We start from the raw sequence: 72089 nt of genomic DNA, 5'->3' as shown, positions 1-72089 counted from the left end.
GCATTGGGAAACCCTCCATGACGTCGTAGTCAGAGGAAGAGTCACTAGCCGCTATATTCGGGTCTTGGTTTGTACTACCTTGGGTCCCCGCGAGGGCCCAAAACCTAAGGTAGGTGGATATTGAGAGCTCGTGTGAGTCGAAATTCTCTCTAGTTGCTCCATCTCTAGCACACGACCAGAGCCCAGATGCATGTGCCTTTGGCACCCTACAACCGTCGGCGAATAACCTCGAAGGTTAACCGCTTACTTTTTTAGGCGTCCGTTTTTACTCGTTTTCTTTTTTTATATGCTTTTTCATAATCGGTTTTTTTTATTAAAGTGTGTGATAGCTCGAAATGCGCGTATCACTCAGAGGGTTGCGGTGTGCTTTACAACACAACGTTCGGTCACCTGAAGCTCGTTGGTCGTCAAAAAAGTCAATTTTTAGTGACGTGTGAAGCTAAAATACGTAATTTTAAAGGGTGACTGAGGCATGAGCCTGAGCGTAAGCTTGGGCTTGGGTCTGGGAGATATTCCCGATCCCGGTCCTACCTTTAAATTTTTTTATTTATTTTTTTAACTCTTTTTTTTTTGGGATAAGGTCGCCGCGGCCTGCGTGCGAGTGCACACACACACTACCTACCTACTTACAACTAATACACCTACTGTTACACACTAACACACTTTATTAGCTCTAACAGATCTACTTCCTACTTACTATACTTTACATTACACAGAACTAACAACCTTAATACTAACACTTTATCATAGAGAATGCATAGTACCTTTCAAAACTTCATTAACAAAGAAATACACACTAGCAAAAACAAAATCCTTCTTCTCAACACACACACCTTTCTTCCCTACCTTTCTTACAATTGAAATTTCACCACAAAAGAGGCATAGAGTGCCATTCAAGCTTAGTGTATGGCATTCCCCGGCAGCGACGCCAAAAATGTGCGCGTTTGTCATACGTGTCAATGCAAGGAACTTGCCGATACACTGTGTACAAGCCACAAATGGCTCCAAGTATGCAACTATACTAAACTAGTAAGCTCAAAGATGGCGATGGTGTGTCACTCACCGCTCTACGCTTGCTGTCATGAAGGATTCCTCGCCGCGAAAAAGAAGGAGCCACCGCTGCGCCGCGCTCAACCGCTTCGCCACCGTCGTGCCATCATCGCAATGCTCGATCACTCTCTCTCTCTCTCTCTCTCTCTCTCTCTCTCTCTCTCTCTCTCATACATACACACACACACACAAGGAGATGAAGAAGAAGAAGACGAAGATGGAGCAAGAGCACTTTTTAATTGCACAAATGAGAGAATGAGTGACTTTTAGGTTTAGTTGACTTTTATATGAGCTTGCCCCATTCACACTTGGGCGCCTATGCTTAGCCAACTAATCCCTTGAATGTTTCAATTAGAGTGCGCCTCTCATCGGCGATCACTCTTACCCTTTTCCTATTGGACCGACAAGCCCGGTACCTGACTCTACCAAATAAATAATACAACGCCCGTTGTAGGTGATAGGAATGTGCCTGAGGGTTAACAGGGAGGATATATTCGTACATATTGTCATATGTGTGCTATGGTACATACATACAGTGTCTAAACATGCACCCAATGCTCAACCACAAGAACTAGAAGAGAGTCATAAGCCCCAAAAAAAATATATAAGCACAAGCAGCATAAGGGAGAGTCATAAACCCCAACAAAAGAATTATAACAACCACCAAACTTGAGGTTGAATGCCGATTCCATCTCTTTACAGTAGCGGCATCTCATGGCCATCCCCAAACTATCATGCTACATGTTCACATGATACTGACAACCTGTGATCATAGATATAAGAACATGTAGCTCCGAGCCATCATGATCCAACATGACCAAAGACAAGTAGAAATCAAAGAGATATATTGCTCAGGAGAATTCAAATGCCGATTATTGTTTGCGGATAGAGAAACAACACATTCCACAAAGGTTTTTGTAAATCTGCAAATAGCAGGAGTCTCACGCTACCAGGGTTTCTTTAGTGGATGGCCATGAGGAAGAATCAGTAGCGTGAAATTTTGGGTACATAAGGGCATGTATATAGACACAAAACCTTGGTTGGTTGTTGTGCACCATCATGGGCATCATCCTAAAAGCTAGTGTAGGTTGTTTGCAAGGGACCATACATCAACAAAAGAGAAGCAAGAGGGATAATACGATGTTCCAAAACCCATCACATATGTGATGAATGACCATCGTATATGCGAGGTACCGTAGCAACATGGATATCGATGCCATTTCTGGCACTTATGCAACAAAATTTGGCATTCCTATGGGCCCTCCCTCTAGAGTACATTCTAGCTGTATGGCAACGAGAAAAATACCAAAGGGGCTCTACCTTCATCATCATAGTTAACCCCTATTAATGTAAAGTATTTGTGAATTGTGTCAAACTCGTTAAGATGTTTAGTTACCGTTCCTCCATCGTACGTTTCAAAACTAAATAGTTTCTTCACAAAGGTTATCTTGAACTGCTAAGGTTTCTCATCAAACTTGTTAAGAGTAGACATTAGACATTTGTTGGTTTTGAATGATGTTGATATAACAAAACACAATCAAATCATCTAAAGAGCTTAATTTATTGTTCAAAATGTTGCATTGGATATCTTTCATAGAATTTGGCTTCATTTTGTTTTCCATCTAGTGGACAAGTAGAAATCCTTTTGGTAGAGATAAGCCTCAATCTGCATCTTTCACAAGAGTTGATAGCTCTATTTGCATTGATGAACACACACACATACACACACATACATAGAGAGGGAGGGAATGGGGGAGAAATCAACATAGAATTTACATAGTTCACCCAATAGGGGCTACGCCCACAAAAAAACTCATTGGAATAAAACACTTCTTCTTTACCCCACGTGAACTTATTCAACCCTATGCGAAAAGTCCATCCACCACATGCCACCACATGATGAACATTGCCATTATTTTGGCTAAAATTAGCGCCTCCTAAACAAAGAGATTAATTCTAAAAAACAATGTGGTTAGAAAGAAATCAAGCTCTGCTGTGAGTAGTCACTCAACACATGTCCCACCAAGCACTATTTATAGGTGTATGCTATATAACACATACCTTGGTGCACAATTTATAAGTGTGTGTGCTTTATAAAATACATAACCACCAAGAATATGTCACAAGTTTGCTATATAGGACATAACTTACTGCATAATTCACAATTGTGTGTTATGAAGAAAGATATTTGACATGTGGTATGCTATGAAATAAGATATGCGCTTAAAATTTTTGCTATGTAGTGAGGTATGTGATCGAATAACGTAAGTGCTATATGGCACATAGCTTACTACATAGTCCATAGTGTGTGCTGCTCATAGAAGATAGTTACCCCATTGTTCACATATATATGCTATATTGTGTGCCCCATATATCACATAACTTATTGCATAGCATGGAGGTTGTAATGTAAGGCACAAAACTTAGTTTATAGCAGATAGTGCATAGTAGACACGTCTATGATACAGAAGTATATAGCATACACCTTGAGAAATAATTCACACTTAGACCATGTAGCCTAGAGGTATCTTAAACATATGATTAACTATTACACAAGCAACAAACATAATTTGATTGTGTGCTATACAACTCATATCTTACTTCTGCATTGCAAAAATACATAAATAACGCCCATATACATCTTGTAGACTACCACAACAATGATACTAACATTATGAGCACATATCTTACATCAATAGCATAAAGCACATAACATACTTGTGCGTTGATCTATACATTGCACTTTTGCCTTGCATCAACAAATGAAACTAAATGACATAGTTCAATGCCATGTAAAAACTAACAAGATAGTCTCATGGCGAGAGCTAGAGCAAATGAAGCAGCATTTTCTTTTGTGGAAGCATTCTTTGCCAAGGTTTGTAGATCTTACTCTACACAACCTACAATTTTGCAATGAGCGCAATTATGCATTGCATTGATTTTTCTTGGAAGGAAACTCGCCATAATATTGTCGCTTTGTCTGCCCTCTGCATAGAGGAGTTCATGCATAACAACCTCAAGAGCCACCTTTGCAACATTATATCATATTTTTTCTTGCAACATATCTCATTGACCAAAATGTTCGTATTTTAATGATTTAATGCAAATGCAACTTGGTTAAATTGCTTTAACTCTAATGATAACTTTCTAAGGAGTCTCTAAGCAGGATGGTTATGATGATGCACCTAACACCTCACCATCTAATAAACTATTCATCATCTCTCTAGCACTTCTTGTGCTTGTTCTTTGAGTCATGTCTTCCCTCAATCATTATGCAAACGGTGTCCATGCAATCATATAACCTTGATTATCTTCTCCTTCCTATGTAGACCGATAGTTCTTAGAGATGCAAATTGATGGCCAAATCCATACATCCAAGACTTCCTTGGTATAGCTCCCATGTAGACAATGTTTCTGATCAATTTCCTACCTACTTATGTCTCCTTTTTCACACCTACTTATGTCTCCTTTTTCACACCCACCTTCTCTTGCCTTTTAATATCCTCAATTGAAGAAAATGACACCATCATATGAGCCAATATACTCGGTGAAAGAAGAAAGTGGGAAGAAACAGTACGCTCAAAATATGCAAAGGTCCAATAGCTATTTCTTCACACACATGAAGAAGACTACACAGGCCCCACTTTCTTGGCATGCCATCGACGCGTCCCTTGGAATGAATACAAGCTTAGGCTATCAGCTAATCCACGTCTCCTCAACTTCCTGGACATTCTTGAAACAATGATACCTATGAGCTTAATGAAGACTGGACGTCGAATCATTGCCGCCAACTCATCAATGAATTCACAGAGATTTCAGATTTTCACGTGACCATGGTGGTCAAATTTCTCAAGGTGATAGTTTGTTTCAAGGAGCTCTAAGCCATCCACCCCACCTTTGCCCAAATACGACAATGGAGCCAATGGCAGAGCCTTTGACTCAGCCATCATTATCTTCCCAAAGATCCTCACACCAGCCCTCTTTATCCGTGCACAGTTAATGCCTAGCCAATATATAGAGGCTCTAGAAGAGATGGTAATCACAACGTTGGTGAGTACACCCATGCCTTCGTGAATGTGCCAAGTCCCGTCCCATGCTTGTTCATGCAAGCATAGTTCGCTCCAACTCTTGGCAGGCGAAACCCCACTTACAAGATGATGTAGCTCGCTGCCGGCCTCCCTAAACCAAAACAACCACCACCGACAGTCGTGCCTGCAAATATTGTTAGAAACTTGCTACATCATTTGGATCGCATGGAGAAAACTGAGAAGTTCAAAGGCCGATATAGCAGAGAGCAAGCTCGAGAGGCAGAGGTCGAGGTAGAGACCAAGTGGGCCACCAACAACCATCACTTGCTCCACCTATTGGCCCACAACCCCGTCCACCACCACCCACCCAAGCGCAGTGCATGGCTCAAACATATGTGGCAGAACAAGTGGCCCGTCGTCGCATTCCCATGCTGACCAGACATGAAGAAGTTTGTGAGTGCCACCACCAAAATCCACCAGGACGGAATACCAACTCAGGCCCCTGTCACACACGGCCGCCCGGACGTGAGTGCAAATGAGTTGGAAAAGGAAGATTGGTGGGCTGCACTATTTGTCAGAGTGCAAAGACATCCAGGATGAATCCCTCGCCCATCGTGAAAAAGTAGTGGACATGCACAAAAAATGCGCGAGAGGCTTTGCAATATTTGAGTTGTGCACATGGCAGTTGACTGCGTTCAATCTTCGCCAATACACTACGTCTGATCGGCGACTGATAAAGTGGAAAATTTATATATATGTAGACATCCACCTGTGTGTGACACTACAGGAGCTCACACATGCTCTTTTTAAGCTTGTCCGATGCCCGTGTGTGACACGAGCCTCAGTAAGGGGGAGTTGTGGAACTGCCACAATGCGCTGACACCTAGAGAGCATACTAAAGATGCAGTGGGAAGAAGTAAAGCTTGGAAAGGCCCTTAAAGATAAGAAGGCCCAAGTGGAGCAGATTTTTTTTCAAACATCCCATTTCTTCTAGCTATCCTAGCAGAGGTCGAAATAGATGCCATTTTGATAATGACGACATTCATTTTGTAATTAATGATCATGGAGAAGATGGCACAATGATGTAAACAGCCATAAAAGCACCGAAATTTCCAAGCCTAGTGTGAAGTATCTAATTTGTCCACTCAAATGTGAACCATTAGTCTTAGGTCACATTGCTATAAAAGCTCTCTTCTAACATTTTAGAGCTTCGTCCTGGTTCTTTGGACTATTGAGAACTTGAGCATCCTTGCTTTGGAGCTTTCATAGTGACTTCAGACAAGTAAGCCCAAGAAGGTGAAAGCCGTGACTCCTAGTCTCCTCATTCGTTGTTTGTAATCAACTCCACCTAGCTCCCCAATGCTATGGTGTTGAGTTCCCGGTGCTCTATCTACTCAATCAATTGTTTCTCTCTTTCATTCTTGTTTTAGCAACAATGGAAGGCTTGGTAGCTTGTCATATAGTACTCTTGATCGTGTGTGAAGTTCTTGAGCATGTTTAATTGGATTAAATCATGTAAACACATAAAAATGACACAGATTAGGCATGTTTAATTAGATTAAAGCACATAAACACATAAAAACAACATCTAGATTAGGCACACGTGATTGAAGGCTCATACATTTTCACTTGGAAGCCTCTCCTTGGTGACAGAAGGGCGCTACATCACCAATTCCTCATCATGAGATTGAGGGTAAACTCCATGGCTAGTGGCTAAGGTGGTAGGAGAGTCAAATGACGTTTTGAGAGGGTATCGAGTGCAACAAAGCGACTGAGAGAGTTACGTATAGTATGTGGCCTTGTAGTGTGTGATGGTCAAGATTCCCGACGCTTAGGGTGTAGACTAAATGTAGGTTTGAACAACTCACTAGCAAGGCGAGTCGGCTAGTTATCACAAATTGACAACTTGGATGTTGCTTATCTTGGTGGTTGTATTGCATAGCGTATCACTAGACTACAATATGTCCATGTAAAAATATCCAAGTACTTGATAAAAAAACACACACCTTACTTGCTTCGTCCCAAACATTGGGCTATAGGTGCTACCAATACATATTATTTATATGCTAAGAATTCCAGGTTCTTGATGAAGGTACTATGTATGTCAAAATATCTAGGTATCTAATAAAAAACAAGCTTAGTACTTGTTTCATCTCGAAGGAAGACTGTGGGTGCTAGTAGAAGTAGTCCAATGGTAGTTCATCAGTGTGCAGAGGTGCTTGGTATATCAAAAAGTGTTATAGGTGCCCTAAAAAGAATCTTAAAGGTATTTTAAAGGTAGTTAGATAGGTTGATGGATGTCTAGAAGCACCTATGGCTTTGATGAAGGTGCTTCTACATGTACTAGATAATGGGTGGAAAACTACCCAAACTCAAAGTGACCCGCCTTGAAAGGTGGTTTAGAGGTACTCTGAATGTGGTTTGCTTTCATGTTGAGAAGCACCTATAATTGCTCATATGGAGGTTTTGAAGGTACTAGGTAGTGGTAGTAGAATACCCCAAACTCCCATGGAACACATTCAAAGGTACTCTTATGGTGGCTGAAACAATTCCAAATGCACCTAATATTGATATGAAGGTAATTCTAAAGGTACTTGTCTGAAGGCACTTGGTGGTTGTTGTAAAAAAGCCTAAATTTTGAAGGTAGATTGATTGCCCGATGCATCTCTAGAAGCATTGCTTATATAACTGAGGTAGTTCTACAGTTTTATGATAGTGTCTATATGAATGTTGTTTCATGGAGGGACAAGACCGAACTTTGTTGGATTATTTTGAGTGCATGGTGCACCATGACATCCATTCGACTGCAATGACCTATGCATGTATAATATTGTGAAGACGGGCACTGACCTTGTGTACATCCATGCTAGGTGTGGTGCTCTTTCCAAATCCCAAGATGTGCTTCAACAATTGTCTTTTCAGGATGTCGTGACTTGGAGTATACTAATCACAAAATATGCTCTAGGATCAAGATGAGCAACCATTGAAATGCCTTAAATGCATGAAGTGAGAGAGCATTCTTCAAATGCTACATCTGCATCTTGAAAGCTTGTGCCATAATTGATGTGCGGAAAGACATTCATCACACTATTTCCAATCAAGGGATACAGAAAATAACATTGCATTGTATTCTGCTCTTGATGATATGTATGTTGAATGTGGTGCTCTTATAATTCCATGTGATAAGTTCGAGAAGATCCCTTCTTGGACTATTTTGAATGCATGGTGCATCATGACATCTATTCGACTGCAATGACCTATGCATGTATAATATTGTGAAGACGAGCACTGACCTTGTGTACATCCATGCCAGATGTGGTGCTCTTTCCAAATCCCAAGATGTGCTTCAACAATTATCTTTTCAAGATGTTGTGACTTGGAGTATACTAATAAGAAAATATGCTCAACGTGATCAAGGTGAGCAACCATTGAAATTCTTCGAATGCATGAAGTGAGAGAGCATTCTTGAAATCTCGTGCCATAATTGATGTGCGGAAAGGCATTTATCACACTATTTCTAATCAAGGGCTACTAGAAAATAAAATACATTGTGTTATGCTCTTGATGATATGTATGCCGAATGTGGTGCTCTTATAATTTCATGTGATATGTTGGAGAAGATCCTTTCTTGGAATGTTGTCACCTGGGTCATGCACAAGAAGAACAAGGTGAGCAAGCAATGCTTTGGTTCGAACACATGCAATGAGAGGGTGTCCTTCCAAGTGCAGTGACTTGCATTTGTGCCTTGAAAGCTTGTGTCTCTATCAAAGAGCTTGTGAAGGGTACACAAATTCATGATGAGGTTGTACAACATGCATTGTTATAGTGTAATGTTGTGCTTGTTGTTGCTCTTGTAGATAAGTACGCCAAGTGCCATGCTCTTTTGAAGGCACAAAATGCGCTTCATAAGATCTCTTCATAGAACGTTGTGTGGTGAAGCACACTATCCTTAGGGTACAGAAGCATGTGAAGTTATCAAAGCAATGAGTTGATTTAAATGAGGGAATCCTTCCAAATGCAATGGTATACATCATTCTCTTGAAATGTTGAGCCGCTATTAAGGCCATAGAAACGAGGGAAAATTGTGAAGCAAAGAGTGCTATAGGATAACATTGTGTTGGGGAATGCCATTGTGGATAAGTATGCAAAGTGTGGTGTTCTTTCAAATACATAGGATATGCTTGTTGATCTTCCTTCCCATAATGTCGTGTGTTGGGTGTAAGACATTACCATGAGCCACGGAGGGATGCAAGTTGATTAACATGGATGAAGCATGTTGGATGGGCATCATGCTATACATTGAAGCTTATTGAAGGTAATGTATTCCTCTGCATTTACTATACAAATCCAAAAGAAAAGAAGTGACCAAAATTGGAGGAGAAGCATATGTGTCTCTTCAACATTGGAGGAGGAAAAAAGCATACGGAGGAAGTGCACATTCCCTACGGCTTATAAAATTTGGGTGAGGATAGCGCCACCTCCCCACCATACGTATGTATGGTTTTGTTGCAAAAAAGAGGCTCGAGGGTCAAAATTCACATCCACACTTTGACAAAGACACTATTTTAATGAAGACAAACCAGTCAAGACATACTAGTTCTTTTGACACTTCAAATTATAGTCTTACTTGGTGGGTCTTGCTTCAGAAGTTTGTCGGTTAGGACATTAGTAAATCACAAATGACTGATTGGACATGAAATTGAGGACATTGAAACAACGAATGATCAAACCATGACATAGCATATGGGTGATGAGCTAGTTTCAATTTGGTTGCAGCTCAGTCCTCAACTTTTGACACTCTCGGACTGTAGTCTCATCCACCCACCTTGAGACACTCATACTAAGATCTAGTATGAGACAAACCATGACATATGTAAAATGACATGAATTTTCCAGGAATATACAAAATACGAACAAAGTGCATTGACTATTGCAATATATAACTAGCATTATTGAATTGTAAGGAAAGAAGTATGTGTTAATTGATATATATAGACAATGATCAAGATCGAGTGTATACTAGTGGGAGAAACATGTAACTAACTAAACTAAAGGAAGCATTGAAAAATTATATAAGTAAATACATGAAGCAACAATGGGCTGCAATAAAAGTTGAAGTGCATTACTGACCTGACAATCATGTACATGCGTTTTTTGATTGTGTATCATAGAGGGCCATGATGCTTCTATCAAGCTATAGAAAAGCAATGTGAATAGTTAAAACATTTTGTCTTACCAGTGAGGCAAATAGTGAAAATGCTAAAAATATAGTGCAGTCATGTAGAAGTGCCATATAAAAGTATGGTGGAGAGTCGGCATTGCAATCTCTTCAGAAATTGTAAGAAACAAAAGCCATGCCTTGCCTCGTAACCCATATGTGTCAACCAAGCAAACATATAGGCATGGGGAATTGGAGACAAATAAGAAACACTACAACACGCGGCGCAAAAATGGACGCGAATACAAACGACTCAAAGCTTGTTTTAAAAGTAAAATGCGATGGAATAAACATCGGAATAGACGTCGGTATTGTGTCGTCAGTATATGCATCGGTTTATAGGCCGTCGGAATAATCTATGAAAAAAACACCGAAATAACCGCTTAAATATGGGCCGGTACGATATTTTACTATACTGATGTCTATTCCGAGGCATATAGCAGCGTGTATACCAAAATCTGTATCGATGGCCAAACCTGCAAATTTTTTTTTGGACAGAGAGGGCTGGGAATTGATGCTGCATGTACTGCAGCAACAAAAAATAGCCCTCTTTGCCCAAAGGAAGAGTGCACAAGCAACCGCACTCCACCTACAACTTGATGCTAAAGAGCGAGTGTATATAGATTAGCAAAATTGTAAGAAGAACAAAACCACAAAATCAAAAGCTTAATCATGACAAGTTCTCAAAAGCATAACCATAACATCGACTCCCAAACCATAGGCATAACGGCATGAAGACTTTATATCCATAATTAAAACATGATTTGAAAACTGCAAAACAATAAACATAACCCACTTGCCATACCATAACCATAAACATAACTTGTTGGTCATATCATAACCATAACATCCATACCATCATTGCAAAACCATAACCATAACATCCATACCATCATTGCAAAACCATAACCATAACCATAATCTGATTGCCAAACCATAACCATAACATGATTGCCATACCATCATTGCAAAACCATAACCATAACTTGATTGCCAAACCCTAACCATACCATGATTGCCATACCATCATTACAAAACCATAACCGTAATTTGATTGTCAAACCATGACCATAACCTCTGTGCCATACGATAACCATAACCTAATTATCATACCACATTCATAATCGCAAACGGAATGCAAAACCATAAACATAAGCGTGAAAATTGTACATGTATACAATGACTGAGTAAGACTGTATCAAGAAGACCACAGCTACAAAAAAACATATATGGAGGATGTCACCCTCGTGGTAATGCCTCCCAGTTGACAACCTCTTACTCCTCCTGTAGCTGGGTCAAAAGGGCCACAAGTCCATGCTTGTGCCCATACTTCTCCTCTCGGCGTGTTGGAGGGCGCTTCACGGCAACTTCCTGCAAAATTATGGTTTTATCATGAGATAAATCTTCAAATAACATATACATTTTTGATAATTTAAAGCATACATATGATACTTACAAACTCATGTCAAAGTGTGTCGTAGCCTCCACTCCCAAGATGTGACGCTCTAGTAGACTCCAAACGTGCTCTGGATGCATCTCTCTGCTACTGAAATCTATCAGGATTGTCTTGTGTCTCTCGTGCAATCCCCGCGCCCACTCCTTTGCGTCCAACCATGCTGGCTTGGACTACCATCCTTGCACCTGTCTCTCATCTCTGACGGAGGGTGTGACATTGTGGCACAAGCCACACCCAAAATCTAGTCATTCGAGATTGGATCATACCCCTTTGTCGACATGTACTCTCTGTGAATGGCGTCGACTATGTAACTCTTTCTTTCATCATCTTGATTATCCAAAATCTCCATCACAGAGTGGCCAAACTAAACTATACAGAGCTACCAAATCCTCAGTCGCATGGCCTTTCTGACCCTATCCGCCACAACATGCCCATCCCTGCTCTTGTACACCCCTTGCTAGGATCATACTCGTGTGATCCCCAAGGTGTATGTGGTATGCCAATCAGTAAACTATCTACTAAAGAGAGTGGTGGACGCTCTCTCGGTGGTGTGGATGCATCGGTAGAACCGCTACCACAACAACCACCACCTTCAGAACGATGCCCACCTTGTCTCGAAGATGAATCACCCGTCGGTGTAGAGGACACACTAGTCCTAGGCATAGGGGCGGCCATAGGAGGCCTAGAGGAACCAGTTGCCCAAAGGTTCTGTGCGTAACTAATCTGCTCTGGTGTGAACTGTGTAAAAAAGGATCCCATCTGCTCGAGTGACATGCCAGCTGGAGTGACAGGAAAACTAAAACTAGGAGAGTATGTATCATCGTCATCGGCCATGACTACAGATACACAAATAACACAGATAAAATACGTTAGTTTACCAAAGAAACACTTAAGCAATACAAATAACAAAAAAATGAAGCTGCAACACAACTCAATGAATCTATCCAGTATTATAGACTAATAAAAAGAGTTTTACAAAAGAGTTCCTAGCAAAAATTAATAGTTAATCTCTCATCTTCTATGAGATCTGATGCACCAAAGATGTCTATCTCATACTTTTGCATCTTCGTCATCAAACTCCACTTCTTCGTTGCTCTCCGCATCAACTTCGGTATTTGAAAGCTCCAACATCAGCTTCAACATAGAGCCAGCGCGGTTTAGACAAATCTTTTTCATCATTTTCTATCCATAGTGGATCTAGTGTGAACACAACTTGTTCACAATGTTGCTGAAGTACGAACGTATCCCGCGCATCTGTCCACACCCGCCTAGAGTTCACTTGAATCAATCCACTCTTCTCTTTGTGCACAATTGCATTAGGGCCGTTGGTAATAACTTTGAACCACTTGACATCAAAGATAAAAATATAAAATTTTCTAAAGCTAATCTTCAAGATGTCTTGGATGTAGCCGAAGTATTCAAGCTCGCTAGTCTCTGTGTTCTCATTCCTGCCACTACTCCTACTTTCTTGGACGAAGCTAGCCCTAACACCACTATCAAAGGTGACCCTTTATTCGTCTATCCGTTGCACTTTAAAGTGTTTCCCATGCGACCACAAAGCTCCATATTTGTAATATTGCAGCCACAAAATCGAAACAAACTTAAAGTTATTAAAGTAATGTGATCATGTGAAGCTCAAAAAGGAAGTTGTGAAAATTTACATGGCAATCACAACCCCTTGAAATTTCCTCTTCCTCTTCAGTAATCAACACTCCATTCCTCTTTGCCTTTGAGATTGTCGCATCTAACCACCGCTCAATTGGAAAGTCAGGCAATTTTTGAAAATGATCTAGAAAAGGAAGGGTTTTAATGGCACGGTTGCGCTTAAATTCCAGGCGATTTGTCAAGCGTTGTTGCTTTTCCCCTTCGTACCTCTTTGGCCACTTTTGCATGATGTCTGAGTTGAGAAGGCAAAATCTCATAACCTTTTCTTGCATTGTGATGTCCATCTTCCTAACGATGCCTTGTCCCTGTGGCTCATCCCCTGTCACCTTGATGTTGACCTCAGTAGTCCACATTCGGGACATCTCTGGATCAATTGAGCCCAAAAATTCATTGATAAGGACAAGAGACTCTTGTACAAGCCATCCTTCGGCCATGCTACCCTTGGGGCGAGCCCTTTGACGAACGAACCCCTTTAAAGTCTTCATAAATCTCTCTAAGAAGAACACCCACCTGCTATGGACTATCCCAACAACTGCTTCTTCATCGACCACATGCACAAGTACATGCATTTGGATGATAAGAATGTTTGTTGGAAATTACTTCTCCACCATACACACAGCTTCAATAGCATTTAAGCGTCCTGTATTGATGTTGTCTTCTCTTATCTCTTTTGAACTAATCCAGCATACCAACTCACTGATTTTGTAGATTGTTCTTCTAATGTCATCTGTCAAACAATCCTTTATGGCAATTGGTAAGATAAACTGTAAATTTTTTTGCCAATTTTGGGACTAAAGACCACTAAGATTGTCATCTTTCGTAAAAGCCATTTTCAAACATCGCATGCACCCAGTGGGAGTCTTGAATGAAGATATAGTCTTCTTCACTTGTTGCTCTTCTTCACGACTCAAAACCCATGGCCTTTTGGTATAGCAAACTATCCATTGGGTTTAAGTCGAGGCCACATCTCTGGCATTCAACTTACAACTTGTAGGTCATCTCTTTTGGACTTGCTCTCCCTTTTTCTAGTGATGGTTTTCCATATGATCTCCCCCACATTACTGAAGATGTGCATTGGGTTGAGCAGATGATTAATGAGCAGGTCACTCCAGTACGGGAGTTCATGGAAAATAGAAAGTCTTTTCATTGCAGGTGGCATGAAATCTCCCCTCTCCAGCCACATGTTTTTCCCATCACTCGCTTTCAGTGGATGCATGTCATGTTTGCATACGTTTGGTCCACATAGCTCATGTCCTTCAGGTAAAAATCTACCATGCTCCTTAAACTGTCTTACTTAAACGATTAGAGTGGCGGAAGCCAAGTCGAGGACCACATTTCGGACATGCATGATTGCCTGAGTAACTCAAGCCTGAAAAATCACAAAGTTAAAATCTAAAAGCATTGGCATATCCAGGAATAGCATGAATGTGAGGATTTCAAAGGCACTTACTTGAACACTCACCGAAGCCTGGCCAATCGTGCATGGTCTAGATGAGAATGCCTTGCACATGTACATTTCATCGTTCGATTGGTCGGGACATATCAACCACATTGATCCCTGTCCACAAGATTTGGAGCTCTTCAATAAGTGGTGCAAGGTAGACGTTCATGTTCTTTGCTTTGTACTTTCCTTGGGACGATCAGTGACAACAACAAATGAGTTATCTTGGCATGAACAATACTTTTGCAAGAGAGAGAGTTTAGAGAACATGACAACAGTTGAGGACCGGATTCATACAGAGCCGGTCCCTCCTCCAATAGTCATTTGTATTATAGTTTCTCCCATCAAGAGAGACTTGGTACAATACAATCTTTGTGTTCCTTGTGGTCTAGGTGATGGAATGAAGATGGAAAGCTTCATGCATCACAAGCATAACATAAACTTTATAGAAAGCATTAACTATCCCAAGCCTCAGTCCCAAGGCCTCAAACACCTTCGAAGGTGAAGAGACCTAGCGAGGAATGAGGGTAGGGAGAGGAAGAAGAAACATTTTATAGAAGAAAGAAATAGTTCCTCACTTATCATCACTCTTCTTGCTAGCATACATAATAGCATAATAATGAAGATGGAGAAGATGGCCAGCTTAAGCATTGAAGCATAGCTCTTGGTTGGATTTGCATTCCATAGCCAAGAGTGTTGGTGTAGGCTCTCACTTCTCACAAGCTTGGAGAAGGAGGTGGAGTTCCTCTACTTTCACCAAGTGAGAATGAATCCACAAAATGTGTGTGTGTGTGTGGTCTATACCCCCCCAACACACCCCTTGCTTGCTCGGGGTGAGTTCTACCTTTTTCTCATGCCTCAAGCTCATTGAACCCCTCTCCCCCTAGCCAATCACATGCAACATGCATTTCAAGTACATGGGTAGTCTTTGGACAAGTGTCCTCCTTACCCCTTAGAGAGAGAGAGCTCAAAAACATCTAGATATTTTTTGGATGGAACTAGAAGCTCATTGGACCCCTCTTGAGCCCAACCAATAGCATTCAAGCACACCATGTGGCTAAGCGTAAGGAAAGTCTAACATGTGTCCCATGTGCCCCTTGAGAAAAGGGGTGCCCTTTGAGTGAGTGGGAGGTTAAGTCAAAGATTACCCTAACTTTGGGGCTTTCCCCCTCCTTTGTAGGATCTCTTTTTGACTCAAGCACCTTACCCCCCATGCATGGGAAGCTTCTCAAGCACCTTCTGCATTAAGTATGACAAGCACCTCAAGTACCGTAGTCATCAAGCATGACAAGCACCTCAAGTAGCTTAGTCTTCAAGCATGACAAGCACCTTAAGCTTAGGTCTGGTTCCCACCTCAAGCTCAATGCTAGCTTGCCTAAGGTCAAAAGACTTTTAGCACTAACCATTGGAGGTCTTTAATGAAGCTAACCCTAAGGTCTTTTAAGCTCCATTAGTTAGCCTTGCTCTTTGACATACCATCTCTCGTTTGGACCCCTTTACCATTGCTCTCGTGTTGAGATAGATCCGTAAGCACATGTCTATATTCTAACCCTTGTTCCCGTTTATTATCCCACATTAAATGATCAGTTTAATATGAGAAAATCATTTGGGTTGGTTAGATATTAGATTTTATGACAAACTCCGTAATCCAAATGGGTTTACTCCGTCCATTGCCAGAACAAAGCGGATACATCGAGACTCATTCTTAAATGTAGTCCAACTTTCCTCTATGTGCTTCCATGCATGACAGTCAGTAGGTACCTGTAATACATCATCTGTCAATCTAATATTTAAGTGCCATGTCATCAAAGCGGCTATAGACCTGCACCTGAACATGCTCTTTATTCTTGGAATGATACGAAGGACCTTTGCAGGGATAAATTTTTCCTGTGTGTCCTCTCTATACCTATTTGATCCACAGTTGGGACACTGTTCCAAATTTGCATACTCATTGCAAAAAAGTATCCAATCATTAGAACATGAATGTATTTTGTCATTGTCCAAGCCGAAATTAGTAAGCATCTTTTTAGCAGCTAGATGGGTAGGGGACATGCGATTCCCAAGATTTTCTCGTTGAGCAACCTGTCGTTACATGAAAAAGTCAACCCCTTGATCACATTATGGAACTGTAATTTGTGCTTTGGCATGCTTAGGATACAATGTATTTACCTGAAAAGATCTCAGTGTGACAAAGGCGTCATACCACTCGTAGGCAGACTGTAAATTAAGCATTGTCAAAGCAGTACGGAGAACTGAGATTTTTTCACCATTTTAAAGCGGCATACGTGCAAGAGTTTGCATCATCTCGCCCTCTTTATCGCCCTCTTTATCGTTACTATCATGCCGTCGATATGGATGGGATGACTGAGGTTGGTTCGTAGTATTGCCTTGAATATTGTCCTCTTCTATGTTTTCAATGATGGGATCCATGTCAAAGAACGCGTCTAACATCTGCTCCATCTCTAGTTCTTGAAATGCCACATCAGATATTAGTTGGGTGGACTCAGTCGATGGTTGTTCGTTTGAAAATTGTCTTCTCTCGGATGAAGTTGGAGCAATATCTACTTGCGGAGGTTGATCTACTATCTCCAGACCATGAGATTGACAACACAGGTCTTGTAGTTGCTTTATGGGAAAGAGACCGTTATTGCGTATGTGCTGGTCGCAAATTTTTCGTTTTCGAGAGATCTGATGCTTGCAATGCGCACAAGGACACGACATCCTATCGTCCACACTTTATCTACCAATGATGCAACAAATAATTAAATCACTCTTGTTATAACTACACACTACTAACTATATGACAATACATGACAGCCTCACCTTCTCTAGCCATGCACAATCCCTCACACCTTGGTCTAGAGGTGCACGAAGGTTAGGACCACAGGGTAATAATCTTGTCTTTATTGGTCAATGACTATATATTAGGGTTTTTGAAGTTTGTGTGCGCTTTTGAAGTCCGATTGCGTTATTTTACTTCGTTTATCAAAGTCCATTTGGGTTTTTGAAGTAAACAAGTCATTTTCAAAGTCTGTTTGCGTTTTTGAAGTAAACAAGTCATTTTCGAAGTCCGTTTGCATTTTTTCTACTATTTGCCGCTAGCTCTACCATGCCCGATCCCTGCACACCTCGGTTTAGAGGTGCACGGAGATTAGGACCACAAGGTAATAAATTAGTCTTTATTAGTCAATGACTATATACTAGGGTTTTTGAAGTCTGTGTGCGCTTTTGAAGTCCGATTACGTTATTTTACTTCCTTTATCAAAGTCCGTTTGCGTTTTTTCTACTATTTTCCACTAGCTCTAACAACCTCACATTCTCTAGCCATGCCCGATCCCCGCACACCTCGGTCTAGAGGTGCACGGAGATTAGGACCACAGGGTAATAATCTCGTCTTTATTGGTCAATGAATATATATTAGGGTTTTTGAAGTTAGTGTGCACTTTTGAAGTCTGATTGCGTTAATTTATTTCGTCTATCGAAGTTCGTTTGCGTTTTTTCTACTATTTTCTGCTAGCTCTAACAACCTCACATTCTCTAGCCCTGCCTCATCCCCGCACACCTCAGTCTAGAGGAGCACGAAGATTAGGACCACAAGGTAATAATCTCGTCTCTATATTCATGGATGCGACACACACACGCACGCACGCACGCACGCACGCAAGCGTCTACATGACAATGCATGTAGAGGGTTTCAAGAGCCACCTAACCCTAAGCTGCTAACCCTAAGAATGCATATGGATTGCACACAGGGACTTCAGAAACGACTTGTGCACCTATAATTTTTGCTTTCTGTTCAGTACACGGCTTGCCATATTTGCTTGCTACTTTGCATATGGATTTTCCATTTATCCTATTGATGGTTTGGACAAGCCATATGCGTTCTTGTCAGCACAAACGACAAGAGAGCAATCCGTTCCTAAAGTCCGCTTGCATTTTTCCTTGAAAACGCATATAGACTTCAAGAACGTCTTTCTATCTTTTCGTTTTTGCTAACAAGAACGCATATGGCTTGCCAAAACGAAAAGCAAGCAAATGGGCAAACCATATGCAAAGTAGCAAGCAAATAGGGCAAGTGTGCAAGGCATTTCTGAAGTCCGTTTGCGTTTTTTTGTCTAAAAAACGTAGTCGAACTTCAGAAATGGTTTGCACACTTGCCATTCCTTCTAGCCACTATGCCTACTGCTTACCCCAAGTGCACAAGCGATTTTTGAAGTTTGTTTGTGTTTTTTTGAAGTTTGAAATAACCCAACAATTAACCCTAAGTGGGTTGAAATAGCCCAACTACTTACCCTAAGCGAGTTGAAATAGCTCAATCGCTTATCCTATAAGCAGATTATTGAAATGGCTAAACTAATATGACACCGGCTAAGGTGATTTGGAGCGGCCAAATCTAAAGTTGCTAACCCTAATTAGCGGCCCGAAACAACCAAATTGCAAACAACTAAAACCCAAGTTTCTAATCGTAACTGGACTGAAACAACAAACGTCGCTTTCCATAAGTAGCTAACCCTAAAGCGGATTACTGAAACTAATATAACAATAAGCGGATTTAACGTGGTCAAATCCAAAACCGCTAACCTATAACCTAAACCTAAACCTGAATCACTAAACCGCTAAACTTAAAATGGTCAAACATATGAAAATAATTTAATGTAATCAAAACTAATCAAGACTAAAACCAGCTTTATAACTTGAACATTCTTACATTAACATTCATAACACCAACACAATTTAAAGTACAACATAATTTTAAAATAAATTTGCATAAAAATTGGCAAAAATGCGTACACACACAGACATGCTATGTTACACACACATACACTAAATTGCACAAACTTACAAGGAAACTTGAAAAGAATCTCACCTTAATGACGGGGAGTAGTCCACGAGTGGGAATCTCACCTCCGGCAAGTCGTGAGGCAGCAGATCTGCAGTAAGTGAGGAGAAGGAGGGCAAGAGAAGAAGCAAAGAAAGGAGGAAAATGCGAAGGAAAGATTCGCGGTTCAGTTTTTTGCAGGGTCCATCGGTACAAGTGCCGGTATACGCGTCGATATGAGCACTGGTATGCACGCCGATATAGACATCGATATAGGAGCTGGTATAGCTGGCGATATGAGCGTCGAAAATTCAAAAATTCAAAATTTTAAAAACTTCATCTCCGTCGAGATTTACCTACACATGTCATAATAATCAATATCTAATTCTCCTAAATGATTTTCTCAAACTGATATTTAATGTGGGGAAGTGCCAAGGGAGAAAAAGCTAGAATATTGGTTAAGCTAGCAGATCGGCCACAGTAGGGATCCAAAGGGGGGGCCATCTGCAAAAGAGCCATGTGCAACAATGGGATAAAAAGACCCTAAGGTTAAGCCCATTAAGACTTCCAAAATGCTAAGGTTCCAAAATTCAAAGGTTGTGTCCAAAAGTCAACCCTTGGGGAAATTGGATGCTTTGTGTGTGACCAAAAAGTCTTTGTATATCCCTACATGGGAGGGGGCGAGCCCTTCTTCTAGGGGATGAGAGAGAAATTCACACACACACACACACACACACAGGCTCCCTTTACACAAAGGGAATTAGGGACACATGTCAGCTCCCTAGCCAAGATCTAGATGCCCACAAGGTGTGCCCAATTCCTATTGGATGGCCTTGGAGGTGGACCAATGAGAATTAGGTTAGAGTAAATCTAGTTTAATTAATTTAAAAACACTTAATAAAAGAACCAATGAGAATTAAGTCTCCTAGAAGACTATTGGACAGTCTCCCAACGGGTCCAATGAGCATTCAGGAGCCCAATGGCTTGCCTGATTCCTATTGGCCAGGAGGCAAAGGGGTCCAATGAGAGTTTAGTTTAATTATTAAATTACCTAAAGCTCTCACAAAAGGGGAAAGGGGGACACATGTCAGAAGGCTATCACTTATGCTGCTTAATAGCCATTGGCTTGACTTGGGGAGGTCCAATGGGGAGCCTGCAAGAGCAAATAGCAAGAGGGCTCGCCCAAGAGAAAGAGGGGGCTGATTTTTGCAAGGCATTATCACACACACACTCACACAATCTCATGTGTGAAGAAAGAGAAGACTATCTCTTCCCAAGCTTTAATGGAGAGCTCATCACCTACTCCAAGCTTGTGAGATAGAAGCCTACATCAACATACTCTTGGCATGTGGATGCAAATCCAACCAAGAGCCAAGCTTCAATGCATGCTCATCTCCTCTACCAAGCTAATTACTAAGCTAAGCTATGCTAATATGAGTGATTATGTGAGGAGATGTACATCTTTCTCGTAAGATACTCCTTCTTCCTCTCAATCTACTCTCATACCCTACTAGCTCTCACCATCTTCGAAGGTGTGTGAGGTCTTGGGTCTGAGAACGGGGATAATTAAAGTTTTGTTTGCTAAGTGTTTTGCTTGGTGCATGAAGCTTTCATCTTCATTGCACTAGCTAGTCTTGAAGGAACACAAAGAATTGTATTGTACAATGTCTCTCTTGATGGGAGAAACCATAATACAAAGCCTTTTGGAGGGGGGACCGGCTCCATGCAAATCCGGTCCTCAACTGTTGTCAATAGCTTAATTTCTCTCTCTTTTGAAAGTATTGTGGATGCTATCTAACTAGGTGTTGTGCTTTTTGTTGCTCTCTCCACCCAAGCACTCTTGTAATTCTCATTAGGAATCTATTCTAATGAAATGCCCACTATGTTCATGCTAATTTCCGCTACACACAAGTTATTAGGCCATTAAATGTTACATTGGTATCAGAGCACAAGGTTTCTCTTTTCTTGCTCAAGAAGGGAGGTCCTCAAGCTAGCTATAAATGGTTGGTATTATTAATTGCCTGTGAGTAAGTAGAATAGGGATTTTTCAGCCTTGTAGTGCGCCTGCCTTCGTGCAGTTAACGGGGCATCACCGTCGAGAGCTATGGTCTTAATAGTGGAGTCCTACGGGGCTTGCCTACGGCTTAACCACTATTGAGCTATTAGAAGCTTGACAGGAGCCGGTGCTGTTTTGGTGTCGAAAGACCCTCTGTTCTATTCCTTGCAATTAATGGTATTCGAGCCACGGGTACAGTAGCTTGAGTGCTTTTTCTAAAGGGGTAAAGAGGAGTAGCAACTAGGGCTTGAAGTGCCAAAGTACACCTAAAAAGTTTACACCTAAAAGTTGTTAGAATGGCTAACAATAGTAAAGAGAGTGAAATTAATGTTGATAACTTTGATTTTTCTCATGAGCAAGCTACTAATGATGCTCCAATGCTTGTTAACTATCTTGTTTCTAGGCTTCAACAAGCCATGGGAAATCCATCTCTCCAAAGCGAAGTGCAACGACAGTTCCGTGCTCACGGGATTCTCCAAGATCATCACCATGACGAGAGAACACCTAGGAAGCCTTCTTGTGAGACTACCAAAAGAGGTCTCTCTCCGATTCGGGAAGAAGAAGAGAATCCGTACGAAGGGCTCAAGAATTTACTTCTTGATGATGCATCTCCTTCCCAAAGGAGAACTCAAGAGCCTCCATCAAAGGAACAAAAAAGAAGTGAGTCTCCCGCCACCTCGGCGGAGATGGCTCCACGAAGACAGCGAGCTAAACGCTCTCCATCACCACCAAAGCGGAGAAGACCATCGCACTCTTCTCCACATTATAATTCAAAGAGGGATGATAAAAAGCAAGAGAAGAAAAAGGCGAGAAAGAGGACAACCTCTTCTCCATCTTCTTCATCCTCTTCCTCTTATGAAAGTGATGGTGAAGACGACGAAGATCAAGACAAGAAAAAGGCGAGAAAGAGGTCACCCTCTTCTCCACCTTCTTCAAATTCTTCACCTTATGAAGAAAGTGATGGTGCAACCTTTGAACCATCAAAAAGAAGAGGCCATAGGAAATCCTATGCCGCATGGAAGAGGTCATCCAAGTTGAAGAAATTCAAAGATGGAGGGAAGAGCATCTCTTTCCTTACCTATGATGGTACCTTTGGTGCTACGGACAAAGTCTTGGCCTTTATCCAACAATTTGATGCGGCGTTTGGAGATGAGGGCTTCACGGATTCCTCTGAGCTACGCCATGTAGCTATGCACTTTCAAAAGTCCACCAGGCAATGGTGGTCTAGCCTATGAGCCAACGGTGAAGCTCCACGAACATGGAAAGCTTTAAGAGCTTCCATTATGAAGCAGTTTTTGGCCACCGATGCCAAAGACAAAGTACTCACTGAATGGCGAAGCTTAAATCTTTCTCCCAATGAATCCATCCACAAATATGTAGACAAGTTTTGGGACCTACAACTCAAAGCCACTGTCTTTAAAAAGTTTTATTTTGGAGAGCAAAAGCAACAATTTTGTGCGGGCTTAACCGAAGAAATGGCGGAGTATGTCAACTCCCAAAGTCCACGTAGCATATCGACAGTAATACACCATACTATGGTGGCCTCTCGAATCAATTTCCAAACGGGGGCTAAAAGAAATAATAAGCCCCCGGAAAACAAGGGTTCCAATGAGCCTAAGGGGAAGGACAATGTCCAAAAGTCTCCTAAGGGCAACTCCAACAAAGCTAAAGAGAAGGGAGTTTACAAAGGTAAGAACAAACTCTCTCCTGAAGAGCTTGAGTGTTATCGCAAGGATAACCGGTGTTTCAAGTGCGGCGAACAAGGGCATGCGTACCGCGCGTTTTCCCAAAAGAACAACCGTCAAGATCCTCCTAGAGCTTCCTTGGTTGAAATCCAAGAGGAGGAGACTCACCAAACTCATCACAAAGGATCTCCTCTATGCCATGCTTGGGGAAAGGTAAGAGAACATGATGCTTTTATTCTCTTTGACCCTGGTTCTACTCACAATTTTATATCTATAGAGTTGGCCACCAAGCTAGGCATACAATCCTACGAGATGGGAGATGTCCTACCCGCAGACAGTGCCTTCAAGGGGCAAGAAGCTTCAGTCACAGCCTTAATTGGGAAATTGAGGCTTCATGTCCAAGGCTATGTGGACAAAGAGGACTTCTTTATCTCTCCTCTCAAGCATGAGGATGTAATCCTAGGAGCACCATGGTTTGACCGCCTGGCTGCCGATGTTAAATTTCCTGAAAGGAGAATCTCCTTTAAGTTCATGGAAAAAGACATGTATATAGATGCTAAGGAAATGGGTAACACTATCCCCATTGTACATACACCAGCTTTCAACAAGTCAATAAAGAGCTCTATTTCCGTGTACATGATTTTTGTAAAGATTCTCAAAATGAACCTAATGCTTTAGCAAAAGAAAATAAAAGCAACCAAAAGGAATTAGAGTTATCCAATTTTCTCAAGGGGTTTCAAGATGTTTTTATTGATGACATCCCTTGTGAGCTACCTCCTAAACGAGGTAATGATGACCATGCAATTGAACTTCTTCCAGGAAGTTCACTGCCTAACAAACCTCCTTATAGAGTTTCTCAAGCTCAACAAGAGGAGATTATGCGGCAAGTGCATGAGTTATTTGAGAAGGGCATGGTTAGGCCTAGCTCATCTCCATTTTGCTCACCGGTGCTATTAGTGCAAAAGAAAGACGACACATATCGTATGTGTGTCGACTATAGAGCACTACATAGGATCACTATCAAGAATAGGTTTCCCGTTCCACGGGTAGAAGACCTATTTGATAAGCTACAAGGATAGACCTACTTCAGTAGGATTGACCTAAAAAGTGGCTATCATCAAATAAGGATAGTTGATCAAGACATTGTAAAGACCGCATTTCGCACCACATTTGGTCTTTACGAATATATTGTCATGCCTTTTGGCTTGACCAATGCACCAGCCACATTCAACTGCTTGATGGAGAAGCTGTTCAGGCCTCATCGAACCTTCACTGGAGTGTTCTTTGATGATATTATCATCTACTCTAATTCATTGGAGGAACACAAGCAACACCTCCATGTAATATTTCAAGTTTTGAGAGAGAATAAACTTTATGTTAATCGAAAGAAAAGTGAATTTTTCTTGCAAGAGATTCAGTATTTAGGTCACATTATCTCTCAAGATGGCATCCAAATGGATCCATCAAAGTTAGAGGTAATAAAAGGATGGCCTAAACCAAGGAATCTTCATGAACTAAGAATCTTTATAGGTATGTGTGCATACTATAGACGCTTCATAGAAAAGTTCTCACAAATTGTGGGACCATTACATGACCTAACAAAGAAAAGCGTTAGGTATACATGGTATGCTAAGGAGAACAATGCTTTCAAAAAGCTTAAAGAAACGCTTATCTCTCAACCTGTGCTTACACTACCGGATCTCTCAAAACCATTTGAGGTCAATGTGATGCTTGTGGTGATTGCCTTGGAGCTGTTTTGCTCCAAGAAGGGCACGCCATAGGCTATGAGAGTCGAAGGCTCGACCCTGTTGAGCAAGCTCTAGGCATATATGAAAAGGAACTCCTTGCAGTTCTACATGCCTTAGACTCATGGAAGCACTATTTATTGGGGACTCCTTTCATTCTGCGAACGGATCACCAAAGTCTTAAGTACTTCATGACACAGACCAAGCTCTCCGAAAAACAAATGAGGTGGGCAAATTTCCTTTCGCAATTTCATTTTCATATTGCTCACATTGCTGGCAAGCATAATCAAGTAGCTGATGCACTCTCAAGATGGCCGAGAGTGAATGTGGTTTCCATAGCAACTCACAATGATCTATCTGCAATGATAGATGAGTACACTATTGATCCCGATTTTAGAGATGTGATTTCAGCCCTTGCATTAGGGAAGAAAGAAGAACCATTTACCTAACAAGATGGTTATTTTCTCTATGGCAATAGACTATGTGTTACTAACTCACTACGTGAGAAAGTAATGTATGAATCTCATGCTCCACCTTATGCGGGGCATAGGGGAATTCAGTCTACCTTAAAGGGAATTGAAACATATTTCTTTTGGCCTACCATGAAAGTGAATATACAAGAGTATGTTTCTAAATGTGTGGTATGCCAAAAGACAAAATTTGATAGAAGGAAGCAACTTGGATTGCTTCAACCCTTGCCAATCCCTAATTCACCATGGGAGAGCATATCCATGGATTTTATCTTTGGATTGCCTAAGTCTATCCATGGGAATACGGAAATATGGACGATAGTAGACAGGTTCAATAAACAAGCTCATTTTATACCTGTCAAAAAGACTATCAAAGCCCATCAAATGGCAACCCTCTTTATTTCACAAATTTTTAAGTACCATGGCTTACCAATGTCCATAGTGTCGGATAGAGATCCTAGAATGACCAGTAATTTCTGGAAGGGTCTCTTTGAGAATTTAGGGACAAAGCTAAACTTCTCTTTGGCCTATCATCCACAAACGGATGGCCAAAGTGAAATAGCTAACCTAACCATTCTCGATCTACTAAAAGCTTATGTAACGGAAGTAGATCAAAGATCCCAATGGGAGAAGTACTTACCCTTAGTGGAGTATGCTTACAATAACACTGTACATACTTCCACAGGAAAAGCACCTTTCGAGGTAATTGAGGGAAGATCAAAAAGTCCCTTGCTACTTAAGGTACATGGGAAGATCTTCGCTGTAGATGAGTATAGCCGAGACCTACAAGGAATCTTTTCAAAAGATTAAGGATTCTATCTCTATCTCACAGCAAAGGCAAAAGGCTGCTGCTGACAAGCACAGAAGAGCCCAAGCCTTTAAAGAAAACGATTGGGTCTTGTTAAAGTTTCCCAAGGCTCGATTAAGGCACATAACGGGCAAGAATCCTACGGGCCACCAAAAGTACTATGCTAAACTAGCAAAAAGGTACTATGGTCCTTTCCAGATTCTTAGGCCAATCAATGAGATGGCCTATCAACTCAAATTGCCCAATCATTGTCTCATACACAATGCTTTCCATGTGAGCCTATTAAAGCATTACAAAGGAGAGCCACCTCAAGAACCAACTATTGAAGACCCACCGGAGATCGAGGACCAAGAAGAGGTGCTGCAGCCCGAGTCCATTCTCCGACATGAAGACAAGGTATTAAGAGGCGGTAAGACTATCCGACAATATCTTATTAAGTTTAAGAATTATCCTTTTGAAGATGCTAGATGGATGCAAGGCATACAATTAAAGGATAATCTAATTCTTGTCAATGCTTACAATGCTTCCCAAGAGTAAGCAAATGTACAAAATGTTAAAAATGAACAAAGTTTTTGTCTTATAAGACTCTCTTTTTCTTTATTGTGTACAAAAATGAAGTAGTATGCATGCTTAGATCAAGTTTGTGGAGACGACGTCTCCCAAACACCAAGTAGAGCTTGTCACTCTACTATGGAAGAACTGATAGGACTAATGTGCAGACATGAAGACAAGGTATTAAGAGGCGGTAAGACTATCCGACGATATCTTATTAAGTTTAAGAATTATCCTTTAGAAGATGCTAGATGGATGCAAGGCATACAATTAAAGGATAACCTAAACCTTGTCAATGCTTACAATGGTTCCCAAGAGTAAGAAAATGTACAAAATGTTAAAAATGAACAAAGTTTTTGTCTTATAAGACTCTCTTTTTCTTTATTGTGCACAAAAATGAAGTAGTATGCATGCTTAGATCAAGTTTGTGGAGACGACGTCTCCCAAACGCCAAGTAGAGCTTGTCACTCTACTATGGAAGACTGATAGGACTAATGTGCAGACATGAAGACAAGGTATTAAGAGGCGGTAAGACTATCCGACGATATCTTATTAAGTTTAAGAATTATCCTTTAGAAGATGCTAGATGGATGCAAGGCATACAATTAAAGGATAACCTAAACCTTGTCAATGCTTACAATGGTTCCCAAGAGTAAGAAAATGTACAAAATGTTAAAAATGAACAAAGTTTTTGTCTTATAAGACTCTCTTTTTCTTTATTGTGCACAAAAATGAAGTAGTATGCATGCTTAGATCAAGTTTGTGGAGACGACGTCTCCCAAACACCAAGTAGAGCTTGTCACTCTACTATGGAAGACTGATAGGACTAATGTGCATACATGCTTGCTGCAGCCTCAAGCTCTCAAGCGCCAAATGGACTAGTCATCCATTGTGGAATGATGTCGTAGGGTAAAAAGGGATCCTCTACCCGCTAAGAAAAGGACTCATGAATCTGCTTTATCTTCTCTACACCATAGTCGAGGACGACTATGATTTCAAGAGAGAGGTAATGTCATAATAATCAATATCTAATTCTCCTAAATGATTTTCTCATATTAAACTGATCATGTGGGGAAGTGCTAGGGGAGAAAAAGCTAGAATATTGGTTAAGGTAGCAGACCGGCCACAATAGGGATCCAAAGGGGGGGCCATCTGCAAAAGAGCCATGTGCAACAATGGGCTAAAAAGACCCTAAGGTTCAGCCCATTAAGACTTCCAAAATGCTAAGGTTCCAAAATTCAAAGGTTGTGTCCAAAGGTCAACCCTTGGGGAAATTGGATGCTTTGTGTGTGACCAAAAAGTCTTTGCATATCCCTACATGGGAGGGGGCGAGCCCTTCTTCTAGGGGAGGAGACTTCCAAAATGCTAAGGTTCCAAAATTCAAAGGTTGTGTCCAAAGGTTAACCCATGGGGAAATTGGATGCTTTGTGTGTGACCAAAAAGTCTTTGCATATCCCTACATGGGAGGGGGTGAGCCCTTCTTCTAGGGGATGAGAGAGAAAGTCACACACACACACACAGGCTCCCTTTACACAAAGGGAATTAGGGACACATGTCAGCTCCCTAGCCAAGATCTAGATGCCCACAAGGTGTGCCCAATTCCTATTGGATGGCCTTGGAGGTGGACCAATGAGAATTAGGCTAGAGTAAATCTAGTTTAATTAATTTAAAAACACTTAATAAAAGAACCAATGAGAATTAAGTCTCCTAGAAGACTATTGGACAGTCTCCCAACGGGTCCAATGAGCATTCAGGAGCCCAATGGCTTGCCTGATTCCTATTGGCCAGGAGACAAAGGGGTCCAATGAGAGTTTAGTTTAATTATTAAATTACCTAAAGCTCTCACAAAAGGGGAAAGGGGGACACATGTCAGAAGGCTATCACTTATGCTGCTTAATAGCCATTGGCTTGACTTGGGGAGGTCCAATGGGGAGCCTGCAAGAGAAAATAGCAAGAGGGCTCGCCCAAGAGAAAGAGGGGGCTGATTTTTGCAAGGCATTATCACTCACACACTCACACAATCTCATGTGTGAAGAAAGAGAAGACTATCTCTTCCCAAGCTTTAATGGAGAGCTCATCACCTACTCCAAGCTTGTGAGATAGAAGCCTACATCAACATACTCTTGGCATGTGGATGCAAATCCAACCAAGAGCCAAGCTTCAATGCATGCTCATCTCCTCTACCAAGCTAATTACTAAGCTAAGCTATGCTAATATGAGTGATTATGTGAGGAGATGTACATCTTTCTCGTAAGATACTCCTTCTTCCTCTCAATCTACTCTCATACCCTACTAGCTCTCACCATCTTCGAAGGTGTGTGAGGTCTTGGGTATGAGAACGAAGATAATTAAAGTTGTGTTTGCTAAGTGTTTTGCTTGGTGCATGAAGCTTTCATCTTCATTGCACTAGCTAGTCTTGAAGGAACACAAAGAATTGTATTGTACAATGTCTCTCTTGATGGGAGAAACCATAATACAAAGCCTTTTGGAGGGGGGACCGGCTCCATGCAAATCCAGTCCTCAACTGTTGTCAATAGCTTAATTTCTCTCTCTTTTGAAAGTATTGTTGATGCTATTTAACTAGGTGTTATGCTTTTTGTTGCTCTCTCCACCCAAGCACTCTTGTAATTCTCATTAGGAATCTATTCTAATGAAATGCCCACTATGTTTGTGCTAATTTCCGCTACACATAAGTTATTAGGCCATTAAATGTTACAACACATATACCGACGCCTGCCATTGACGCCGACAATTTGACGTCGAAATTTAAGCGAGCTCTTGTAGTGAAACCTTGCAGTTTTGTTGAGATGGAGTCATGCTTGTATACTCGAAACGTCCACTGTTGTGAATATATAGGGAAAACTTTGCGATGACGCACATGTATGGTGGGCTCATCGCGATTCCCACCCAACGCGCTAGACACAACTATCAAGCTGCCTTGGGCTGTCCTTTTTCTGGCGCTTGCCAACCAAGTAGCTATTGCGCATGTTGTTAGCAAGGGCTGCCCTGTTTGCCACTTTCCATCTACCTACTGGTCCCATGCCAAGCTTGTTTGAAGCTGCCGTTTCACACATGCACTCGATTTTACTTTAATGCAATTCTCCAGGTTGACTTTTGATCATTGCAACGGGAGAGCACAGGTAGTGCATGACAAAAAACGTAGCGGCCAAGTGGAGTAGCTGTGGTTTTGTGGCGCAGTGGCCCAAGGGCAATCATAGGGTTAATTATGGGCACTTCGATGACAAAACAACCCTAGCGGGCTAATGTGGATGGGGAATGGCGAGATTGCACCATTGGATGTCAAGTAGCTCAAAGCCATTGCCTTAAATGTTTCCAGCAGTCGGCTTGCAGCTCTGTGCAAACCTTCGAAAGAAAGAAGCCATTGCCTTTTTAACCTTTCCAGCCGATGTCAGATGTTCAAAAGAAACGATCGACAAGTCCTCTAAAGCGTTCATTCATCGTCGCTCTTCTGGCCCCTACGTCCCAAAAAGCATGCGGACAGGGGGAGCATCTTTTTGGCGATAATATTAGGTCGTTATTAAAAGCAGCTCGTGCGATTTCTTTTGGGTCGTAATATTAAATAAAAGAATGCCTCGCACAGCGAAATGGCTGAGATCATTCCAAGCGGCAGCGAAAAACGATATTAGGCTTACCAAGTGAACGGGCAAATGGTGGATCACAGATACAGACCGCAGGTCAGACAGGTGAAGAAACGCAGGAGTTTAAAGAGAGAAGAGCACGATGGATATGGATCCACATCAAGAAGCAGCACAGAATGTGAATCATGTCGCAATGACAACAGAGGAGAGCATTCTGGCCATCTTGATCATATTGCAGGGGATGCAGTGCCGCTGCTGCCTCCCCACGTCCAAGATCTCATTTTGCACCGCCTGCCTGCTCGGCAGCGCTGTCGGATGCGGTGTGTTTGCAAAGCATGGACCGCACCGCCCGCGGCACAGAAGTCACCCCAGGAGGAGCTCTGGTTCGTGATGGCTCGCCCCCCCAAGTATAACTGCCCGAGGTCGTGCTGAAGACATCCGCCCAAGTATGGCGATGTTAACTGGCGCTTTAGGGCCTACAGCAGCTGCAACCTACACATGAATGAGCGGGAAGAGCGGAAAAAGCCCTTTTTCCGGCCTCCCCTTCCCAACCCGTACCATTCCAAGCTCTCCTCTTTATTGGGTACTGGCCGCAACTTCTCTCGCGTGCCCAACAGGATTGAAGGCAAGCACCACGATCCCCCCCTCATTCACACCCTCTTTCTACGTTCTGCAGGAGGCCTCATGTCGGCCGTTGTGCTCAGGCCAGGTGTGGAGGACTGCTACGACTTTATCGTTTTCAATTGCCTCACCGGGTGTGTTAAAGTGCTCCCGCCTCCCTTAAATCCAGGGAAGCTTTCCATGGCAGGCTCAGTGTTGGATGGCTCCCTTGACATGACCCTGGATGCGCAGGACCCAAGTTGCTACTAAATTTTCCTAACTAACTTCAGAGCTCCGGAATACTTTGAGTTCTTTGATTCCAGGCGAGCCTGTTGGAAGGTGGTTTGCATTAACCCCTATGTTCTTTTCGAATCAGTGCAGTTGATGCGCGATTTTGTAGTCACCCATTCATCCCTTGAGCTAAGTGTGGTAGATGCTGATTTCTGGTGGTTGGAATGGGTAGATCGGGGTTATTATGACAGGAAGGAGGAGGACTTTGAACGTTGCTTGCTTGGGTATCATGCAAGGCATGATAAATGGACCAGTGAGCTGCTCCCGTCAGTCCCCCATGAATACGAGGGTCGTGGATGCAGGTTACTTGTGAAGTACAAAAGCAGACTTCTTCTAGGTGAGATTTTGGTGGGTGCAGACAATGCCATACTTGGATTCGGAGTGTGGGAGTTGAAACTCACCTCCGTGGCGACTGGCCACCTGGGTGGAGGTGGCAAGAACTCCTGAGCATCTATGCCCCAGTGTGAATTCAAGAGACTGGCACACTAAACTTTCTGCTGATGGAGGCCTCTTTTGGATGTCGATTTGCAAGGAGGACGATCATCGCTCTTTCAGGCTGCCTCTGGTGTTTGACATGGCTCGAAATGCTTGGTACTCCTTGCCGTGGACTAGGAGCTCAAGGAAGTTCGGTTGCATCTTTGTGCACCGGCCAAGCTTCAGTGCATCTGTGTAGGGCTAGCATTATAAGAAGTAGTACACTGTTTCTCTGTGTTCCCTTGAGCTCTCCTCAAGGGCACATATTGTAGTTTGAAAGGTTTTTTTGAAGTTGTAGCAATATTTTGCATGCTTCATGCTATTTGATTCAATGAAAGCCCATACAGTGTGGCTCTGAGGTTCGGTTTCTAAGTTTTCTCATTGAAGTTTAGAGTTCTATGCTTGGATTAAAGTAAACAATGTGAAATACTAAGGGTTTTCCTTGGACGCTTAGAGCACAAGGGATTACTTTTCGAATGGAATTGTCCATCAGTTACACATGGCATGATGGGTTATGTCCTTGCACTGTATCAACTTTCAATTTGTTTTTAATTTTGTCGTTTATAGCTGCTGTTAGAACTTAGACCTGTATAATGTAGGATCTTTTGAAGATTTTGGCTTGTATTAACAAGCTGGTTTTTGAATCAAGTCGTCCTTATTGATTTCTCCTTTTTGGACAAAGTGTCTTTTAAATGAGATGCCATATTTTGGATCGGCTGTAAATCTTCTATAAAGGTAGCTTTTGTATTATGTTTAGTTACTTTACATTGACATCTTTGTACCAGAGAAGCACCTGATTAGTTTTGCCTTGTTTTCGTCGTCTGTTCTTTAGAAGCTTGTGTGGTTTGATTATGTGTCTTTTGCAAGTGTTTCCACCCAGTCTTTAAGTTTGGAAGTTCAGACTTCTGTGGACTTATGGAGATATACGTATGGTGTTGATGACATTGAATACATTTTTACCAGGATGCCAGCCAATGTCCAGCATTAGCATGGAAAAGATATGGCTGTCCTTGAAACTCAATTGGAAGACCGAGTCTTACTAACATAGCCATGGACAGGGTGAGTTCTGAAATGCCAAGGTCTTTTGTGGATGATCTCATACCTTCCAGAAAATGCTTATGGGATATGTGGTCGCCAATTGGAAGATTGAGCTGGCATCTACTGTAAGTCCTTCAAAGACTGAGCCAGAGGTCAGGAGGACTCATTCATACCTGAGTATATGTCACTGGCATTAAGACCTGCTGATGTGGCAAGTGAATGCAGATGATGGCGTGCTAGAAAAGCCAAGCAAGGGAAAACAGTAGAAAAAGCACCTGTGCTGAGACTTGAAGTTTAATGTAACCGGAAAAGCAGTCACAGAAAAAGTCATCCCTAAGCCAGGAGCGCAAGTCACAGAGAAAAGCTGATGTCAAGTTTCTGCCTAAAACAATCTGCGCAAAAACTGAAAGAGAGTGAGAGAGAGAGAGAGAGACAGAAAAAGAGGAAAGATTTTTAACGTCTACTACGAGAGTGGCCTTTGAGACAACCGCCGTCTACCAGGAAAAAGGACAAAGGTACAAAAGTAGAATAAGTAGATCCTACCTCTGAGAGAACTGCTGAGCGTGGAGGTGAAGTGCATGAAGGGAAGGGAAGGGAAGGGAAGGGGGAAATGGAGATCTATTGCTAGGGGTAAGAGAGGCACGACTATGCTGGGGGTAGTATAATCTTAACTAGCTCCCTCCTGAATCAAACTTGAGAGAGAGAGAGAGAGAGAGAGAGAGAGAGAGAGAAGAAAATCAAGGCATTGGCTTTCAAGAAAAAAACAAGTTTTCATGCCCTAGTTTGCCCTAGCTTTATTAATAGCTAATTGGACAATTGCCAGGGTGCTAGTTGTAACTTAGAACAAAGACTCTCAAGCCTAGAGTGAATTTGACTATGCTTTAAGGAGCTCTTGTGTTTGACGCGCTTAGCGTGAGTTATCAAGAATAAAGGAATACCACAAGGGCCACCCGTTTCAAGGCCAATCTTGTCATGCCACTTGGTGGTCTTGCCACGCGGTTTGTCCAAGTGAAAAGGTCTCCATTTGGTGTGAGGTGTTGTGCTGGTTTCCGTCGGTCTGTGATGGATCTTAGACGTCATTCTGTTCTGTTGTTGCTGTTTTCGGTGTTGTCGTGCTGCATTGTCGTCTTCTCCGTCGGTCTGTGGTGGATCGGGGCATTCTAATGTGCAGGTTAGCTGTGGTGTGTTGCGTTGCTCTGCTGTGTCGTCCCGCCTGCCGCTCTATGGCGGTTTGGTGTCGCATGTGTCGTCACCGGCATTTTGTGTTAATTTACGGTATGTTGTAAAGAGATTTTTTTTTTGTTTGATTTGTTGCTTTCTACTATGGCTGTTTGTTTTAACAGTTTGTTGTTTTGCAGGGTGGTGCGGAACCATTGACGAGATTCGATGGTTTGGGTGGCTAAATGTATGTCGAGGTCAAGCACACTTTGTTACGGGCTAAATAATTTCAACACTATAATAGATGTAACTTTTGCGGTGTCAATTAAGTTTTATGTTGTGTAATGTTTTGAAGTTAATTATATCTCGAAGTTTGTCCAATTGTTGTTGATGGACTTTATGCTTTGCTTTGCTATAATTTTTTTTTGGTGTGGCGAGATGCTTTTAATTGAGAACGATTAGCTCCACATTCTATGATGCAATTTTGGTCCATGATTTAATCCTATTGATGGATTATTTGGACTAGCTGAGTATGTGGTTAGGTTTTGGAGATTTAGCATTGAAAATTTATGGCTATGGGGTTATTTTTTTAATGTAAAAAAATGATTCAACTTTCAATATTAAATTTGAGTGTCTCAAGGTTCATCGTTAATATTATAAAGTAAGAATGAAAATAAATCCGTTTTGATGTGATGATTTAGAATCATATTTGTTTCCATTTTTTAGATTTCTTAATTTACTTAGTTGTAGTTCTCATTTCATTTGTAGCCTTGCACTTCTCTTCTCCTCTCTCCATAAAGTAAGAATGAAAATAAATCCGTTTTGATGTGATGATTTAGAATCATATTTGTTTCTATTTTTTTAGATTTCTTAATTTACTTAGTTGTAGTTCTTATTTCATTTGCAGCCTTGCACTTCTCTCCTCCTCTCTCCTCTCTCTAATAATAGTTGAGTTTATTTAGGATGCACCTGTCTTCCCTTCTCTCCTCTCTCTAGTAATAGTTGAGTTATTTGTAGCTTTTACTGTTATTGCAAAAATCGAGGTAGAGCTAATTAAAAGAGCAGCCTTTTCTCTCTCTCTCTCTCTCTCTCTCTCTCTCTCTTAATGGAGTGTATAGGTCGTGACCCAATATTATATAATGATAGATGGTAACAAATGTAAAAATCTGCATTTATTGCCAATCTTTGAGTGGAACTTTCAAACTATCTTTCTTGAAGTACTCAAGATTATCCATCTCGTTTCACTCTTTGAGTTGTTAGTATATACAAGCCAAAGGTATTTTGAAGAACCATCACGTTTTACAATCCTCCTATTCTGAGATCACTCTTGTTGAGAGTTTTACTTCCTCTATGGTACAGTCTTTTAAACCTTATAGCCACATCTATTATCAAAGCATAGCATCACTCTCTATACCAAGGCGCTATGGATTCGAATATGGATGGTAATATACCTCTGCATTTCGTTTCCTCTTTTGGTGCTTAAGAGTCTTGTTGTCTTGCTTATCTTGGAAACTGTTTTGAACTTGCTCTTGATTATAGATGCTTTCACTACAAACTCAAGCAATGACTACTTTGAGACTTTAAGCGTAGCCCCTAGAACTGAAAACTTGCATGAAGTTGTGTCTGAAAGTGGGGGCCTTGGATCGTCAAGTAGCTTAGTGGGTTCTCCAAACTCAATATTTAAAAAGCTTAGTCCCAAAGCCAAGTTAACGAAATCTCCAAAATCTGTTCAAAAAGCTCTTAGTATTGCAAGAGGAATGGCCACTGTGAGAGGCTAGCTTTGTTTCCAATTTCTGTGGCTTACCAATGTGTAATCGATAATAATAGTATTGTGTGCCATGTGATGTAGGGCTAACATCACTTAGCTCTTCTGGGATTGTCACTCCCTCTGTCGATGTGAGTCGTTCGTTGGGCTTAGCATCTATTAAAGAAGAACCAAAGCCTATTGTTGATTCTTTTGAATCTCAATTGGCATTGAGCCAATCTATGGAATTGGAGCTGATCTCTTGAGATAGCTAATTCCAGTGTTGAAGGATTTCAGCTACTTAGAGTAGGAAGAGTTCAGACAGCAGACTAGACAGAAATCAATGACTAGACTGAAATATGAATACTGAAATGAGAATCAAACTTAAAGACTGGAATAAAGTTCAGATTCAGATTCAGAAGACTGTTGAGAAGTCAGTATCACTGGAATATATATATATCATGATTGAGATTACAGTGAATATGATTACAGAGAGAGAAAGTGTAGCCGATAATACTGCCACTGATGCTCAAGTGCAATTATAGCTCCAAGAGCTAATACAAGTGATAACAATTGCCCCCCCGATATCAAAATAATGGGCCCTATTTATGTGCTTCGAATTTAAACGTAGTAATTACTCTAGTAATTACTAAATGATTCATTGCCCATCTTCTAAGAACACGTTCCCACATGGTGACGCGCCAGTCGTCTACATCCTTCCCTTCTTTCTTGAATTTTGGCAAGATTCCAAAATTTTTGAAAAATCCATTGTTTGGTTCTGATGTGGAACTGAAAAATCCATTGTCGGGTTCTGATGTTGACAACCCATCTTCTGGTGGATTGTCAGAGTCTGACATTGAGAAGATGGTGAAGGATGCAGAGCTCTAGAAAAGAGCACTATCTTTTCGAGAGGCAGCTGAAAAGGCCAAGGTGGAGCTGTCATCTCTCCCTGCCTGCTGAGAAGAAAAGTCGCCCTTGAATTCTGAGATAGAACTACCCACTATCCTTCCATTGGACCGTCTTCCTTTTGCCCTTGCTCTTTGACCGTGTTGGTGCCTGAAAAGTCCCAGCATCAGCATTCTCCTTCTGAATCAGTCGGTAAATCGCCTCCTGCTCAAGCTGATCCCGCCGGTCTGTGGTCATCTCTACCTCATAAGGTGTGAGAGAATGATAGGTTTTGGTGTCAGGATCATAGAATGTACGCCTGCCCTTGCTCAATCTGGTTCTGGCCAGTTTATGACAATGCGAAGCAGTATGGATCTATCCTTCGGGAAGAGGCTGATTGGTTTTGACGCGAGCTTCGAAAAGAATCTTAGCCATCTCCCTGTACTGCGGTGCCAAACCCGGCTTTGCTGCAATGTCTTTCTCAGGCAGTTTGGAAGATTCGACCATGAGCTGTAGTAGCTGATTAGTAATCTTAGTCAATCCTATGACCTGAATCTTCCACTGGCCCATACACAGCTGAATCCTGTGTAGCTCTTCCTTCATTGCCTGGATGTCATTGATTTGAAGAGCATCATTGAGCAATGTCTGCCAAGTCTTCCATTCCACAGTTGATCGCTCATACCAATCCCTAAGCTCATCAGTTATTTTGAAATATGTGAGTCGATCAACTGGTTCTTGATGTTGAGGATACAGCGCTGGAAAAAATCTTGGCAACTCAGTTTCTCTTGCTGGAACAGCATACAAGAGAACTGGAGAATCAGGCACAAATTCCAGGAAATTCAGAACTGCCTGGTTCTCTTATTGCATCATCTTCCTAGTAATTCTTACTAGCTGGAATAGGGTTCAGAGAGTAGTTGCCTGTACTTCTACTGACATTCGCGTTTGGGGTCCTCTGCTAGTGGTTGTCTGGTCCTCCAAGATAGCTTTCACTCTCTGGTCCAAAACACCTATGGCAGTTTGCAGTTGTACTAGAATATCCTTAAGTTGGACCTTAACATCCTTCATGCAGCGGTAAGTTGGTTTGTTACCCAACAGAAGTTCCAGTTCTAGAGCTAAAGAGTGACAATCTACAGTAGACTGTCTTTGCCAGTGCGGGTTTACCACTTTCTCATTAGCATTGAGTATCCATTCTGTAACTCGTTCTAACAGCTGAACTGTACTGGGATGCGCAGGTAGTCTGCAGGCTTCTTTATCATGGAAAGCATCAGATTTTCAATGTTCCACCATTTCCTGGCTCCCACATATAATCTTTGGAACCTTTCTAAATTAGTCCATAGAGCATCATCCTCCAGATACTGTCTGGTGATGGAGGCTTGTTGATGTCTCAGCTGCTTATTCAAGGTAATGAGTTGTAGTGAATGCTGATGATCATTCACTGGTCCTTCCTCCTTAGCCTTCATTTTCCCTTTAGCCTGTCTGCTGTGATGGGACTGATTAGTTGGCTCATCTCCAGTGTTACTGGGCTGCTGTTCTTCAATCTGCTGATGACCCGACTGTTGTTCTGTTTCTTGTCTTTCCTGTTGTTCCTCAGTCTGGTTTGGTTGGTCTGTTGTGATTGGCCTCCTTCATTTGGCCGTGTCCCACCAATACCAGGTCTTGGGGGTGGAGATGGTGGTGGGGCATCATCATCATCCTGTGTATGCCCGGCTTCTTGATCATCCTCCTCCTTATCAGCTTCATCTTCTTCTTCTTCTTCATCCTCCTCTGGGGATATCTGCTGCTCAATATAATCCATGATGGCTTGGTTCATCAGAGCATTGTTGAACTCACTCACCTTGTCCTGCAAATCACTTTGCAGACTTTCCATCAAGGACTTTAAATTTTCTAAATAAAAAATAGCATTGCCTGCGGGGTTCAAAATTTCAGACAAGCTATTGTAGATGTATCTATCCGTCAACGAATGCTTCAGAGCTGTATGGTGGAATAGCAGCTTTCTAAATTCTATCCACTTCGTTCTGAGCCCCATTTCAGCTCGCTCGGCAGCTCTCGATGCTTCATTCCTTTGACTCTTTATGATCATAATTTCAGATTCAACTTTAGCTAACTTTTTGTTCAACAACTCCTGAGCTCTTTCTGATTGAGCTTCCAATACCCTGTGTTGTATGTTTTACACTTCCTGGGATTTCTGGAGTGTGGCAATCTGATGCTGTGCTTCTGCCAAGTTAGCTTTAAGCTTTTTAACTTCATCTTCTGATCCAGCAGCCTCCACCAATTGTCCCACACAGTTGACAATGGTATTCCAAGAGGACTGTATCAGTACTGAACATCTGTCTTTGACCGTTGTTGGATCAGAATCAATTGGTTCATATATTGCCAAAGGAGCCACATAAGGTAGAAATGCATAATTAGTTTTGGTGAGTAAGAGATGCCCTCTCAATTTCTGAGTTTGCAGTTGCTGCAGCTTATCCTTTTTAACCAGTTGCAGAGGGTTTTGAGAATTGACAGGAAGTATTTCAGACATAGTTGAGGACGCTGGAACTTTCCCCTTATCCAGTTGATTCTTGCCTTTGTCCCCTGACTAGTCTGGTACCTTTGCCTCAGTGACTGGATTTACCTGATCTTTCCCAGTAGTAATAGCAGCAACTGTATGTTTGACAACTGTCTGATCAGGTACATTTGTCTCAGTGCTCGCTGCCTTTACCTGGCTTTCGATTTGCTTCAAGAATTCACTGCTTTTGGTCAGTGTAATTCTCGGTTTCTTTGAACTACTAGCTTCCTCTGCAGTAGCTTTCCTTTTCAGGTCCTTGGAAGTTGTTTGACTGTCCGTTTCCTCGTCGTCTGAGGACAGTTCAATTTTCTTAGGTTCAGAAATAGGCTGCTCACTCCAAGCCAGCTTTACCTGCTCATTAACATCTGGAGCAGTAGCCCAATACAGAAATTGCCAGACATACCATGCCTTGAAAACAGTTTGAGATTTCAACTTGGCAGTCTCTTGAAGTACATTATGCGAGAGTATTTGACACAGGTTGATATGGACTTGTGGATCCAGTATCTTGGCCAACAGCATAGCAAATAATTTTTCTGACACATAAGTAGGGTTATTCTTAAGACTGACTGCTTCGGCTATGAACCTGTAAGCAGCGGAGGCTTCTAGTCCTGCTACTGGAACTCCTTGAGAACTTGCCTTGCGCTTCTTTCGAGCTACTTCATCCTCCTTTAGAGCAATACTTATTTGCTGCGCAGTTGCCACCGATGGTTTAGGCTCATTGGGCATCTGAAATGCAAATGCAATGGCTTCTGGTGTCATTGACACCCTCCTATTATTTATCATAGCACTGCTTTTTTCTGTATCAAAGGAATCAAGAACTTGCTTGATGATCCCTGCATCAAAAGAAATCCTTGTCGCTTGCAATACAACTCGCAGATCCCAGAGTTGTAGCAGAGTCATTGCATGATCAGTAAAGACATATCGTTGGATTTTACTGTATGGAAGAACAGGAAGGCTTGCCTTTACCTCTGCAATGATAGCCTAGGTTTCTTCAAGAGTTTCTTGCATCTTCTCTGAACATTTCCTTCTACCCATACACTGTGAGGTCGACGATGATGAAACAGGCGAAGGCGAAGAGGACTTACTAGTGTTAAAGCCGTTGCCTGGTGTCGCTGGTAAGGTTGTCTGACAGTCAGCTGTCTCGTCAGAGGTTGAAGTTTGCGGCTGTAGTGAAGAAACTTCGGAGCTTGGCGATGGCGAATGGTTGACAGGAGGAAAACGTCGCGCAGGAGATTTATGAGGAAAAATTCTAACTCTCCTGACTGTTATACGTGTTCGCGCCATAAAAGCTCCACCACTCGCCGCACCTAGACTTGTGTGCGCCATTGCTGACGTGGCAAACATGCATTGGACAAGACTGCAACCCATCCTTGTAATAATTATCACTGGCATACCATTTGACCGTTGGCCATTTAAAATTTGAAAAATGTGTTCATACTGGTTCTGAACTGACTCCCACTCTGGCTGGACCATACTGGTACTGGTTCTTAAATCAGCCTGATCTGATTCTGAAGCTGGAACTGGTTGCACATGGAAAAGACCAAAAATATCTCATTCTGGTATCTCTTGATCAACAACCTCCAGTTCCTTAGTGACTTCTTCTAACCCAGTTTCTCTGGTCTCTGAGTAATAAAGTTTGATCTTTGCTCCATTATATACTCCCGGCAACATCAGTCCCGATAAGTCTTTTAATCTGCCTGTGCCATTGGAGAAGACCCAATCAACCTCAAAAGGTCCTGCCCAGGCAATCTTCAAATTCAGCTTCTTTGGACCCAGTCTTGACTGATATAGAAGCACTAAGTCTCCTTTCTGGAATTCTCGGACTTTAATTCGGCGATCATGCCAGTGCTTCCTTCTTTGTTGAACAATTTCCTGTTCCAATATAGCTCTTTGCCTGAGTTCATCTAACTGCATCAGTTCATCCAGTCGTTTCTTAAGATTATGGTTGAAGTCTAGTCCATACTTTACAGTCATTCTCAGACTGGGGATTATAAACTCCATAGGAACCACATCTTCAGCTCCATACACCATTCTGAATGGTGTCATTCTAGTAGTTACTTTATAAGCTGTCTTATAAGCCCAGAGAGCAGTCTGAAGCTTCAAATCCCACTGGTCTGGTTTCTTTTGTACCACCTTAGTGAGAATAGTCTTAATTGTCTTATTGCTACTTTTAGCCTGTCCATTGCATCTGGGATAGTAAGGAGTAGATTTTCGATGCTTGACTGAAAGCATATCCAATAGGATTTCCATAGTATCATTGATGAAATGTGTCCCTTGATCGGTCACAATTTCCACTGGACATCCATATCGGCAGACAATATTCTCAAACAAAAATCTTGCAGTTGACTTGGCTGTGTTGTCAGGAAGAGCCTTAGCTTCAACCCACTTGGTAACATAACAAGTAGCCATCACGATGTACTTGTTCTTCCTGGGAGTCACCTTCTTAAAAGGTCCCATAAAATCCAATCCCCATTTCATGAATACTCCCAATGGTTGTATTGGCATTAAGGGAGTCATGTCTGCAGCTGTTGGTCTGCCCATTCTCTGGCATATATCACAAGTTTTACAAAAGCTTCTGACATCAGCAATCATTGTTTGCCACCATAGACCTGCTTGCAGAATCTTCTTGTAGGTTACTTCGTTGGAAAAGTGCCCACCAGACTCTCCATTATGTGCCTCTGAGATAACTTGCATTCTTCCCTCCATTGGAACACATTTTCGAAGTATACCATCCACACCCAATCGATAAAGTACTCCCCCAATGATGGTAAAATGATCAGAGCCTTCTTCTAATTCTGTTTCCAATCTTCTGGAAAGTCACCTTGGGAAAGGAATTGATAAATATCATACCATTCAGGATCCACTGATTCTTCTGCTTCTAATTGAAATAAATCATCATCCACTGGTTCATCTCTCAGAGGTGATTCTGAATATCCTTCTGTACTTCTGGAAAAGAAGTCAGCTCCATAGTGGTTTCGGCTAGGCTTATGGAAAATTCTGAACTCAAATTCCATAAGGAACATCATCCATCTTATCAGCCTGCCTTGAATAATGACTTTGTTAATCAGAAACAGAAGAGCTTGATGATCCACATAAAAATGGAATAATTTCCCCAATAGGTAATGCCTGAACTTTGTAGCACTAAAAACCATTCTGAGGGCTTCTCTTTCAGTAGTCGTATAGCCTTGTTTAGCCTGACTGAATCTCCGACTAGCAAAATAGACCGGATAGTCTGTCCTGCCATCTGGCTGAGCTAATATTGCCCCCATTGCCAATCGTGAAGCATCTACGTGTACATGAAAAATAATATCCCAATTCGGCTGCATGAGGACTGGTTTGCTGGTAATGGCTTTTTTCAAATTCTGGAAACTCTCCTCACATTCAGCAGTCCAATTGAGCTTACTGGTCTTCTTTGTAAGCTCATATAGTGGTACTGCTTGAGAAGAAAATTTTTGTACAAATCTTCTATGAAAATTCACATACCCCAAGAAAGAACTCAACTCAGAAGCAGTTCTAGGAGCTTTAGCTTGCTGGACACATTGTACTTTGTCATTGGCCATTTCTATTCCATTGCGGGAAACCACATGTCCCAGTAGCTGTCCCTTACAAACCAGAAATACTGATTTAAATGGATTCAAGCAAATCCTTTTCTCCTGACAGCGTTTAAAAACCATCTCTAGGAATAGAAGGTGTTGTTCCTCAGCTGAATAGACAGTGAAGTCATCCATGAAAATGGTGAGGAACCGATGAAGAAATTCATTAAACATCTCCATCATACACGCTGAAAAGTAGCTAGTGCATTGCACAGGCCAAAAGGCATCACCAGATACATGAATGCTCCCCACTCAGTGATGAAAGTGGTCTTGGCCCTATCTTCCGGAGCAATCTGTAACTGGTTATAGCCGCTATAACCATCCATGAAGCTATACATCTCATATCGTGTGATCTCATCAAGCAACATATCAGTAAAAGGTAAGGGAAACGGATCCTTGATGGTGTGGGCATTTAGTTTCCTATAGTCGACACAAACCCTTAATTTCCCATTCTTCTTAGGAACGACGACTATTGGAAATAACCAATCACTACTTGCTACCTCCGTAATGAACCCAGCCTTGAGAAGATTATCAATCTCCTCCTTGAATTTCTTTGCATAGTTGGGGTTCATCCGGTATCTTTGCAATCTGACTGGCCTAGCTTCTGGTTTCAGTGGTATTCGGTGCTGACAGACTTCAGGATCTACTCCCTTCAAATCTGTATGTTCCCAGGCAAATACATCTTTATAGTTCTGGAACATTTTCCTTGCCTTTTCCTTCATTGCAGGTTTCAGGTGCTTGTTGACTTTGATCATTCTGGGATTTTCCTCTGATCCCAGGTTCCACTCCTCCACTTCTTGATCATCTGGAAGCAACCAATTTGGTCCTCCTCCTTTTCGTTTGGTCGAATCTTCAGCGTAGTCCCAAGAAGGTCCATTCATCTCTGAATCATTATTCTGATTTAGTGGATCCTCTTCAAAACATACTAATTCTTCTATTTGGCTAGTATCCGCTGGTTCCTTCATTCTTCCAGTTAGCTGAACGGTTCTTTCCCGTGTATTGACTTCAGTAAACTGATCAGGGAATTGTCTCTTCTGCTTGTCAGCTTGTTCTTTGTTTGTTAGGACTGCATTCAAATCAATTTCTGCCAAAGGAAAGATGTTCATTGCCACTAGCATTCACTCAATTTTCTTAGCTCGGTATTTCTGACACAACTCCTTCGGCCTCAGTTCCTTTTTCCAGGTCCTGGTGTTGTTGGTCTGGATTTTGATTCTGCCACTGGCCCCTTCTATGGTTAAGGTCTGGTTGGCGTAGTCATGAACAACATGTACTGTTCTTAACCATGGGCGGCCTAATAGCATTCCATATGCTCCCTGGACATCCAAAACTAGGAAACTAGTTTTGAATTTTTCCCTCCCCACTCTTATCTGTATGTTTTCAATCATGCCCGTCGCTTGTACGACTCGTTGATCTGCCATTCTTACTTTGAATGGTGCTGGTTTCATGTTAGTGATACCCATTCTTTGCTGAAGATGGGCTCCCATTATATTGACTCCTGCTCCTCCATCCAGTATGACGCTTGAGAGAGGTTCCCACTGCTTCCTGACCTTGTAATCTACCTGAATAAGTGGAACTTCATCATCCCGGACAGCCGCCAGGTCTACTGTTCTGGTCTCTGCCTCAGTCTTCCTACGCTGCCTGATAAAGTTGGCCACCTCAGGTAAGGTCTTTCTTATATCCTCCAGCTCTACAGTCAGCTTCTGGATTCTATCACAAATTTTCACCTGAATTTCCTCTTGCTCCTGGTCAGACTGATTGTCAGATCTTGAAGAGCTAGTGTTTTCATACTGCCATTCTTCTTTAGCAGTACTACTCTTTCCTTCCTCTTCCATCTCACTAGCTAGTCCATGTACCACAACCAGCATGGTCTCTGTCATGGCCGGTACTGACCGATCTTTATCAGTCGATTGGGCTGGTATCTTCTGACTGACTCTAGCCTCGGAACTTTCTGGCTGCTCTGGTAGCTTCTTAGCTAAATCCTCTGTGATTTTAGCTGCTAGTTCCCGCTGCTCTTGCCACTTATCTACCACCTTTTCCTTACCCTTGGCATTCCAAACTTCCCTTTGTTGGGCCCACTTGCTGCTGTTGGAGTTGGCTGGTACTTCTGAAATGTCTGGAATCTCTTCAATGATTACTCCTTTGCTCTGACTGGTAACTACTCTGACTAGGACTGGCTCTGGTGCCTTAGCCTTAGTAGCAGTTGTTACCGGTGCATCTGGACATTGGGCTGCAAAATGACCATACTTCCCATAGGTGTAGCAATTCATGCTTCTGGTCTGGAAGTTGCCTCTTCCTCTTCCTCTGCCCATTCCTGGTTGGTATATGCCTCGTCCTTGACCAGTACCACTGGTACCTGGTCCTTCTTCTTGGGCTACTTTGATTGGATCCGCCTTCACTGGTTCAGTGTAGGCAACCACTGATAGATCCTTTCCTTTCTTAAAATGATGAATTCGGATGCCACAATTATTCCATAGGTGACCGAAGGCCTTGCAGTAGGTACATTGTGGGCATTCCGTGGAGATGTGGTCCTTGGATTTACATCTTGAACACCAAGTCTCCATCTTCCGGACCAGCTGTCTTGTGTGGCTAATCTCTGCAATTTGCCTAACCATTTCTTTAATCCTCTTGGTCCATGATCCTTTCTTTGATTTTTCCTTTGTCCGATGCTCTCGGAGCTGCTGGATGTTTCACTCGAATCGGTTGCTTCAGTAGCCGAACTACTGCTACTGGTCCTTCGCTTCTTGTGGCTCTTTTCTTTCTTAGCCTGTTGTTCCAGTTTTAATGCTCGCTGGACCAGGTCAGTGAATTTCTTTGTAGGCGCTGGTACTTCTTGTTCTCTTAGCTTCTTGCTTCTGAACCCATTCAGAAACCATGCCCTAATCTCTTCTCAGACGGTGGTTCTTGCAATTGTCTGGTCAGTTCTTTGATCTTTTCGACATAGCTACGGACTGACAAGTTCCTCTGTTTGATCTGATCCAATTCACAGAGAATATCCTCATCCCCTCGATTGTCGGAATATTCCAACCTGAAGGCCTTAAGTAATTTATTATATGATCTCAGCTGGCATGCAAGGTAATGGTAATACCATTTCCTTGCTGCTTCCTTCAAAGTTTGTGGAAAGTATTCCCCCCAATCATCTTCATCAATGTTTTTGAGTTCAACATACTGCTCAAAAGCTTGTATGTGAACATCAGGATCATCCTTTTTCCCTCCTTTGAACATGGGAAAGGAAATCTTCAGGGAAGCGGTGTAATCATTTCGGTTACTGCTGATCCCGCCAGTTCTCTTCTTGGCTTCAGACTGATGCTTGGGAACCTTCTTTCAATTGTCAGTGTCAGCATCCCAGTCAATCTCTGTCTCTGTCTCAGTATCAGTATCCTCTCTGTTTTTTCTGCTAGAAGTTCGGTGACTTCCCTTTCTGCCTTTGATATGCTCATCTTTCTGGCGAGACTGAGAACTTTTGGAACTCTTTGCCTTTCGTGCTTCCCGTTCTGCCCGTCTGCGTCGAGAATGACTGGAGTGCTGTGAGTTGTGCGCCTCATCAGCCTGACTATGCTCCTCCTGAGCCTCAGTGTCAGTCATTTTCTCTTGCTTGGGGTCAAACTCTCTTCCTGACTCCTCAGGAATGGGGTCCACACGATTGGTAGATTTCCGGCCACGATTGGATTTTGGTGCCATTTGTTGAAAACTTCAACTGGGAGAAGAGTCTTTGAGTCAACGAGCTTCAGCTCTAGCCATCGTGATCGCCAAAATGGAATTGGAGCTGATCTCTTGAGATAGCTAATTCCAGTGTTCAGACAGCAGACTAGACAAAAATCAGTGACTAGACTGAAATATGAATATTGAAATGAGAATCAGACTTAAAGACTGGAATAAAGTTCAGATTCAGATTTAGAATACTATTGAGAAGTCAGTATCACTGGAATATATATATATATCATGATTGAGATTACAGTGAATATGATTACAAAGAGAGAAAGTGTAGCCGATAATATTGCCACTGATGCTCAAGTGCAATTATAGCTCCAAGTGCTAATACAAGTGATAACAATTGCCCCCCGATATCAAAATAATGGGCCCTATTTATATGCTTCGGGTTTTACCGTAGTAATTACTCTAGTAATTACTAAATGATTCACTGCCCATCTTCTAAGAACACGTTCCCACATGGTGACGCGCCAACCGTCTACAATCTACGCCTGAGCTTCTTATATCTGAGCTTGCTGATGCTATTAATTACCATTTTGTCTTCGTTGGCAAGGTGCTTGCAAAATATGGCACATACAAAATCCAAAAAGCAAACTACAACATATTTTTGAAGGTTTATCTTGTGGACAAGGTTGCACATCATACTATCACTTTTGTTGTGACATAAAATTATATTGAATAGTTTGTCAACTCATTTGTGGTGGGTGATTTTATACGTATTGAGGGCCCTGTTGTGAGGAAAAAGAATCCTAGTGATGGAGGCACTTGCCAACTTGCTCTCTATGCTGATGCAACTACATCTATTGTGAAGGCTCCTTCATTCGACTTTGTGCTAACTCTCTTTCCTGAGCACAAGATTAAAGATCTTGTCTCATCATGGACTTTTTCAATTGAAGATGGTGTGCCTACTGTAGCATTTACTGTTATCAAGATGGAGAACATGGCGAAAAGTGATGGCAGTAGTGGCACTAGGCTTATTGTTGCTGATGGCCTTGCTGATGTTGATAGAGCAATGGTAAGCTTCTATACAAATCTCTAAGTGTTCTTGATAGTGTTTTGACTGTTTGTTATTGCTGCAGCTTTTGTTTGTACCTTCTCGAAAGGCTGACTTTTATAACATATCCAATGAAGTCAAAGAGAATGGATTTTATGATTGTGTGGCCCACAACATAAATGTCTTCAAACAATTCTCTAACACATTGTCTGTCATGGACTACACTATCCTGCTACCATTGCCTTCTCAATTGAAGTTGGCTTTCAAAGATATCCATGATAAGCAGATTGCCAATATGGGATTCGGAAAAATGGTGAGTTCTGCTTGGTAGGTTTCTGTATTCATTGTGCATTGTGTGATTTCTTTATGTTAATTTTAGGTGTTCGGTTCTCTTGAGGTTGTTAACGTCAACAACATTGGATTGGAGTATTTATGTGGAGTTTGCAAATCTGCCCAAGTCAATCGCCAAAGCTCTAATCCTCATTGTTTTGCTTGTAACAAAGTTGTTGAAATTTGGAAAGTTCCTACTCTTCAAGCAAAGCTGGTTCCTCGTGACGGTAAAGGCATTTCTGTCACCTTGCACGGGAAGATTGTTGACCAAGTCCTTCGCCTACCCTCTTCTTTTTTGCATTTGTATGAAACTGATCTAGTGAGTTTGAAAGCTTCCTTGGTGGGAATGAAAAGAGCTGGACATTTCTCAATTGATGCACATGGGTATGTAACAAGATTTAAATCTGAATAGGGAGATGCTGTCTATCTAATGTGCCTTGCACTCATCTAGGAACCTTATATTTTGTTGAATATCCTTTTGTATCTAGGCATTATGGCGGGATTATCTCTTGACGATAAAGCTGTTTTTTGTATAAATGGAAACCAATGTTCAATCGACTCAACTTTTTGGACGATATCTCCTTGTAATCAAGATGTTTTAAGGGCATTGTTGTTTGTATGCGGTGTAGATATCTCTATCAATTCATTAGAGAATATTTTTTCCAAGCATATTGTTGCAAAATTTCGTTCTCACGACTTGGAGATCACAAGTGTGTGGCTGAAATTGTGGAATGATGAGCGTGTTGCTTGTAATGTTGACGATAAAACTCTTGAATCTCTGGTTTACCAACGTATGGGCACAAGAGCAAATTCTCCTTTGCTTTCAATCAATTTGATCAATCTAGCTTGCCATGTCTTGGAGTTTCAATGTGTTGTTCATGTGTTTCAAGAACAAAATCATCAACATTCTTTCAATGCTAATCCTTGTGTTGCATCTTTTTCCTCTTCTCATGGCTTGTTCGTCTTTATTTGTCAAGATGGATTGTTTGTTTTTCCACAATCGCCTTCCATCAAGAAACGTAAGCGTTGCTCTTGGCCTAAAGATCTTGCCGCTAGATTGGTGGATGTTGTGAACAGTTTTCCAAATGAGGCAGCATTGCATATAGCTTCTCGATTTCGAGCACAAGTTTTTTCTTCTTACACTTTGAAACAAATTCAAAAGAAAGTTTACTCAATATCAAAAATGTTGCATGAAGACAATGTTGTGCCTCAATCTAATAAAAGATGTAGGAAACAAAAATATCTAGTGGAAATTCAAGACACTCCTGCATATAGATGTTTAAGTTGTGGTAGTCTTTTGTTCAAAAAGAATTTGCATTGTTTGAGTGTTCTCGAAGCATCTTTTCTCCAAACCTTGATGGGATTGCAAACATTTAACTTTGCTGTAGACAAAAGAGTTTGTTTCTCCTATAAGCAAAGCTTGAAATCTCAAAGGAAGCCACTCTTTTGCATACATCCACATTCTCTCCTCAATGAAAGTATTGGAAGCATTGCATTGTTACATGCAATCGAGAAACGCCTTGTATCACTTTGCATTCCTTTCACTCAAATACGGGAACTCAATTATGAGGGTCAGTTCGGGATGTGAGGCAGTGTCGTTAATGTCATGGTAGACTTGACAAGAATTCAAGCAATCTTGCCGCATTTTAGTGATGAGCACGCTACAATCCTTGTGGAGATTAAGCGTAAACTTGAGTATGCCCATGCATACCTTAGTGGTGGTGTACGTCCCTTTTATGTGCTCCAAGCATTGAAAGATTTGATTGGCACCCCTTTATACATAGAGCACAAAGCCTCCATTAATGAAGCTTGGGTTTCTACTTTTCACATGAGTCCAGATGTAGTGTTGCATGAAGAAGATGAGGTTGATGAGTTAGTGAATGAACATTCAGACACCCTTGTCCATGGTATCTATTCTTCACAGCAAGTCATCGATCACAGTGCACATGTCCATAGCGTCGCTCCGTGCGAAGGATTTTCCCCTCTGAGCCTATTTGATGATGCCGATTGTGAGGAATTATCATTTTCAACTTTGTTCTTTGGAAAAAGAAGAACCTATGCAAACCTTGCAAAAAAAATTTACTTGAAGGTCGCACAATGGGAGCTCAAAAACAAGGATAGACGCTTTGCGTTAGACATTGAAAATTTGTTCTTCAAAGTGATGAAGATTATCATCTGCAAGGTGCTTGGTTCTATATGGATGCGTCTACGCAAGGGGAAATTGCAAGGCATGCAACTATGCGCAAAAGATGTTTAGAACAACACTAACATTGAGCGAATACTATCATCCCAACTAGGATATCATGACTTTGAATCTATGCGAACATCATCAGATTACAAGGCCAAACTCAAGCGTAATGTCTTCGCCATGATTCGACAAATAGGCCAGCCTACCTTTTTTGTCACTCTATCATGTGTAGAGCAAAGATGGAAGCCATTGCACGAATGTCTTGCAGCGCTTAATCCAAAAATCAATGAATCTAATTTTCAATCTAGTGCACACTATATCCGCGCATTGGTTCGTGCAGATCCTATCACCACAGCTCGATACTATGTCCATAGATTCAACGCACTTAAGAAAGAGTTGAAACGAAATTAAAAAATACTTGGCCAAATCATGGATTTTTTCTTTGTCACAGAATTTCAGCATAGGGAAGCCAGCATGATCATGGATTATTTTGAATGACAATTCTCCAAAGCTTGGGATTTCTGATGACAAAGAAGTGATTGCTTTTGTTGATAAATACATCTCAAGTAACAAAGATGAATTACCTGTTGACCTACAAAAAGTACAAATCCATTCAAATCGAAGAACTTGCAAAAAAAGAAAGAAGCATTACCGTTTCGTATTTCCAAGACCGCCTGCACGGCAAACAACTATCTTGCACCCAGTACGATCAAGTGAAGAAAGGAAATCCATGCTTCTTGCGAATAAGACACAACTCGAAAGACAACTTGTAGCTCTGCCACACTGCCCTGAAATGAGTTTTGATGATTGGTTATCCTCTTTAAGCATGGATGAAGACATGTACCTTGAGTCACTCTCAGTTTCGCTCTCAGAACCAACACTTTTTCTCAAAAGACAACCAAAAGATATATACACAAAAAATTTCAACAAAACAATGTGCACATTGTGGGATGGAAATCTTGATATTTAGTTTATTTTCAATCCTCATGGAGCTGCTGCATACTGCACATCATATATGACAAAAACATATTTGACCACAAGCAAAGCAATCAACAAAATCCTTGAGAAATGCAAGAAGGAGAGTCTTCCCACATTGGAGCATCTTAAGAAAATTGGAGGTGCCTTGATCAATGCTCAAGAAATCATAGCGCAACAAGCAACATACATTTCACTATCTCTTCCATTGCACAACACAACCAGGCAATTTATCTTCATCAATGCAGACTACCAAACCTAAAGAACACTATTGTTAAAGAGGAAGACTTCCTTGCAAACACTTCATCCTGATGACACAGACATATTCTTTGATGATCTCGTAGCAAAGTATACAAAAAGACCAGCTAGCATACGAAATCTTTGTTTGGTAGAGTATGCAAGCAAATACACTATTGCACAAGGGACACACCACAAGTGCAAAAAGCCTCGAATCATCAGATATACAAGCTTCAACAAGGAGATCGACATCGAGAGGCATTACCACCAACTATGTCTATTGTTTCTACCGTTCACAAACGATAAATCCACGTTCAATGCGCTGACATCAACTTGGAGAGAGAGATATGAGTCTAATATTGCTATAATTGCACAAAACATGGAGCCTTTCACAAAACTAGAAATCAACAATCAAGAATCATTAACATCTTGCTCAATCTCCTCACAAGAAACTCAACAAGAACAATTCACTTATGAGCTTGATCTCGACCTACCAACCACAAGGCATCATACCACTCAACTACCAACATCATCCAGATTCCTTGGAATGCCAAATGAAGAATATCACTCAATTGTCATGAGTTTGAATATAGAGCAAAGACATCTTTACGATAATATCATGACATGAAAGAGAGTATGCCCAAATGACAAAATCCACCTTTTTTTAACAGGAGGCGCCGGAACAAGGAAAACCTTTACTTTGCGTGCAATCATCCAAGGCCTGGCTCGTCACTATGCATCTTCGATAGAAGGAAATATTTAGGTTCCAACAGCATTGTTGACGGCATATACATGCAAAGCAGCATTCAACCTTGGTGGCACAACAATACACTCTGCGTTGCGCCTTCCATTGATGCTGACTGAGATGGCCCCTCTTTCCAACGACACCCTCAATGACCTATCCCAGGCAAACGCAAACCTCAAACTAGTTGTTTTTTACGAGGCTTCCTTAATAGGCAACAGGCTGCTGCGTATTATTGACACAAGACTCCGATCTAAAGCACAAACACAATGAAACCTTCGGTGACCTAGACGGTATCTTTTGTGGCGATCTTTGCCAAGCAATCCCTGTCCGCAATCGTTGGATATTCAGTGATACAAGCAATACACTTGACATCCTCACACCATCGAGTTGGAAAACACATATCACATGTGCTGAGCTAACAACACCAATGCGCCAATCAAATGAATTGTTTATAGAGGTCTTAAATAGGATACATGTTGCGGAGCAAACACAAAGAGACTTGGCATTTATCAATGACACATTTGCAAACAACAACTTTGACATTTTTACAACACCTCATCTTTTCTTCACAAATAAACTAAAGTCCAAGCACAACCAAACGGTCTTTGAGAACTTGCAAGAAACACCATACATCATCAAGGCTCATGACAAATTCCACAAAATATGCTCAAAGAACCTAGTCATTCCAAACAACCCTCAAGTAACTACTGGATTATCCTCCATCCTTGAGCTAAAGCCCGGAATGATAGTCTAACTTTGTGCTAGCAATAGCAATGTGCTTGATGGTTTGGTCAATGGTGCAGATGGAATCTTCCAAACAACAAACAACAGAGCACAATCATTGATAGCTTAGGTGGAGTTCTTCGATACCTCAATTGGGAGAAGACAACGATCCCAAAATGCACATCTCTACCATGCAAACATAAACAAACAATGGACACCAATACTTCAAGTCACAAAAGACTTTCAAGTAGGAAAGAACCCACTCAACCTAGTCTCAAAAACAGAACTCCCAATACAAGCAGCGAACGCACGCACTATCCATAGATACCAAGGCTTGACAATGACAACGGTCGCATTCGACCCTACTGGGATCCAATCTCATGGCCTGGTCTACACAGCTCTATCACGTATCAAAGACCCTGAAAATCTGAATATTCTTAGTCCCATTCTCAAGAGCCACATCAAAACTGACCCCATAGTCCTAAAAGAAATCAAACGCCTCCGGACAGATGCTAGATGGTCCTACTTGAACGAGCCCCTAGTTGCACTTGCACAAACACACCATATTGTTGCATCATTAAACATCGTCTCAATCAACAAACACATTGACCACATCAAGGGCGACCCAAACTTCATGTCATCCAGTATCTTGTGCTTTCAAGAAACAAAACAAAAAAAAGTATGAACCCCCTGACACCAAACTTTGAGCATATTCAACATTATAATGGTTATGGTGTATCTATATTCCACCATCCAAACATTCAATCCATATGTCAAAAAACTGTCTCAAGAGCAGGACTTGAAATAATCCATGCTACTTTCTCTTTCGAAAATCAAACTGCAACTCATATCCATGTCATGAATGTATACAAATCACCAAACACACCAATAAAAACACTTCTTTTAGAACTCCAACACTTGATACAAGAAAACAATAAAAAAACCTGAGCACCATACTAGGGGACTTCAACATCGACATCAGCACCATAAACACCCAATACCAACAGTTGGAATCTCTACTTCATTCGGAGAACTATCGGCAACAAATCAAAGATACAACAACCATCTATAATTCAATGCTAGACCATATTTGGGTGAGAAGCCAACAACCTCACTACATTTGTGGCACAAGATTTTGCTTTTGGTCAGATCATTCAATCACATATATGCTGATCCCAAAATAAATAACCCAAAGATCATTGGAGGGGAGACCTCCCCTCCCTTCCCACTTCCCCCTCCCTTCCTGCCCACCCAACCATCGAAGCAAAGGAAATCTACATTCATACCATCCAAACACCTGCTTTGATGTATATCAACTCATCTCACCATATGTATCAAACACAATGTTTGTAACCTACAACCATTTGGTCAACATAGTTTTTCCCCCCTGCTCGATCTTGAGGCTCAACATGCGTGTATGGCAATTACTTCATCTCTAAAATGTCTGTCTCCCAAAGCAACTATGCTAGATTCAATAGATTTCACCCTACCTCTCTTTCTTGATTAATCTTCGCTTTCCATTTTTCTACTAGCAAGGAAAATTTCTATGGCAGACCTCGTGTAACATTTAATGGCCTAATAACTTGTGTATAGCGGAAATTAGCATGAACATAGTGGGCATTTCATTAGAATAGATTCCTAATGAGAATTACAAGAGTGCTTGGGTGGAGAGAGCAACAAAAAGCATAACACCTAGTTAGATAGCATCAACAATACTTTCAAAAGAGAGAGAAATTAAGCTATTGACAACAGTTGAGGACTGGATTTTCATGGAGCCGGTCCCCCCTCCAAAAGGCTTTGTATTATGGTTTCTCCAATCAAGAGAGACATTGTACAATACAATTCTTTGTGTTCCTTCAAGACTAGCTAGTGCAATGAAGATGAAAGCTTCATGCACTAAGCAAAACACTTAGCAAACACAACTTTAATTATCCCCGTTCTCAGACCCAAGACCTCACACACCTTCGAAGATGGTGAGAGCAAGCAGGGTATGAGAGTAGATTGAGAGGAAGAAGGAGTATCTTACAAGAAAGATGTACATCTCCTCACATAATCACTCATCTTAGCATAGCTTTAGCTTAGTAATTAGCTTGGTAGAGGAGATGAGCATGCATTGAAGCTTGGCTCTTGGTTGGATTTGCATCCACATGCCAAGAGTGTGTTGATGTAGGCTTCTATCTCACAAGCTTGGAGTAGGTGATGAGCTCTCCATTAAAGCTTGGGAAGAGATAGTCTTCTCTTTCTTCACACATGAGATTGTGTGAGTGTGTGTGTGATAATGCCTTGCAAAAATCAGCCCCCTCTCTCTCTCTCTTGGGCGAGCCCTCTTGCTAATTGCTCTTGCAGACTCCCCATTGGACCTCCCCAAGTCAAGCCAATGGCTATTAAGCAGCATAAGTGATAGCCTTCTGACATGTGTCCCCCTTTCCCCTTTTGTGAGAGCTTTAGGTAATTTAATAATTAAACTAAACTCTCATTGGACCCCTTTGCCTCCTGGCCAATAGGAATTAGGCAAGCCATTGGGCGCCTGAATGCTCATTGGACCCCTTGGGAGACTGTCCAATAGTCTTCTAGGAGATTTAATTCTCATTGGTTCTTTTACTAAGTGTTTTTAAATTAATTAAACTAGATTTACTCTAGCCTAATTCTCATTGGTCCACCTCCAAGGCCATCCAATAGGAATTGGGCACACCTTGTGGGCATCTAGATCTTGGCTAGGGAGCTGACATGTGTCCCTAATTCCCTTTGTGTAAAGGGAGCCTGTGTGTGTGTGTGTGTGTGAATTTCTCTCTCATCCCCTAGAAGAAGGGCTCGCCCCCTCCCATGTAGGGATATACAAAGACTTTTTGGTCACACACAAAGCATCCAATTTCCCCATGGGTTGACCTTTGGACACAACCTTTGAATTTTGGAACCTTAGCATTTTGGAAGTCTTAATGGGCTTAACCTTAGGGTCTTTTTATCCCATTGTTGCACATGGCTCTTTTGCAGATGGCCCCCCCTTTGGATCCCTATTTTCACTCCTTTGGATCCCTACTGTGGCCGGTCTGCTAGCTTAACCAATATTCTAGCTTTTTCTCCCTTAGCACTTTGACTATCACAATATAACACAGACATCTCTTCTTTGATTCCCAAATCTGTTACTAGTCGATTAAGCCAAATTGATTCTTTGCATGCCTCTGATGCTGCAACATATTCAGCCTCTGTAGTAGACTGAGTAACACAATCTTGTAATCTAGAACGCCATGATACTGCTCCACCAGCCAATGTAAAGACATACCCTGACGTAGACCTTCGGTTGTCTAAGTCACCTGCATAATCTGAGTCTGTAAAACCCTTTACACTTAGCTCCTAACTCCCATAGCATATACGCATACTCTTTGTAGCTTTCAGGTATCTCAATATTCCTTTCACTGCCTCCCAATGTTTCTTGCCTGGGTTTGACATGTATCGACTTACTACTCCCACTGCAAATGCAATGTCTGGACGAGTAGCAATCATTGCATACATCAAACTACCCATTGCGGACGCATATGGAATCTTATCCATTTCAGCCTGTTCTTCCTCAGACACAGGACAATCTTGTTTGCTAAGTTTCACATATGGTGGCAATGGAACACTCAATGCCTTTCCCTTCTCCATATTGAAACGTTGCAAAACCTTGTCAATATACTCTGTTTGAGATAACCAAATCAACTTCTTTGATCTGTCTCTCTCAATGCGCATATCAAGTATATGACTTGCCTCACCCATGTCTTTTATGTCAAACGATTTTGCCATCTTTGAATTCAAAGCTGAAATTTCTTCCAAGTGCTTGCCAGCAATCAACATGTCATCCACATACAAAATAAGGATCAGCCAACTACCATCCTTAGCCTTCTTTGTATATAGACAGTGATCGAACTCACTACGTTTGTAGCCTTGAGAAAGCATAAACTTGTGGAATTTATGGTACCATGCCCTCGGTGATTGTTTTAAGCCATAAAGACTCTTTAACAACTGGCATACCCAATCTTCCTTGCCTTTCTCAACAAACCCTTCTGGCTGCTGCATGTAAATTTCCACATCTAAATCACCATGCAAGAACGCTGTCTTGACATCCATTTGGTGCAACACCAAATCTAATATGGAAACCAGTGCAAGAAAGCATCTCAATGTAGTCATCTTGACCACCGGAGAGAAGACTTCATCAAAGTCAATGCCTTGTTCTTGCTTAAAGCCCTTGGCAACAAGCCTTGCTTTGTACTTTGGCTCACTATCATGAGCGGTGATCTTATACCTGTAAACCCATTTACAAGGTAGAGCCTTTTTGCCCCGTGGTAATTTAACTAGCTTCCATGTCTGGTTTTTATGCAGAGCTGTCATCTCTGACTGCATGGCCAATTGCCAATTCCCGGAGTCCTTCATTTGCACTGCTTCCTTGTAACATGAAGGCTCATTGCAATCAGTCAACATGACATAGTTCATAGATGGAACAAACCTATCAGGAGGTCGCGTGACACGTCCAGATCTACGCACAATAGGTGGCTCAGGCTCAGCCACAACCTGTGGTTCCACTCTATCCTGTCCTTGCTCCTCTTGAGCCCTGACATTTTGTCTTGCACGTGCAGGTCCATCTTCTTGGAAGACAACTCTTCTAATCTCCTCAACCCTCTCTGGTTTAGAATGATATTTGGATTCATTAAAGTGAACATCATTGCTGCGGACAACCTTTCTGGATTCGGGATCCCAAAGTCTGTACCCCATCTCACCAGAATTACCATAGCCTAGAAAGATGAACTTTCTACTCTTTGGCTCAAGTTTGTTCCTAAATTCCTTTGGAACGTGAGTATATGCCTCACAACCAAAGACTCTGAGATGCTTGTATGAGGGCACCTTGCCTAACCATACCATCTCTGGCACTGAATCCTTCTGCAAAACCTTGCTAGGAGATCTATTTACAAGATGAACAGCTGTTGATCATTAAATGAAAAGCCAGGCAAATAACCAGAACGAGACAAGATTTCCATTCCCTTCTTGGACATATGTCCTAACCGCCTATGCCACAAAGAAATGTTCGGCTGCTTGGTTACATTGATTACATTTTTAGAGACATTTGATACATAAATCATGTAAAGTCCTCCAGACTTTACTCCATGTGCTACTGTCATAGAACCCTTGGATATCTTCCACATGTTCTGTCCAAAAGTGGTGACGTAGCCAGCATCATCAAGTAAACCTGTGCTGATCAAGCTCTTTGTAATTGCGGGAACATGTCTCACATTCTTCAGCGTGAAAGAAGAGCCATTCTGAAACTTCAATTGAACATCTCCAACACCTAAGATCTCACATGTCTACCCATTGCCTAGCCGAACATGATCTTTAGTGGTCACATAAGAAGTAAACCACTCCTTGTTTGGAGACACATGAAGTGATGCCCCTGAGTCTATAATCCAGTCACTCAGTGCATTTCTATCGGATGCTGTAAGAAGAGCTGAGTCCATTGTATTCTTCAAGAAGTAGATGTCTCCTGACACTAGACTGTCATCCTCTGCAACAATGTTTGTCACATTTATTTCTTGAATCTTCACTGAGGACTTGTTCTTCTCACCATGGTCTTCAGCTTTCTCTTTGACTTTTTTTGCTTTCCATTCTCTGCAGTCTCTTTTCATGTGACCCTTCTTGCCACAATGGTAGCATTCTATGTCACTCTTGCCTTTAGCACTGCGGGACTTGCTACGAGACTGATTCCTCTTTCCACCTTTGTACTTTTCTTTGGTCCTTCCCCTGACAACTAAGGCTGTTCCTTTGCCTTTGTCCATTGTCTTTCTATTGGTTTCTTCAGTAAGTAGACTTCCTTCTACACCTGCTATGTTCAAACCATCTAGAGGTGCAGAATTACTCAAAGCTGTGCGAAAAGTGTCCCAACTTTCCGGCAATGTGATCAACAGGAACATAGCTCTAACAGGTTCATCAAACTTGACACCTTGAGCTGACAACTGACTGTAGATTGTGTTGAATTCATTCAGATGATTGGACATAGGTGTCCCTTCTTTCATCTTCAAGTCAACAAGCTTCTTAAGCCAGTATACCTGTGAAGCTGCACTCTGCTTCTCATAAAGATCACTCACCTTTAACCATGCTTGATAAGCCGACATCTCGTCTGCTACATTGAAGTAAACGCTTTCTGCCAAAGTCAGCATAATGGTAGAAAGTGCCAATTCATCCATTTCGCTCCATTCATCTTCGTCCATATCTTCTGGTTTTATCCCCTTGAGCTTTATAGGTTTTATCTGCTTATTTGTACCAACACGTGCCAAATTTGCTTCTTCCACAATGGGAAATTGGTTCCGTCCAACTTCTTGATATTGTAAAGAGCAGTGTCCTGTGATCCAGCCATAGCTACGCTTCACAGTGGTTTACTTTCCTGGGAAAAATTCGGTAGAGTTTCCCCTGTAAACTAACCTCTTAACCAATATCAACCTGTCAAATGAACCAAGAAAGCTTCAGTTTTTGCATAAATTTCGGCAGAGTCTCCTTTGTAAAATGGCTCTGGTGTACTCAAAAAAGAGACCAAAAAACAGCTCAAAAAACACTGTCTCTCTGACACTGTAAGATGCGGGTAAACCTGTCCTGCACCTGTACTGTCTCTCATTGTCCTGTCACTGTCCTATAAGCATAGACTGCGACAATGCCTCAATGGCAGTAAAGCAAAGATGCAATCCCAACTGTCTAACTCACAGTCAATACATCCTAGCTGCCTGTCTAAGGGTGCTCGAGGGATCGCTCCAAGACCTGTATCACCGAAAGGATCTCAACATTCGAGAATCCCCCAGCTCAATAAAACCTCACTCGACCCTCAACAAAGGCTGCAGTAAATCTGACAGTACATAGACTTCCCACAAAGTCATACATCCACAAATTTTCCACTGTATGCTGTAACCGCTACGGCGATTGTTTGCTGCGTGACTCACAGGCAGCAAACCCTCAACAGACATACATCATCTCTGACAATACATCCCATGTGGAAGTACCTGCAATGTCAGGATGAAATCTAGAATATCAAGCAGCAAACACAAGCTACCTGATGAACTAATGGATGTTGCCTACAGTCTGTGTGTAGATGCGCCCGTGTCGTATGTGACACGCCTCCAAGAACTGTGAGCCGTCCTTCGATGTGTAGACAACCACAAATCAACACTCTGGGAGTGTCGATATCCTCAGCACCTGCAGTCGTAGGCCGAAAAACCCCAAATTTGCAGAGTCGGATCTGCACCCGCCGAGACCTCGTAGTCGAAAATGGCCTGCGCAGACCTTTGTCGAAGCCGAACGGTGACCGAGATGACCTCAGAATGAAATTCTGAGCACACCGAGGCCCTCGGGCTCGCCCAGGAGATTTGGGGCCGTGTCTTCGCCTGTCAAATTTCACTCCAATCTGAGCTGGTGACTCTAGCCTCCTGCAGTGCTGCCCCGAGCCTCGATCTGAGCTCTGATACCAGTTGAAGGAGTACGAGCGGAAGTGCGACGCGAGAGAGAGTGCGAGAAGAAGAGCACGACGATATGGTGAACTCGCTCTACTGTAATGTGTAGAGCATAGTGAGTTCTTATTAGGTTTTTACAAAAGAATATGTGTACATACCTGGCGGCCCGCCCACTTACCTGGGCGACCACATTGGGCTTTATACCCCAACAACGAGATCTCTCATCGGTTGCTACCGAATCTCATCAATATCCTTTATGGTCAATACTCTTACTGGTCGTCTTGCATGTTGAGCTAGGATGATCTTGATCCTCTGCTGCCACCTCTGTCGATGACGTGAGGCTCCCCGTGGTCGTGGGCGCCTAGATCTGCCTAACTCAATAGCTCGATCAATCAACGTACCTTTGACGTGGGTGGGATGTGAGATCTGCTGTGATGACTGCTCCTCTGGCTGTACCCTGGCTGGTGTAAAGAAGTCTGTGATCTGTCTCTGAGACTGGCTCTTTTGTGATGTTCTCAGCAAGCTCTTTCTATGTCTGCGCAGCGCTAGTAGAAACAATCCAACATCTTTGATCCTCGTATCTCATGACTCTAGAAAATAGTCCAAAACCCTCTCTGAAAAGATAGTGGAAGCGGCCTCGTATCTCATAGTACACGAGGCAGTGACGTGTAGTGCAGCTTTGTCTCTGGCTCTAGGCGACATAAATGACATATCCTAGCCTCTGCTGGTACCCCTCAAAATCAGTAAGTCTTAATTGAAGCTGATGAGAGAGAGAGAGAGAGAGAGAGAGAGAGAGAGAGAGAGAGAGAGAGAGAGCTTGCTTTTAACGTCTCTGTGAGGCCAAAGTTGGCCTATAAGACAAATCAAGTGTATGTCCTTCCTCTATTGGAAAAGACAAAATAGTTCAAACTGGTATTGATTAAAAGAAAGGGACTTTTGGTGGATGATGAGATCTATGGGGATGGGTGACTCGAGTACTAGGGATATGTGCATGTCTACATGCTCAGGGTACTACAACCATGCAAATGCAGTAATCTAGCTAGCTCCATCCTGTGCTAATGGGGGGATGTAAAATGTAGTGCATGGGAGGGTCGGGAGCAAGGACTGCCCTAATGAACGCCACCGGACGAGTCATCATCTAGGCTTGTCTCTCCTCAGCAGCTCGATGTGCTCGGGTCCCGATCTCCTCGATTTGTCTACGGTGGAGTCATGGAGCTTGGCGTCTGGTAGCACATGGGCATCGTTTGGCCGGCTTGCCTCAGCCTGCTGAAGGGTCACTCTCCAATTTGGCACCAACTTGATAGGTTTATTTGCCATAAGGAAAGCCACATTGTGGAGCTAGTTTCTTCATCAGTACAATTTCAATACTTCATAGGTGTGTTCCAAATTATCTTAGGAAGATATGTTTTGATGCTTTCTATGCTTGAACATGAAAGTAAATAACCGAAGTGTGTAAAGTGGAAGCATTTATAGTGGTAATGATAGGTGTACACATAGAAACATCTATGATAGGTCAACATAATGGAAAAATGCACCTTTTTTGGAATTAATTCTATGCTCAAAAGAATTTTTTTGGGCCTACAACAACCATAGACTTGGTCAAGAACCCATTGATGTTTGCAAGAAAAATGGGCTCGTTGTCTAGAGATTTTTGTTCCTTGTGTAAACTGGGATTCACGGAGTTGCTAAATTGATCATACAACCAAGAGTTGTGAGTGTTTCTTGGTTGTATGCTCATTACCATACAACCAAGAGTTGTGAGTGTTTCTTGTTTTTCCCACATGAAGTGTGGTGTTAGTTTTGAGCTGAAGTAAGGGCTTCTACAAACATATACATATGATAGGAGTTTTAGAGCATACGTCCTCTTTAACTACATCCTTACAAGCCTTGAAACATTTTAAAGGTTTTGGGTGTTTTGAGTTCAACACTGGGCTGATACGGCATACATGTATCGGCGGATGCAGGTCCTACAAGATTGTAGACCTTGTAAAGGTCTTGAGAATTGAACATATAAAAGCTTGTAGTTAGATTCTCAAAAGGCTTTGAGTATGGAACCTTGAAGGGTTTCTACATCAAACTAGGAATTATATGAGTCGAGCTAAGAAAAATACAAGCATATAAAGCTTAAGCACGACTCAAACTTTTTTTTTTTTTTAATCGCAGCCGACAAATTGTAAGAGGGCCAAGGTATATTTTTCTTTTTTTGCAATTAAGACATGCTATGTTTGCAAGTCTAACTTTCTCAAGTTTGCGATAATTGTTGGTTGTCAGTTGTTTGCGAGCCCGAGGAGATGCGTGCAGTTGCTACCGAATTTTACCGTGAGTTACTGTCGGCTGAGCCCCAGTCAGAGCGGCAGGATGCATGCAGGGAGCAGGTTTGGGCACAGGTGCCTGGTCTTGTGACTGAGGAGATGCGCTAGAGGCTAGAGATGCCACTTCAGCTTGAGGAGCTGCACACGGATCTTAGGGCCCTCCCTCGTGGTAGCTGTCCAGGTGAGGATGGACTGACTCCCAGCTTTTTCTTGGAGTACTGGGACCTGCTTGGCCCAGATCTGTGTAGTGCTTTTCAGTACATTTTGCACACAGGAGTGATGCCTGATAGCATGAGTGAGGGCCTGATTTACCTCATTCCAAAGGAGGGTGGCTCCTTGGATGAGATTCGACAGTAGCGCCCCATCACCATCCTCAACTCAGCCTACAAAATTCTTGCCAAGGCTCTGAGTTTGAGGATTCAGCCACTTTTGGAGAGACTTATACATGGGACTCAGACAGGTTTTGTCAAGGAACGCAGTATCCTTGACAACATCTTCACTTTCTGAAAGGCTTCTGCCCTGGCACGGCTCCGTGGGGAGGACCTTGTGATTCTTCTTCTCGATTTTGAGAAGGCATACGATAGAGTTGATTGGGACTCTCTAGAGGGCACTCTACGCAGGATGGGCTTCTCAGATGCTTGGATCAGAGGGGTGTCAGCTTTGTACAGACAAGCTCACAGTCAGGTGCTTTTGGTAGGAGGTATTGGTGAGCGCTTCATGCTCACACGCTCGGTCAGATAGGGTTGTCCTCTTGCCCCCTTTCTCTTTCTATTCTATGCGGAGGCGATGAGAAGATTTTTGGTGTCACAATAGGTTGGTATGAGGGGCTTAGCACTCCCTATTCGGGGAGATGAGCTACTGGACGCTGAGTTTGCCGATGACTCAGCCTTCTACTTAGAGGGCCAGGAGGCCAATCTTCACATATGTGAGCAGGCTTTGGAGACCTTCTGTTGTGCATCGGGCGCACTGATCAACTGGAGAAAGATAGTGGCTTTCTCACTTGGCTGTGCTCCTGTGCCAGATTGGATGCCAAGAGAGGGTTTCAGGTGGATTCCCCTAGGGACTGCAGTCCGGTACTTGGGTTGTCAGGTTGGTTTGGACTTATCCCCTGAGCAGCAGATTGCTCCTCTTCTCCTATCCATCAAGAGAAAGCTGCTACATTGAAGCTCAGCACAACTTTCGCTGGCTGGTAGAGTAGTAGTTGCCAACCAGGTGTTGTTGGCGACTATGTGGTACATCACTTCTTGCTGGATCTTTTCGAGTTCTTGTATCAGCCAGGTAGAGAGGCTGATCAGGAACTTCCTTTGGTCAGGACGTGACACTCACATTGCCCCAGCCAAGGTGGCTTGGTCGGTCATCACACTTCCTTGTTCTCAGGGAGGGCTTGGGATCATTGAACCAGCACAGCAGAGCAGAGCCCTTCTTGGGAGTTCATAGTCAGAGGACTTCTTCCAGGATAGGAGCCCTGGAAGGAGTTCTTGCTGCAGAGGCTTCGTGCCAGGGTGCCTCAGTCAGGAGGCCCTTGGCAACCTTCGACCAGATGGATCTTTACAGAGATGCGCCGAGTTGGTTTGAGCAGGAGACTGGAGGACCGCTTCGCTGTGAGTTTGCTTCGATCTTGGGAGCTCTTACGGTGTGACCTAGAGCTGAGAGAGCCGACGTGCATGCAGGAGCGCCTACGGCAGCCCCTCGTCTGGAACCCCATGGTTAGCACTCAGAGAGGCCACTTGGTTGGTAGTCGGCCTCATGTTTCTTGGGGTCCCATGGCAGCAGGTCCAGCGCGCTCTCTAGGTGACTGGCTAGAGTTCACAGGTTTGTCAGAGGAGGTGTAGGGTTTTTAGCTACTACAGGGCATGAGAGGGGTGTAGAGCATGTGTCAGGACATCTCAGAGTCAGTTCCAGCTGAGTGGCTCATGCCTCTCGAGACAGTAGCACCCCGGTGGATGGGAGCCTTCACACGACTGGAGGTTCTCATTTCAGTCACGGCGTGCTCAGAGTCTGTCTCAGCCCTGTTCTTCGGTCTTTAGGGTGGGGGATGATTACAGCGAGTTGCGGTAGAGGCCTCGCAAGTAGCAGAGTGTTGTTTTCAGAGGATCCGAGTAATGGGCATCAGTGGGTGGACCTGCATCATAGACCCTGACCCAGCAGTTCTTGAGATAGGACATTGGAGGCTATGGGCTTGGGAGTGTTGTCCGTTGGCACGAGTATAGTGGGATCCTGGTGAGTGGCTATGGAGGGACCCCTTCTCTTCTGTAGAACACCCAGGAGTCCCGTTCTTTCAGTACACTGTTCGACTGAGACGTCATATACTAGTAGCACAGAGAGAGGCCCTCCCCGCTGCAGCACGTCATTGGCAAGAGGAGGGTCTCACAGTCCAGTTCTTGGCAGAATTTTGGGAGAGGTTGTGGGACTCCAGACAGCCGAGGTGAGTCACCTTGTTTCAGTGGCTGGTCGCACACAGAGCCACAACAGTAGGGAGTTGGCTAGTGCATAGTGGTCTCTCGGCCACATGTGCAGCTTGTGACCATTTGGTGGAGAGTCAGCATCACTGTCTTTTGGAGTGTCCCTCGGCCCACAAGGTGTGGCTACGAGTTCTTCGGCCGATGCCTTCTCTCTACACGACTCGACAGTACACTTGGGGGGCAGCAGCTTGGTCCACCCTCACGGGCCCGGCACTTCAGTTTGAGCTATCTTGCACCAGCAGGATGATAGTGATGCAGGGGGGGGCGACCTACACTCCAGCCTGCTACTACAGAGCTTACTCTAGAGGAGTGGTGCAGTGAGAGAGAGGAGTGTTGGGAGCTCATCAGTGGCCTGACACTTTGGTTCATCTGGCAGGCCCGCTGTTTCTGCATCTTTGAGGCTCGCCCTGTTCCACCAGCAGAGACTGTTCGTGAATTTTGGCTAGAGCTGATCCATACTCTCAGAGGACAGCTTGAGGGACTATAGGGCAGCTCCGACCGCATGCGGGAGCACCGCGAAGCTTTCCTTCGACTCTGGCGCCCTGGGCCTTTCTACACCATAGTCCAAGGGGTGCTCAGATGGCACTATTGTCCACCTGTGTGGATCTTCCATCCTCCCATCTCTTGATCTAGCCTCATTGTATATATGCTGTTTTTTCATTGGGAGAGTCTCCCCATCATGCTTGTTGTAGCCCTCTCTTGCAGAGGTGGTTGTAGCCCTATGGGCAGTTTTCATTAACTAATAGAAGGATCTTTTTCTCAGAAAAAGAAAACAATGATAAAGATCGACATGGCACATGTGGTGGCGACCACAGTGGCCATGATGCAATATTTCTAGTCAAGATGTAGTTGTCGCCACTAGCTTTAGCCAGAGAGAGGCTTGTGAGTGGCAAAGAGACGCAAGCAGTGCTCCTAAAAAATAATTTGGATCCTTGTGTTGGAGTTCAATTTTTTGGTGTTTGAACCCGTGGGTTGGAGTTCAAGGCACATGCATATGGCAGGGAACGAATTAGACGTATCTAAAACATTATGGATGAGTGCACCAATTCATTGTTGTTGGCCGGATTATAGGATGTGTTTCAATGTTCATTATCTTGAAGTAATTTGGATGTGATGTGTTCACACTTCATGAATGGGGTCTACAGTTCAATCTTCTAAAAGGAAACCGATGCATTCTTCTAGGGTAAAAAGTTGAGGGTAGCATAATTGAGGTGTATCCTGTAGGCTGATCAACCACTGGGGTGTCCATGGTAGCTTCTCCATCGACTTGGTCTCACCATTTATGTCCACTATGAGCTGCAGAGAGGGTGTTAAAGTTATGGTATCTCAAGTGAACTGCCCAATGTGATCCCAATATTTATTTTGGGTTTTAGGTATTTATTTTACTTATTTGTCAAAGTTTGGGTACGGCAATTTACTGAGGTGGGTATATATACAACCCATTGCCCCCATTGTATTAAGTATCGGTTATTCATTGCCAAGGTTGTTTGGTTTCCAAGTCTCTGTAACAAACTTGGACACTCCAAGTAGAGATTCTACCGCGACACGACAGGAATTCACTTCAAAATGGTTCAAAGTTCACAATTGATTTGACATGGCCCGGCGGAGTTTCGTGCCTAGTAATATTGGCCCCAAAGATTGGCACCCCTTTTGGTATTTCTTTTGGTATTAAAATATGTGCTCAAAGTACAAGGGAGGGATTGGGTCTCAAAGAGTTACAAGGGATGCCAAATGCAGAGCCCCAAAAGCTTTCAAAAAATAAATCAATTCCACTCTCAAGCCTTCTTGAGTAAAATAAAGCAATTCACATAAAGCCCTCTCTCTCTTGCTAATTGCGTACGATAAATCATGCCACTTTGCGTAGAGAAAAGCAGCAAAAATCCGTACGCTGCTGCCATGTCATCAATCTCGCAAAACACGTCGTAAATCCTGGAAATGTCCGTATGGCAGTGCGACATCAGCATTTAGCGGAAAATCCAGGTGCTTCTACCCCTACAAGAGAGTGTGTGAGTGTGTCCGATCTGCGATCCTAGGGTTATTCCACGTCACTGGGTTGTGACATACCCCCCTCTTGAAAGCATTATAATCGCCCTCGATTACGTCTGCAAAACAAACAGAGGCCATAAACTGTCTTAGCAGACACTGATTGTTAGTACCAACGAACTAGGAACACACATCTAGCACATGTATCAGTTGACAGTCACATCACACGACATCAGAGGACATCACCTGACATCACAGGACATCACATGACAAATCACATTCAAAATTCATTCTGATCTCAGACCATAATTTATCGGCAACGTATTTAGCAATCGCATCTTGATCCAGACGGGATCTTATAGATGCCCGATTGACTAATCCTTATTGCAACCATGTTTATTGCTTGTGGTCATAGTCTAGGTGCGATCTAAATGCAAGAAGAACATGCAAGTCTGGGTGCGGTCTTAATTCAAGAAGAACATGTCATTGCCTATGAGAGCCGATTGTTTTCAAGGCCGGAATTGACAGCACAGATATATGAGAAAGAGCTTTTGGCGGTTATTTCCGCGAAGCCGTTGGTCTTGGCTATTTCCGCGATTCATCATAGAAGCTTCCAGGACATGGTGGATCAGTATGCCACAGATCCAGATTTTGCGGATATATTCGATCGAATACAGAATAGGGAGGTAGTAGCCAGATATTCCATTCGGGATGGTTACTTGATGAAGAAAACGATGTTATGTGTTACACAGCTGTTGATGGAAAAGGCTCTAACCGAATGCCACTGTCCACCATTTACGTGTCACCATGGCATTGATACCACCTTGAAAGGTGTGGAGAGATACTTCTTTTGGCCGAGACTCGAGAAGGACATGGACGATTTTGTACGCACTTGCTTGGTATGCAGAAGGTCAAGTTTGACAGACATAAAGCACAGAGATTTGTTACAGCCTTTACCCATTCCCACCCAGCCCTGGGAAAGTATTGCTATGGATTTCATTTTTGATCTCCCGAAGACACAGAGTGGGCATGATGGTATCTGGACCCTTATTGACAGATTTAACAAGCAAGCTCATTTCATTCCAGTGAAGAAAACAGTCAAGCCCGATCACTTAGTGAGACTGTTCATTGCCCAGATATTCAGATTAAATGGCATGCCTGAGACAATTGTCTCCGATAGAGATCCCCAATTCACAAGTTTGTCTTGGAAGGCTATTTGGGAGAACATTGGCACGCGGTTGCAGTTCTCATCATGTTTCCACCCACAGACAAATGGGCAATCTGATATTGCAAATTCAGCCATTTGATATTATTGAAGGTTCTCCGAAGGTTCCACCCTTCTTAAGCACCAAAGGTAATATTTTTGAAGCCAACCAGTACACGAGGGACTTGGACACTGCTTTTGCCAAGGTCCAAGAGGCTTTACAGAAATCTCAGGAAAGACACAAAAAGGCAGCAGATCGACATGGTCGCGATTTGAAATTAAAGGAGAACCACTGGGTGCTCCTACGTTTTGAGAAGGAACACTTGAGAAAGAAAAAGGGAAAGGAGCGGATTTTTTCAAAGCTTAGCATGAGATACTATGGACCTTTTCTGATAAAAGAAAAGATAAATGATGTCTCGTTTAGATGAAATTGCCCGATACTTGCAGAATTCATAATGCTTTTCATGTGAGTCTCTTGAAGCCTTTTAAAGGCGATGTGCCCGATGATGGGGAGCCAGATGAGCAACCCGAAGTGGAGGAAAGCAAAAAGATACTCATTCCAAAACAGATATTGGCACATAAAGATAAAAAGATAAAAGGTAAAGTGATAAGGCGGTTCTTGGTTAAATTCAAGAACTATCCCGCATTGGATGCGAAGTGGATGGAAGAGGAGGACCTGGCAGATACTCCTCAGATTGTGAATCTTTACCTTGAAGCATTCGATTTAGCATAGTTTACTACGATAGAACCCCGATTTTAGCATGGGCGGAATTTTGTGCAGCGGCCTTGCACAAGAGGGGAGTCACTCCGCTCCTTTGTCAACAGATTGCCCTGATTTTGATAATAGAGTCATTAATGTCCCTCTTGGGTTTCAGGGATACTGTGGGCTGTCAGTATTCTCCTGTAATGACTTTTAAGATTTGGAATTCTTGATAATATGATACTCATTTGTACCTTACTTGTTAAAGTACAGGAGTTGATAGACGAAATGAATGTAGCATTTTGGTCTGATAAATCTCTATGGACATAATTGCAATAAGGATTAGTTCATCGGGCATCTGAGAGGTCCCGACTAGATCTAGATGCGATTGCTAAATACATTGCCGATTAATAATGGTCTCATATTAGAATGATTGTTGAATGTGATTTATCATGTGATGTCCTGTGATGTCAAGCGATGTGAATGTCGATTCGTACATGTGCTAGATGTGTTGTTCCTAGTACGTCGGTACTAACAGGTAGTGTCTGCTAAGACGGTACATGGCCTTTGTCTGTTTTGCAAGCGTAATCGAGGGCGATTACAATGCTTTCAAGAGGGGGGGTATGTCACAAACTGATGATGTAGCATGACCCGACACAATCCCAAAGTGGGGCAGTAGACCCGGTTACACCCAACTGGCTGGCAACAGGTCCGTGAAACGTGGAGACAGGCTGACGTGGCAGTAGTGGAAAATGTGGAAGCTGTGACACATGGCAGTTGCACGGCAGCTCCGTGAATTGCGACGCAAAAAGCGGATAGTCTATACGAAAATCTAATTTTTGCACGGGCTGAATTCTATGCAGGCTGATTTTGGCAGTTTTTGAGTCAATTTCTTTATTTTAAGAGCTTTTGATTGAGAAGCTTTTGGGCCTCTTCTTTTTGGACATCCCTTGTAACTTACAAATTGGTTGGCAGGGACCTCACTTCTCAGAGCATGTGGACGCAGAGTCTGAGAGTGAGAACCCTCCCACTCTCTTGTACTTTGAGCACATATTAATACAAAAGGAAATACCGAAAGGGGCGCCAGTCTTTGGGGCCAATATCTCTAGGCATGGAACTCCGTTTGGCCGTGTCAAATCAACAAACAATTGTGTACTGTTTTGAAGTGAATCTCTGTTGTGTCGCGGTAGAATCTTGACTTGGAGTGTCCAAGTTTGTTATAGTAGATGACAGGATCTGCTTCACCACCCATTGCATCCTCTGTCATTCTTCTTGTGTCTATAGCTACGAGTAGTTCTCTTCAAGGCCTTGAGAAATACTAGAAAATTTGGGAGTCTTCCTTCTAGGATTTTATATATGCAGAGGGGGTGCTCCTCCCTGGTCTCCTGCAATGTGTTGCGCACATACGTAGTGAGGCCTATAGGCCGGTTTTCATATGCTCTGACGTTGACTCTTTGTCTCTAGACTCTATCTCCATTCGGTTGGCCTTTTTCTCTCCCCTCTTTGATGTGCAATGCTACATCTCTTCCCTCTCATAAGGTTGCATCCTCTCTCTTCAAACTAGACCTGCCATCGCCATCCCTTCTCCTTGCAAGGTGCAAGTGCAAGCATATCACATGCATGAGATCATGTGTTGAAAGATCATAGGCCTAGAGAGGCTCAAGATCATGCTTAGAAATCGGAGGTTTATTGTCAAATTCCACACCTTCTGCTTTCAATTCTATCAATGTCGTATCTTTCTAGGGTGTAGTATACGATCCGTTTTGGATGTAGATTATTGCGGAGGACGCCTCTGCCCAAAAGACACAAGTTAATGAGACACATTCCCGCATCGCTTGAGCCATCTTCACAATGGTCTAGCTAATAATTTTCTGCATGAAATTAGTATAATGTAGTTCTTTTTCTTTTGCAAAGGTTATTGAGCATGGCTTTGGGTGGGGTAAGTGACCATAGAACCACCAAGGAAGTTAAAAGGTTTTCGATGAAGTAAGATCTACCACCTGTCCACACCAAAATGTAATAGTGGGGGAGTATTATCACAGCTGAAAACCGGTGCTGACCACAATGCTGTCCACAACGAAGCACCAAATGCAAGCAGGAAGGTGAAGGGACAATGAAGCTATGGCCCATGGACCACACTTAAATAGCAAGCTGGAAGGTGAAGGGACACTGAAGCAATGATTCATGGACCATGCTAAAATAGCAAGCAGGAAGGTGAAGGGACACTGGAGCAAATGGTCTGTGGAACACGCCGAAATAGCAAGCAAAAAAAAACAACACGAGTCATTGACGAGATTACAGCAGATAAAGCAGTGATCCCAAGGTCTATTTAAAAGGCTACTTCCTATGGAGATCCGAGATCACTGCTTAGAACAAAAGTCAAATTCTATTCAAGAACTGATGGGTCATGCGAAACAGGGTTTTGCCATACATTCAGGCAGTCTGACTTACCCCACATATGAGATCATGACTCAGAGAACCAAACAGACTTCTAATAATGAAAGTAGAAAAAAGAAGAGCCCCCAGGAAAAGAAAGATAAGCATTCACGACCCCGGCTCACTCTTCAGGAGAGAGCCAACTACATCAAAGAGGGGAAGTGTTTTGGATGTGGGGAACATGGGCACATCTCCACGAAGTGCCCTAAAAAGGCATAGCAAGAACATAATGAAGAAAGGCCAGAGAGTTCGAAAGCAGTTGAGAATGTGGACGAAAAGGAAAGATGAAAGTAGGTCTGGTTCCAGATTGCATGGGTACTGATCCAAGCATGATTGATGAAAGTACAGAAATATGTCGAGCTTGGGGCAAAGTGAAAGATCAAGAAGCCCTGATTCTCTTTGATGGAGGAGCCAAGGCCAACTTCATTTTCCTTGAATTGGTGGCACGGCTCGAGATTACACCCGATCGGATGGGACCACAAGCAGAGGCAGTTCTGGCGACACCCAGCAGGGACGTGGCCATTACACCTGTCATAGGCAAACTTTGGTTGCATTGTCAAGGGTATTTGGGGCACGAGGACTTCTACATAATGCCCTTGGAAGGTTGTGATGTCCTCCTGGGAGTCCCTTGGTACCATAAGAACAACGTCGTGGTCGATTATCGGGCGAAGAAAGCGACGTTGACTATTGAAAAAGGCCGAAACATTGT

At 42.5% G+C, this 72089-nt stretch overlaps 1 protein-coding gene and 1 pseudogene across 1 annotated transcript; both read left to right on the top strand.

The window, feature by feature from the left end:
- The first annotated feature begins 30498 nt into the window (after positions 1 to 30498).
- LOC147459649 (uncharacterized) lies at positions 30499 to 32434 on the top strand (annotated as a pseudogene).
- A 3158-nt stretch (positions 32435 to 35592) lies between these two features.
- On the top strand, positions 35593 to 48468 carry LOC147459648 (uncharacterized). Its single transcript, XM_086509874.1, is given in 6 exon segments — positions 35593 to 35926; positions 36003 to 36133; positions 47113 to 47646; positions 47711 to 47952; positions 48005 to 48196; positions 48372 to 48468. Coding segments are annotated over 6 exon segments (1530 nt in total).
- Positions 48469 to 72089: the final 23621 nt, after the last annotated feature.

This window comes from Adiantum capillus-veneris, chromosome 4, assembly GCF_014529385.1.
Source record: "Adiantum capillus-veneris isolate H3 chromosome 4, ASM1452938v2, whole genome shotgun sequence".
Classification (NCBI taxonomy): domain Eukaryota; kingdom Viridiplantae; phylum Streptophyta; class Polypodiopsida; order Polypodiales; family Pteridaceae; genus Adiantum; species Adiantum capillus-veneris.
This window is presented reverse-complemented; position numbering and strand designations above follow the sequence as displayed.